The 72,089-nt window shown below is 32.8% G+C and overlaps 2 protein-coding genes across 3 annotated transcripts; both read left to right on the top strand.

The window, feature by feature from the left end:
• The first annotated feature begins 28,616 nt into the window (after positions 1 to 28,616).
• On the top strand, positions 28,617 to 46,993 carry LOC127730025 (uncharacterized). The gene is made up of 6 exons (XM_052238075.1): positions 28,617 to 28,799; positions 31,440 to 31,569; positions 33,420 to 33,468; positions 43,736 to 43,810; positions 44,314 to 44,469; positions 45,365 to 46,993. Exons 1-6 carry the CDS (start codon positions 28,765 to 28,767, stop codon positions 45,382 to 45,384), a joined length of 465 nt encoding a protein of 154 aa, XP_052094035.1. The 5' UTR covers positions 28,617 to 28,764; the 3' UTR covers positions 45,385 to 46,993.
• A 7,649-nt stretch (positions 46,994 to 54,642) lies between these two features.
• Positions 54,643 to 68,415, top strand: LOC127730024 (RING finger protein 122-like). Of its 2 annotated transcripts, none has more exons than XM_052238074.1 (6): positions 54,643 to 55,091; positions 59,467 to 59,593; positions 61,727 to 61,772; positions 62,789 to 62,863; positions 65,110 to 65,187; positions 66,146 to 68,415. In XM_052238074.1, the coding sequence occupies exons 1-6, from the start codon at positions 54,997 to 54,999 to the stop codon at positions 66,169 to 66,171; spliced, it is 447 nt and encodes a 148-aa protein (XP_052094034.1). In that variant the 5' UTR covers positions 54,643 to 54,996; the 3' UTR covers positions 66,172 to 68,415. The 2 variants fall into 2 exon arrangements, with proteins under 2 accessions (XP_052094034.1, XP_052094033.1); XM_052238073.1 differs by having other exon boundaries at positions 54,661 to 55,091; positions 65,020 to 65,187.
• The last annotated feature ends 3,674 nt before the right edge of the window (positions 68,416 to 72,089 follow it).

The raw sequence follows: 72,089 nt of genomic DNA, 5'->3' as shown, positions 1-72,089 counted from the left end.
GCCCCTCAATCATACACCTTTGACACATAGTCCCACAATGCCCTAATGTTCTAAAGCATAATAAAAAATATCTTAAAATCCACTATAAAAGAAATAACATAACTAATAATTTTAACCATAAAATTTTATATGAAAAAAAACCCACAGATATTAAAGTTTACATTCATTACAAATGACAGGAACTATATTTGTAGACAATCGATTACGAGCGACCAAACAGGTAATTTTTGAAAATCAGATCATTTCGTCTTTTTCTATTTAGTTCTTTGAGTCTCTTTTTTGCTATTTTTTCACTTTATTATTCATGGATTGAAACCTTAACTTCATGTTCTAAAACATATACAATGTACGTGGGCATTGTGCTTCAATGAAAAAATATGGGGTAAACGTCAATGAGACAGCCACCTAGTGACAGAAATAACCAAAAGACATGTGCTCGGTTTGACGGTAAACCAGATATATGCGAGATTCCCTCACGTGATAAAGGAAGAAAGATCATTCACAATTTGTCTTACATTTGTTTTTCTCTCTTTTAATTAAATAAAAAAAAACTTTCGAATGTTGAGTTCATAAGATAAAAATATTCTTTTTTTGGTGCTCTCCAATTTCAACCCCCAAATAAGGCTTTCCAATCTAATTAAAATTAAAATCTTGCTTTCTAACCAATCTATTCATGTACCGGACCGGGAACTTTCTTTATTTAATAAGAAAATCTACAGTGCCGTTATATAAATGCATGTTGTCTGCTTGGAGTCCCCGCCCGAAAAGAAAGAAATAGCCTAACTCCAAGATACTACATTCCTGCATCACGTGATTTTTGCCACGTGGAGCTTACATTAGAATGAATACCGAATATGGAAAGTGAAACTACAGTTCAAAACATAAAGTCCGAAGGCACATAGAAGAAAAAGAAGGATTTTTTTTGCAAAGGGTGCCGGGGTAATCTTCTCTGTGTTCATAATATACACGAAATATTTGCCACTGGCCCTTGTCTGTTCTATAAATTGTAATCCTGAGTTTTCTATCTGTTACATGCCAAGAAATCCTCGCTAAAAATTCCGGTGGACCTCCTACGGCACCTATTAGTAGTTAAAGATTTGATTTCATTCAACAAATTAATTTATGACCTGCAAGTACGTGTCGCTTAGAACACGGCCATATACCAAATGGTCAATATTAATCATCCATGTAATTTGCTCTATGGGATGTTTGCAAAATTTCAACGGAAGCAATTTCTTGGCATGATAAAAAAATTAAAACTGTTACATCACTTGATAAATTTCATGCGTCCAAAGCGCTTTTCTAGAGTTAACATTTTAATTCCAAGGATGTATAAGAACCAAAACAAAAGAGCTATATAACCAAAAAGGACCTAAAAATAATAGCCAAATCCATCTAAGGTCAACTTTGCCTCTACGACCAATTGTCGGCTTTTTAATTAGAAATGTTCTTATGGAAGGGTTTTAGATGTTAAATAAATTTGCGAATTTAAGAACTTTTTTCATTCACTATTAAAATGTTTTTACTGTACATCATTGTTGACACGAAATATAAATTAAGGTGAATAAGTTTGAAAAGTTTTATTCTTCAATTTGGAGGAAAACAACCTGCATATGTATTTTATGTATGTTCCTGAGTGAGCAATGCATCAAAACGGTTACTACAAAACAGTAATTGATTATAGCGACACATGGTATAAATACGGCACCAAATTGTAAAGCAAAAATACAAGCGGTGAGCCTCCTCGTGGGGTTTTTGATTATGTTATTACTTGGCCGTTTTTATATTGATTATTTGAATACCAGACCAAATATTTCAAGATTATTTGATTATTTGATAATCTAGGATTATATGTTTGATTATTTGATTATCTTGTTAAAAAAAATAATTAATGATTATGTGATTATATTGGCAAAAAATTTGTGATTATGTGATTACTTGGACACCCCCATGAGGGGCCTCAGGGGTAACTGATCTCTCACAATCATTTTTACGATCACCGAAAAGCGGTACCGAATCTTTCACGATCAGGAATCTCAAATTTATATAAATATTCTGCTTTTTGCAAACACGGTGAATAGGTAACCAACGAGACTTTATGATACAGAAAATATTGTTCATAGAAAAGTAATTCTGTCTTTCTTATTACGTATAATCTGATAGTTACACTTTGTTTGTAATTGAAATGTTGATAAGAAAATTTGTAAAATCGGTCCTAATGTTAATAAACTTTTCTCTCTTTCAGAGACTTTATGATAGACCAGTTTGAAATCAAATTGTATGGGTTATTTCAAATACTTATTCTTAGTTCTTATTATTCAATAACTGAATTAAAACTCACCATGCATGCGTCTTCTCGATAAGATTTCCATCACAATCCAATTATAAACACTTAACCATCGTTACTTATTCATTCACGATATCATTTGTCTCGTTATATATATTATCTTTCTCCATATCAACAGGAACTCTAAATATGTTTTTAGACAGATAGTGAAAAGGGATATCTAATGGATATCAAATGACTTTGTATGATTACATTACATTTGCAAGTCATACTTAGAAACAATAATCAAAAGAATTATACTTTTACTATTCTACGTCATCTTGGATATACAATAGACATAACACTGGGATAAAATTTGGAAAATATCTTTAAACACAAATTTAGGTCAAAGGACGCAATTGAAAAGATCTTCAAATATGTTCAATAAAAAAAAAACGAAAAGCGTTACATACCTTGGAAACTTCTTCTTTGTCAATAGTTAAACAAACTATGTATGTATTTAGTATTTATCTTATACATGTTTTACTTCAGAAATGTAATCGCAGGTTGTTACTTGATAATATGATGTGGTAAGAGATATAAGGGTTATTTCAATAGACTATATATAAACAGCATAATAATAGAGCCGTTGTTGATGAACAGTATGTTTAAAAGACACATTCGGATCATCCTTCTGTATAGGTATTGATTATCATCTAACCGAATTGTAATTGTTCTAGCTAATAATAATGGACAAACAAATATAAATTCTATCTATATTTGTTTAAAATCATGAATTTGACAACAAAAATGTATCATCTCAACACATAATTTGTAAACGAAAACAAGCTGGATGATGATCTACTTGTTTTTTGTTTTTTTTTTTTCTCTCACTTCTTGAGTAGTATACTTTTACTACTCAAATTTCAATAATATCTCCAAGATTTCCAGTGGTGCAGGGGTATTCTGAACCGACCCACAGCAAGAAGATCGCGCGTTCAAATCTCACAGCCGGAGGTGAAAAATTTATTTCCTATATCAAATGTAACTAAAACCAACTACATGCAAAAGTCGTTCTGATACAGAAATATTTAAAATGTGTGCCCATTTGCACCCCGTCTTTGCTTCATTGGCCTCGTTCCAGGGTGCGCCACATCAAGTCATCATAGGTAATTCAATGAATGTTCCCATGAAAAGACCAAATTTAGTTTACTGCTTGACTTAACACGATTTAGACAAAAACTTGTGTCATGGATTGGATTTGGACGACAAAAGCTTCTGAAATCGGTTATTTTGAATGTTATTGACATCGATATTTCAAGGCATATAGCACGTATTTCCCCTTTCTATACCAATATGGCAACTTGTCTGTATCTAACAGACTTGGTTCATTGTTTTTCCACCAAAACTATACCCTATTAGCGCAACACTATGTCTCTACACGACTTTCCGCTCATAGATTTCGTATTTTTTACATTTTCCCACAATTCACGTGACTTTTGGAAAGATACCACGTGACCTAAAAGAGACGAATAATCTTCAAATTTAATTTTCTGAAATATTCAATTAATACACTTCCATATAAGTCCGAGGCAATAGCCGATGACCTTGACCTGACTACAAGAGCAGAAAAACTATACGGCTGGTTTTAACTATCCCGTTTATTTTGATACTTTTGTTTTGTATCTGACTTGTACGACGTTTTTAATTAGAAAGTAATACATTTTGCTTTCAAGACGATTGCATAATTAAAAAAATTGAACACAAATTGTCCATACCAGTTTATGTACAACGATGTTTTGAGATATTTAGAAATATGTTTTGCCTCCTCCCTCTCCCATTTTGAAGGTGGGGGAAAGGGGGACAATTGCTTTCTTTCCAAGCTCATCCCCCCCCCCAAAAAAAAAAACAAAAAAACAAAAACAAAATAATCAACAAAAATGTGAATAACAGATTTAAGACATTTAAAAATTCAACGACGTATGCAAATGAAATAAGAAAGAGTAATCAGACAAACGTAAATACAACATGTGTAAATCAATAAAATAAAGAACAAAATATATAAATATAAAAAAAAAGCTGTTTTTCTTTTTTTTTTATGGGGAATAACATGTAATGAAAAATAATTGATTTTGTCTTGTTTTTAAGCTTTGATCCACTTATTTGGGAATACTTTTTTTTAGGGTTTAGTTTCATGCACATTACAGTAATGTGATATTCGAGTAGACCCAAGTATTGATCACGTGACACAATTTTTTTTTTCATTTTCCATCCCTTTATTCAAAATGGGTGGTAGTTTATTTGACATTGAAACTGATTTTGTGCTATCACAATTCGACTTAGGCAAATTCCTTGAACACGAATAGAAAAGGGGAAATCCTACGTATAGTTCGATTTAGACGATTTTATAGTGTTTCTTAATTGTGAAGAATGAATGTAAATCATGTCCTTAGTAAGGGATTATCCTATTCATTATACCTACTTTATAATATTATCCTTACAAAATGAAGTAGTATTTGATGTGTAACGGGTCTTTCTTCTTTGTTTTTTGTACCTAGTCATTATTTCGGATCTAGTTAACATAGGGAAATAGCTATTGCATATTTCACCATTAGCTCACAACTGTCTATATAACGAAGTCTGTTTAATGTTTTTTATCAGAATATATATATATATTGGTGGCACATTCTCTTTAGACATTATCACGGTTTTTCAATTCATGACATCGTCCTGAACATCCATGAAATATTTGCCACTGGAGATTAACTTATAAGCAACCAATAATCAATCAATCAATCAATTCATGACGAAAAAGATTAATTTTCTTAAGAAAGTTTAAAAAATCATCACCAAGTTGCCTTAATTACTCTTCACAAGGCTTCATATAGATATGTGATATTCGAGTAGACCCAACTATTGATCACGTGACACAATATTTTTTTTTCATTTTCCATCCCTATATCCAAAATGGGTGGTAGTTTATTTGACGTTGAAACTGATTTTGTGCTATCACAATTCGACTTAGGAAAATTCCTTGAACATGAAGAGAAAAGGGGAAAATCCTCCGTATAGTTCGATTTAGACGATTTCATTTTGAAAGTGTTTCTTAATTGTGAAGAATGAATGTAAATCATGTCCTTAGTAAGGGATTATCCTATTCATTATACCTACTTTATAATATTATCCTTACACAATGAAGTAGTATTTGATGTGTAACGGGTCTTTCTTCTTTGTTTTTTGTACCTAGTCATTATTTCGGATCTAGGCATCCGGGATCGTAATCCATCTTGCCCGTTAACATAGGGAACTAGCTATTGCATATTTCACCATTAGCTCACTACTGTCTACATTACGAAGTCTTTTTAATGTTCACATGTTTAATCGTAAATATATTCATATAACAGTATATGTCCAGGTTAGTCTATGAAAAGATATATATGAAATTTAGAGCGAGGGGCTTGCTATAGTATATACCTTTTCATATACTATCCAATTTAGCACATATTTACAACTCGAGTAATCTTTAAATTGGTCCATTGATAGATTATTTTGGCTGACTTCTGGTATCACAGGTGTTTGTAAACCGGAGCTCATTAACGAAGTTTTATGTTTTGTAAATCTACTCACTAGTATAATTGTAAAATATGTGATTTCAAAAGGCCCTTGACTCCAGAATGAAAAGATGGTAGCTGCTGGTGTAAGTATGTATATTGATATAAAGCGGTGTTTTACTATACATGTACTTCTTTACATAGTAAGATGATAAAATAAATTGACCAAAAGCAGGCAATAATTAAATTGCAGTTGAAGCTTTACATGTTTTGAAAACAGTTTTTCAATTTCACAGTAAAACTAAAGCTATAATAAATTTGAAACATATAGAAAGTTTGTCCCCATAGATAGTCTAGTGGATAGGCATTGAAAACAACTTCCAACTAAGTTCAAAGATTATAGGTTTCGTCTTTTATCAGAATATATATATATAAAACGTCTGAATAATAGTCAACGATTTATAGGTGGCACATTCTCTTTAGACATTATCACGGTTTTTCAATTCATGACATCGTCCTGAACATCCATGAAATATTTGCCACTGGAGATTAACTTATAAGCAACCAATAATCAATCAATCAATCAATCAATCAATCAATCAATCAATTCATGACGAAATCGATTAATTTCCTTAAGAAAGTTTAAAAAATCATCACCAAGTTGCCTTAATTACTCTTCACAAGGTTTCATAGTACACACTTTTTTTTTTGGGTATAAAGTAATTACATGCATGATAAATTATCACAATTTTAAGATAACGTTGTATTTTAATCAAGGTATAAAGAACCATATTAGATTGGACGAGAAGTTAGAAGTATGTGCTAAGAACTTACAACTTCTCGTCCAATCAAATTGCTTGAATTTGCCTTCTAATTTTCATAGTACATACTTTTTCCGTGTACTTAGTAACTACGCATGAATGACCACAAGGGTAAGATTTTCATTATATCGTAATCAAGAAAAAAACAATTGCCACTGGCAATTTTGAAATAAAATGCTGTGTTCCAAATTAAATTAAATAGTTTGGAATTAGTTTTCACATTGATTTTTAAATATCCTGCTATTAAAATCTTTGGATCTAAACAAATGTGTTTGACGATTGCAAGTTTCTTTCATTTAAATAAAGAGTAACAAATATGGTTCTTTATACCTTGATTAAAGTACAACGCCATCTTAAAATTGTGATAATTTATCATCCATGCAATTACTTTGTACACCAAAAAGTGTGTACTATTAAACCTTGTGAAGGGAAATTAAGGCAACTTGGTCTATTTCGTCATGAATTGATCGATTGATTGATAATTGGTTGCTTAATGTCCAGTGGCAAATATTTCATGCATGTTCAGGACGATGTCATTAGTTGAAAAACCGTGATAATGTCTGAAGAGAATGTGCCACCTATATATATATATATCATGTTCTGATAAATCTTTTAGTCTTTACTTTGAAATGAATAAAATAAACATAAACCCTAGCATCTTTGATCTATTGGTAGTTGCTTTTTAATGACTATCCGCTAGACTATCTATTGGGACATACCAGGGGCGGATCCAGTCATTTTTAAAAAGGGGTTCCAGGATAAAGAAGGGGGAGGGGGTTCCAACCATATGTCCCCATTCAAAAGCATTGATCGTCCAAAAAAGGGGGTTTTGCAACCCCCTGACCCCCCCTTTTGGATCCACCACTGCATACTATCTATATGTTTAAAATTTATTATAGCTTTAATTTTACTGTGAAATTAAAAAATGTTTTCAAGACACGTAAAGCTTCCACTGCAATTTAATTATTGCCTGCTTTTGGTCAATTTAATTTGTCATCTTACCATGTAAAGATTTGAATTTATTGATTTTTGGTGTTTTAACGCCAATTTTAAGCACCGCTTTTGGGCTATTTCGTGGCGGCCAGTTTTTATTGGTGGAGGAAGCCGGAGTGCCCGGAGAAAACCACCGACCTTCGATAGGAAAACTGACAATCCAAGGCAATTCTGATTGGAATCGAGTGCACCCACACGAGTGGGGTTCGAACTCACAACCTCAGTGTTGACTGGCTAGTGATTACAGTAGTAACTACTTAGACCACTCGGCCACCGAGGCCCCACCATGTAAAGAAGTACATGTATAGTAAAACACCGTTTTATATCAATAAACAGATAAACATACTTACACCAGCAGCTACCATCTTTTCATTCTGGAGACACGCCGTATACCGAGGTGTTTAACTAACTAACACCCCATTCTAAACCCCATATTTATTAACATTGATTATTAAATGAAAAAAAAAACGATAGCATATTTATTGACAATATCAAACCATGATTTATAGAAATATTTTTTTTATTACATGAAACCCCACTAGTAACCTTTCTTTAGTTATCTTCGTTTAAACTTTGACAAGTGAGTATATTTTACAAATGTCAAAGTTGTTTTGCATATTCCCGTTAAATCCATGTGCTAATATGGATCAGCAGGTCAAGGTTGACTGTTTCGTGTATTCTTATTACAAACAAAAAATACATCATGCTCCTGGTATACAGTTGTCAATATGGACGGGTATAAGACGGACGACATTTTGTGGCAAGCGTTGGATTTGGTAGAAGAGACTGAAGATAAAGGCAATATTATAACCCAAATTACTTACCTGTATCAGTTTAATAAAGGTAATCATAACTGTATTTTATATCTTACGATTTTATGACTATTTTATCAAAAACAAAAGCCCCCCCCCCCCTCTTCTCGAGGATAAACAAACATTCATGTTCGAACATACTAAGGGATAGGTGTGTCTGCATTATAAACCTGACTACCAGACACGCTCAACATACAATATTTAATATAGAGGAACTCCCTTCTTGGGGGCAATCAGGGGCTGATCCCGGGGGTTCCCAACTCAAGAGAAAAGGGGGGGGGGGGGTCCAACCATTCAAATGCATTGATCTTTTAAATAAAAGCTGGGTCCAACCCGCGGAACCTCCAACCCCGGATCGGCCACTGGGTAACCGGGGGGGGCGTGGCCGGGAGTTAGAATCCCCATTTTTTTTTTAAAGATCAATGCTTTAGAATAGAGACATATGACTGGGATAAAAAAAATACCTTCAAGCAAAAGAGTATTTAAAGGATTATTTTTGTATTCCACATAGATGCTTATAGGAATTTCCTAAATTGTGTTTTTTCAATATCATGAAACTATTTGTAGTGAACATTATTAGTATTTCTTATGTTCATGCTATTTAAAAAATAATCAATTTCTATTGTTACGAATAGCAATGGACTTTGTTTGCGGGATGTAGAAAGCAGGGGTTTCCAGAAACCCCGCTCGTCACACCCTGTGGTCAAAATCCATTGTTATTCGTAACAATAGATCTATTCAATTTACACATGTTTCAGAAATAGAAACTATGAAGTATAACAATAGAACTGGGTAGTCCGCCCGATCGGTGAAAAAAATGCTCAAATAATGAGGAAAGCACCAAATTTTGCATGATGGTACATGTTTGTGTACTGAGCAATATTAGCTATGGACCCACTCTCAACATTTAATATGGCGGCTTATTTCATGATGGCCGCCATACATTCTAAAATATTTTCCAGTATTGCTCAAACCACAGTTGATTTGATGCTGGAAGCACAAAATTCAATATATTTGAATGATTTGGTGTACTTAGCAAGATTTTGTTTTGATCTATCTTTGAAATTCAAAATGGCGGCTATTTTCAAAATGGCCGCCTTGAAAAATAAGCAAATATTCATTATTGAGAATTGACCTGAATTTAATCATTTTATTAAAGTATAGTGTCATTTAGTCTCTGTTCTAGTTCTGTCCTTTTGATTTTGCCTGGCTTGTCATTTCATATACAAAGTAGTAGCTCTCGTAAAAAGCTGCAGTAGTAGCTTTCGTTAAAAGCTGCAATATTTTTTTGTCTTGGGTCACACATAAAAGCTGTGATTTGAGATTTATCTGCCGTAAGATATTATTCAGTGTCTATCTTATTTCTTGGGTTGCAATATTTTGCAATTTGAGATATTATACTGTGATTTGAGAACTGTATAAACACATATCAGTGAAATGGCAGGAATTGAGGACAACAAGGACAAGAACATTGAAATGGCAGAAACTGAATCACTTGGGGATATGGAGAAACCCACAGCTGAAGACACTTTAACAGAGGACAAATCAGAAATGACTATTCAACAATTGTACCAAGAATGTTTAGCAGATAGGAAATATAATGCCCAAAGAACAGCTGAATTTGACCGCAATATAAAACAGAGCGAAGCGTGAATTGATAAAATATGTGTTGGTCTCATAACGATGCAAGCTGAACAGAAAGAGGCAATGAATATTTATAATGAACAGATGGAAGCAATATCTCAGCAATTTCAGCAGTCTGAAGACAGGATAGACCACAAGGCTAGTGGTAAGCGCTTGTCGGAATTGACGGTCAGACCAATGAGAAATTCAATGTTGTAGTGAGACCGATGGACAAGCTGACAACAACTGAGGAAGGAGACACAGTTCAATATAAAAGTGCATTTGAACAGCAGGGTACTTTCCAACAAATGGCATCTGTTGTAAGTGTATTAGTGGACAAGCGAAATAAGAAGTTAAAATTCCTGCAATGGACACATCATCTAAGCCAAAATTTGACCTTAACCAGTACAACGCAGGTACACCAAAAATACATAACAAACTCCCTGTCTTGGGTCTTTCCCCAATTTGTTCGCATGAACCATCAACCGGACCAACTCTGTTGAAGGCAAATTTGGTGTCTTCACCTAAAGTCGGAAGTCCTATGTCAGGGCCCATGGCCCTGCATGAGACAGTTCAAATGATTCAACAACAACCTCCATTTAAGAACATACTAGAAACCTCTAGCTCTGATCAAGGATACCAGCAAATGGCTTATGTGTCTTCTTACGCACACTTACTACCTACAATGAGTCAATCATATTTGGTTTAGAGCAGCACACCATTACAGAAACAATTGGCTGCAAGTGGATCCTATCAAGTTTCTCCAATGCTGACTGCAGTGCCTTCTAACAGTACCATCCCTGTCGAGTCAATGGCAAATCCTCCTCCTCCCACATTTATGACTCCAATAATGACAACCTCGTCAGCTCCTGGAGCTCTAACAGGCTTGCCACAACAGCAAGCTGACTCCACTGACCGATCCAGGAAAGGGCAGAGGAAACCAAAAGAGCGTGACAACAGCTCTTCTTCAGACTCCTCTCTGGAGAGAGAATATACCCGATGGCAAGAAAATTCCGGTGTAAGGGACCGGAGCCGAAGCCCACAGCTCCCAAAAATGCAAATATTCAATGCAAGAGGATCCATAACTTGAGAGGCGTTCATTTACCAATTTGAACGGACTGCCGGAAGACGACAATGGGAAAACAGGAAAAAGGTGTATAGGCTCCTAGATTGCCTGGCCGATGTTGCATTGGAGTACGCTCGCAAGGTAAACACAGATGATGATTCCAAGGCCTTAAGAAAAGCATTGAAGCAGCGCTTCAGCAAGAAAGACGATGAGACCAGATTGGAACCGAAGCATTCCTCCGAGGATAAAAAGACAAAGATTCTGCAAGGCATGTAATAGAGAGGAACCCAGAAACGATCAACAAGGCGTTAAAACAATTGATAAACCTCAATAGCCAACCAGATGGCGATATATGGATAAAAAATTGCCAATTATGCCCATCGGCAAGTCTTCTTTGCTGATGGCGCAGTATCACCGACCAATAAAGGGAATATGAGCAGTCCTTTGGAAAATGAGGTGCGTAATCTCACTCAAATTGTCACAAAACTAGCTGATGTTATGCTTTCAACTAATCAGCGTAACCGTGGATTGGCCGATCAATATAACCTTGGGCCTTCTGATCAATATAATCGTGGAAGATCACCAGATCAATGGAAGATCACCTGATCAATATACACGTGGAAGATCCCCTGAGCAATATAATCGCGATAGATCGCCAGATAGAAATACATCCAAGTTTAACGCCTATCGACCAACAACACCCCCAAGCCAGAGATCATATAGTCCCTAAGGACAACGGTCACCATCTCCACGGAGAAACTCCAGAAATCTCGGTTATTTCAGGCAACGGTCACCTTCACCAGGATACAGAGCAAATCAAAGCGCAATCCCAACAACGGAGTCTTTAAACAGCAACGGGTCGGGCCAGTAGGCCAACGCTCGACTCCAAAGTCTATTGGCCATGAAACATCACCTCATGACAAAACCGAAGAGAGGCCCACGTCCTCGTCTGATATTGTCATCAGACAAACCATTGGAAAAAGCCTAGCAGTACGAGGTAATCTATATGACCGGAATGTGAGCATGATTGTGGACACTGCTGCAATGATAAAATTAGTGAATGAGAAATTAATTCCAGCAGATAATGAAGATTCGGAGACCATAACGCTACGTGGTTTAGGTGAACAGCTGGTTACTGGGAAGATTATAAAGAACCCCTCTCTCGACATTGATAGAGTAAACATACAATGGGATGTGTGCAAAGCGCCGTTAACAGACGATGTTATACTTGGGCTAGATATTTTGGACACACTGGGCGCAGTGATAAATCTGAGTACTCCCACACTTACCATCAACAACAAAGTGATAAATGCGGCATTTGTTAACAGTGGAGGTGAGATTTCAATTCAGCAAGTTTGCATAAAACGAACCATCACAGTTCCGCCAAACTCTGAAATGACTGTTACCATTAAAACTAATAAAAGTGCTGACCAGGAATTCATTTTAGAACCATGCCCGCTGACTAGTTGCGTATTGGTTTCGCACGTAGTTGGAAAAGGAAATAGTTGTTCCTTAACCATTTTAAATGATGGCAATCGTCACATCCGCCTGAAGAAAGGTACACCTATTGGTTACATAGAATAATTTGACGACATAGTGGGTACGGCAGATGAAAACCCGATAAGTGACGTAAGACGTGGCATTGAAGAGACACAAGACAAGGTGCCCTCGGCACTGCCTCAAAGTTCAGATAAGTTACCTAATATGCCACCACATTTAACCAACCTATATCAACGTTCAATCGACTCACTTCAACCTATTTCATTCATTCCATTAAAACTCAAAGCGATCAAAGAACAATTACAATAACATGTTACATATTGATTAACATTTTGATTTTCACTATTTGTTTTTGTATATGCAGCCATATTTGCAAATGTATGCGTTCTAGAAATACCCATTTATTTTATTTATATTTTAAAATTAATTGATAACAAATTCAAGAACATGAAGACCATTTTTAAAGAATCATTACTTTAATTTCCGAAATTATATAGAATACCTTGCGGACAATCTTGATATTTATAACGTTTTTCCGCCATCTTGAAAATGGCAGCCATATTGGATTTTTCTGAGTGGGTCCATAGCTGAAATCAAAGGGTATACAACCAAGAACTACTGTGCAAAGTCTCATGCTTTCCTCATCAAGTGAGCAATTCTGCTCTACATCTGCACCAATCAGCCGGACTAGGGGTGTAATATGAAATTAAGAGCTCGTGACAAGCCCCTCGCTCTAAATTTGATAGTATATACCTTTTCATAGACTAACCTAGACTTAATCCCCGTTGTTTTTTAATGAAACACATGACTCAAGGTAATTCTCCTTTTTGTTTGTTTTGTAATCATTCTTTACTAGAAGGAACGACTTTTGGTCATTCTGTGAAGCTAAACATTAATAAATCAATAAATGTTTCTACAATAATTACATTAAAATACAAAGGGGTTTTTCTATGGGACTCGCGTCTTGTGATTGTGCAGGCAAACTAAATTTCGATATTCGATTTAGCCTTTTCCATTCTTCTACAACCCGATGCTAGTGTGCATGATCATCTTGAAAAAGGTTAGGTTCATTGCCAAACTGTTTGGTTGCAACTTGCCATAAATTAGTGTGGAGTGTTTCTATATTTTAGTTCATATTACTGTTTATCATAGCTAATGTACCAATTCCATTATATGAACATGTGAGAAATCCCCAGACTATGATTTTAAGATTGTTGTATGGTCGCTGTGCAACATAGTCTAAACATTCCGGTCTCTTCATTTGACTTCTTCCAAACTTTAAGTGTACTATATATTAAAATGTAGAATTTAGACTAGTGGCCTATTAATTAAAAGGGATCAATCTTCCATTGGTCTATACAAAAACAAATGCCAACAATAACAATTTTTAGCTATTAATGTGTATTCTGCATGTATTTTCAATCGTTTATCATCAATTTCCTCATCTGTTACCTGTGCAAAACGTTTCAGATTGTTTTCAACTTTATATAGGGACGTAACACTGCTACTAACCATGTATTAAAATAAAACACGCCCACTTTCCAAATGTAAAATATACATAGTCATCACGTGTTCGCTTTTAACCAATAATATTCCTAGAAGTGTATAGGAGGTTAGATTAAATGTTAACATATCAATTGAGTTTACTACGGAAGCCGGTTAGTGTTAAGGTGTAGTTTTATTTTTAATTCGTTATAATGGCTTAGTAACTCTTTATTACGACTTAGCTTAACTAACTCGTTATAACGACTTAGCTAACTCGTTAAATCAACATAGCTAACTCGTTAAAACGACTTAGTTACTCGTTATAACAACTTAGCTAACACGTTATAACGACTTAGCTACTTTCTCAATTCCAGGACTTAACTATACCCCCTTATATCATGGTCTTAATTTATTTTCTATTGTCTTCTTATTTATAGATTTCTAAATTTCGGCTATAAGTGCACATTAATTATAAATAAAAATTGGAAGATGTACAATTGCAAAAAAGAAATTGAAGATGAAATACATTTTTTACCTTAAATGTCCTAAATACATCGAAGATCGCAAGCGATTTCTAGATAATGCAGAACTTCATAAGGGTGTCAAATTGAAAGACATTTACTGATAAATCTAAATTGTTAAATTTGTCTTGATGAATTGTTCAAACGGAAGAGGTAGATCACAGAAGCCTATTTTTGGTTCACTTAGTTTAATCAGTAGTGGATCAAGGATTTTTAAAAAAAGGGGGTTGTTTTAGGTTAATAAGTGGAATATGAAGGAGCCAAACCTTATATTATACTATTTTTTAAGAATAAGGAGATAATCAGTAAAATTCAACGGGTCAGCAAAATAACACAAAAGATTAGCATGCATAGGCATCTATTAACTTTTTACGATATTGAAAAATCAAAGACAGGTCTATCGAAACTAAAATATAGTGCTAAAATTTAGGGGCGTAGGAGCCAGGGCTAATTCAACTAACTTCTAGACTATTTGACTATAGAAAAGATTTTGTTTTTGTGTGTTGGCGGAGGAGGGGGGCAAATTTCTGAAAATAAAAAGCCTGAAATATAAGGTCTCTGAAATGCCTCATTGTGCAGGAAGACGGTTTATTTATAACCATATATATCAAATTTTAAAGCATTAAAATGATGTTCTTTTAAGTAGCGTTCTGTATAATAAATGTAGGGCATTTTATTTAAATAATATAATTTTCTTTGTAAATAAGGCTAACCGAATAAGACATACTTATTACAATAAAACGCAATAATACAGCTTGTTAATGGCGATATATAAACTTATAAAGCATTTAAATAATGTTCTTTTAAGTAGCTTTCTGTCACCAGACTCAAGCTAGCGAACAACAAGTCCGCGAAAAAAAATTGTATTAAGCAAGCTAACAATAAGCCAGCGAACAATAAGGTGTATCAAGCTATCGAACAATAAGACAGCGAACAATAATTAAGGTGAATCAAGCTATCGAACAATAAGACAGCGAACAATAAGGTGTATCAAACTATCGAACAATAAGACAGCGAATACGAAGAAAATCGCACAAAACTGATCATGCCTTAAACCAAAGACTTGTAGTAACATGAATCTAATGAATAAGATTCTTTAATTTTGCATTAGAAATCATATAAGCTGTAAAAAATGTCAATACCTGCCTCATATTCCTAAATATGATCTTATTTTAATAAATTTTGCGTGATTTCTGTTTTCTTTCTTGAAAAGTAAACTGACAAAAATCAGTCTCTAAATGTAAGACCTTTTATTCACAATACTTGTGTTTTGCCAAACTCATCTCCTGGGCCTCAGACCACAATTATGTTTACCATTGGTTACAATCATTTCTTTGTAAATTTGAATTAAAAAATTAGCACCGGTTCAAACATGAAATAAAATTTACTACTTATAGACCATTATTATTCCTATAAAATAAGATTGTCCCAGCACAATCCATCGCTGATTTTTTTTTTGAGAGCCCTTAACATGCCAATGATAGGAGTTCAATCTTGAATAAAAGCCGATCCTACTTTCACTTTCTACAATACATTTTTCTCACATGTTTTACTTATTTCAATATATATATGCAACGTAAATGACCACTTAAATTGTAAACTTTTCAAAGAAATCAGTAGCAAGAAAACTCCGGAAGAATACTTGGGAACTATATTCTTAGCCAGTACTGTGTGTTTACCTTTAAGTACTTTAACGACATATGGTTCAAAGTGGCATAGGGGAAGGTTTGTGCGCACCTTAAACTAATTTAACCCTAATTTAGTCAGACTAGCTTGAACATGTGCTTTTCGTTGTTGTTTGTCTTTTTTTAAGACTGATTTTTTCAGAGGTGATGGTGGTTGGTGTGGTCTGTTATATTGTCTTACATTTTTGATAATCTATGTTGTCCCTTTCAAATATTACCAAATGACTTTTATTAACTACCAACATTAGAACGGTTTTCATAATAAAATAATAAACAACGTGGGTTAAATGCAATTTTGCTTCCTAGGATGTTTATTTAAAGGGGTATGTTTACTATTATAATGTTAACCTTATTATTTATTAATTAGGTTCTTTTTGGTTATATAGCACTTCAACTGTTTCGGTTCTTATAAATCCTTGGCTTTCAAATACTGATATTCGGCTTTAAACGTTCCTGTTGAAGGTAAATCCTGAAAAGCGCTTGGGGCGCATGCAATTTATAAAGTGTTGTTTTCATTTCTTTATTATTAAATTCATAACTGCGTTGACGAGGCCATCATCTATCTATATCCTTCCTATTAACTCAGTCCAGTTTTGCGTATTTAGTTTAATTAGTATTTGTACATCGTAAGCCTTTCTGTATCTGATTTTTTATTAACAAATAAAAAATGAACGTTATTCCTTAATTTTGAAAGAAATACTTACACTAAGACAATTATACTACTACGAGAAAAGTGATTGCTATTACTGTTACATTATGTATATGTAATTATACTTAGACAAGTAATAGTTATCCCATGAGGACGCGGTATGTCAGTGTAAGATCACCCTCTGTCCTCCGAGGGTGATCTTACACTGACACACCAAGTCCGAATGGAATAACTATTTTACATCCCAGCTGTTCTAGATTAGATAAAAACCCATTTACGCTTCATAAAATTTAATTTAGAACGCCACACAATCATTATAATACTTTATATATTACTATATAGTATATACCTTTTATGAGCCCCGGACACAATATTTAAATATGTTAAATTAACAGGGAGTTTGTATCAAGTCGTCCTGGTGTAGGGGTATGAATCGTGGGTCTATATGTTAAAAGTCTTGAGTTCGAATCCCACCATAGACACTGGATTTTTTCTACATAAATTTTGATAGTTAGTTTTTTCCGTATAAACAATTCTAAGTTTTCTTGTGGATTTGACATTCCCGCCAAAATGTTACAAAACAAAGGAAAGCATGCAAAAGAAAGAAACTCAAGCTGGGGTGATCTGGTAGGGGTGATCTGGCTCAGATCATCCCTGGTAGAACAAAGAAGCTGGGATATAAAATGTGTATAGTTCATCATAACAAGTTTAAACAGGATAAACATAACGAAATCCAGATAAATTTGAAAAATCGGTTAGGTTATGCGCTGTCACAATTGTATCTATAGTACACGTTTATATAAAGTTATACACACTTTTCATTCTTTTCACACTGCGTAAATACTTTCTTGTTGGTGATAATGCCACTAAATTCAATTATACAGATTCGCAGACGAGGAAATATGAGCAAGAACAGAAATGTATATGGTTATATCATCTTGATTGCATCCGTACTATGTACTAGTTTTATTATTTTTATTGGATTATCATTGTAAGTAGAACATCTATTTAGTTCTTTGTTTAGTCCGTGTCACGTATGCCAAGCAAAAATAAGTTTAATTTGGGTCATGTAAGAAATACATAGTTGAGCAAGTGCGCTTTTACATTTCTTCTTTTGCAACATCACTTTAAAAAAAAATTACTGACAATCTAAAATCTTTATGTCAATACTTATAGTTGCAGAACTTTATTATTTATACACAAGCCGTTGGGTATACATAATATTCATGCGAAATTAAAAATTATATTTTATATGATCGTAATTACATATTTTATATAACCGAAATTGAATTTTAATTTTTTTTACAGTATATAAGTTGAGGTTGGTAAAAATCGTCACACTTTCATCAGATTGAAACTCCGCGACCTGTATATATAATGTAACAAATATAAAAATAAGAAGATGTGGTGTGATTTCCAATGAGACAACTCTCTACCAGAGACCATATTACGTAAAAGTTAGCAACTGTAGGTCACCGTACGGTATTCAACAATGAGCAAATCCCATACCGCATAGCAAGCTATAAAAGTCTCCGGAATGACAAATATAATACAATTCAAATGAGAAAACTAACAGCCTGATTTATGTACAAAACAATAAACGAAAAACAAATATAATATACAGCAACAAACGACAACCACTGAAGTACAGGCTCCACATACAAAGTGTGGCGGAGTTAAACATGTTTGCGGGAGCCCAACCGTCCCCTTAACCTGGGATAGTGGAGTAACAGCACAATATAAAAACAAACTATAAAATTTTAATTTCATTTGAAATGGGCTTAACTCATCAGATTGATACAAAGCACTACAGCAACTAACTAAAACACGAAAAACACAAGTACAGATACGAGAGAATGATTTGAGCAAGTAAACGTATAACGGAAATGTAACATTCTCCAATTTAGAGACTTTTTAAATATTAATACAAGTTTTATGGCACCATGCACTCTTGGAATATATGTAAGGATATAATTCAATATTAATTGTAATTACTTGTTTTCAATCCTATTTCTTGATGCATTGCAATGAAATATTACTAGAAATATCTAGATGTGCCCCGTACGTGGTCGTCTAAATGTTTGATTAGTTTTTGTGTTTTACAGTGACATTCTTGGACAAATTGTAACAATATTAGATTTTTTTGACTGTTATGGGTTTTTTTTTATATAACGCCACGTCTATGTAAGTCTTTTTGGCATCAAGCGAAATTGCATGCTCTGCAGGCGCGAATTCAGACCGGGACGCACCCGACCCGTGCCCCTCTAAAAGTAGAAAAAAATGTAACTAATAGGTAAAAACACGGCCAATTTCTTGTCAAAATATGGTCCTCTTACTCTCAATCCTCAGGAACGCCCTCTAACATCAAATCTTGGATCCGCGCGTGCCCTGCAAAGAGTGCTAGGGCTGGTTTTGATCGTGTAAAGAGTAAGCTTTTGCTCTGTGTCGAAGTACTCACGATCACGTTAAGATTAACAGCAATTTTTTAAAATTAAAACGATTTTTTGTAATGCATATATTATAATATCCCTTCTTTATCGTAATATAAAAAAATGATGTGGTATGAGTGCCAATGAGACAACTCTCCATCCAAGTCACAATGTATAAAAAGTTAACAATTATAGGTCAAAGTACGGCCTTCAACACGGAGCCTTGGCTCACACCGAACAGTAAGCTATAAAGGGCCCCAAAATGACTAGTGTAAAACAATTCAAACAGGAAAACCAACGGTCTAATCTATATAAAAAACGAGAAATGAGAAACACCTATGAACCACACCAACAAACGACAACCACTGAACAACAGGCTCCTGACTAAGGACAGGTTAAGTTCTATTAATGGACCATTCCGGGGTTTTAATGAGGATATTTGTGACTAGCCATGAGATTTCCAGGCTTATGTGGGTACGTTGTCTAGAATTGGGTTTTTTCATATCTATTCAGTTCATACTGAAACAAAACACTCTGTCATGTTACTGTTCTATTAAAATGTTGTCTTTGGCAATAGTTGTTATAGTTAAATTATGAATTGCCAAAGACAAAATTTTAATATAACATTATTATGACATATTTTTTTTTTTAAATAATGAAATTAGTCTTTTTGAATATCGACGACATTTTATTAACGAACGCACTAATTTATAATTTGATTTACAAAGTTATTGTATTTTATTGACGCTTACTAATCGCCAACAGCGTATTTGAATACAAATTTCAAATGTGTTAAATTTACTTCATTACAAACAGTTAGGGAGCTACCATTTGATTTTTATGGGGGGGGGGGGGGGGGGGTCTAGGATGAAAAATTTTGTCCTGCTTTTTTTTTAGTTGTAATCTCTGTCCTGCCGTTTTATTTTTTACTCTATTCGGTCCTGCCTTTTTTTTACTAGTTTTATGCTGATTTTTTTTACACAAATTGTCATCCTGCTTTTTTTTTTACCAAGTTGCTCATCCTGCCTTTTTTTTTACTCAAAACTCCTGTCCTGCCTATTTTTTTCAAATTTCATCCTAGCTGTATCTTTTTTCTATAAATGTTCAGACTGATCCTTTTAAAGGCGCTTGCATTCTCATGGAAGCAACAGTGTTTTACAGTTCCAAGATTCAAGATTTTCAAGATTTATTGATAACGCTCAGACACATAAATGTGTAACATGAGGTCAAAGTATAATACATAAACAATTGAATGACGAAATGAGCATGCAGTACTATTTAAACACATAGAAATACATTTGTAAATATTTTAGAATAAACATGCAATTTTCTTAATAAAAAATGATAGTCGTTTGTAGACTTCCATATTACATATGGACAATAATCCTTCCATTTTAATGTATTGCGGATTAATAGTATAATATCTAGGTAAGTATTGGTTTCTATAATTAACAATAAAATCATGTTGACATACAAATAAATTTAAATATGAAATTTATCACCAACAAATTTATGACATAAAGTACATATTCTCTCTGGTCTAGGTATATTTTGCCAACGGCCTGTCTCGAATGGAATACGTAAGTTCGATGTCCTTAATTTAGTTACCCACCCTCTGTTCTGTTCAGATAGTCTGATCAGATATTTTTCCAATCCAAAGTCCTTTTAAATGTCCCATAAAATTCCTGACACATCTATGTAGTCAATAGTGTTGAAAATCATATATGATTGGAGGGGAAGTATTCAGTAGCTATGACGTTGTCATTTAAAAAGACAGACATTAAAACAAATGAACAACTATATTGTAAAAAATATAACCAAAAAAAGCTTTCTAATAAAATAATCTTTAATTTGAGAAAAGGGTTAATCTGATTCAAATACCATACTGATAACCCTTAAAAACCGTAAGCCTATATGGCATGTTTATTACTGTATTCTGATTATTGGATGTCCCTATGTTATATGCACATACATTTTATATTGAATACATTGACTACATGGAGGGGTTGTATTGATCATAAGAATGTTTGTATACACAATAGTCATTAGAAAATGTGATGTACAAGGCACCTATTGAAAACACACGGAAGATAAAAGTATTTTTCAATTAAATTTCTTTTCTTTATACACAGATCTTGAATGGTTAAATATACAGAATGTCCCATCTTCTTTTTTACATTGCTATTAGTTCGCTAGCTTTAACTAAAAGCTTTAAATTGTACAAATTTATTATGCAATGTTAAAAAGATTCCAAAACATAAATTCAATATAGAAACATTCTCACAATTACGTTCTACCTCCATAAGCCTGTAAATGTCATGGCGGATCACAAATATAGCCTAGGCTTCTTTTGTATTGAAAAATGTAAATATGGTAGATATACTTACTGTTGGTGAAATTAGATGATTAAACCTGTAAGTGTCTCCTATCAACGTTTATGTATGTTTAAGTTGTGGGTATTCATATTGGCAGCAATAGCGCCCCTTTAATATCAGACTTGTTCCTGTACCGTTGTGAATCACAGTTTATGGCCGAACACAGTAAAGACCCGTCTAAATTCTATTTACTTGATAAATTCAACAAAACAACACTTACCGTTTATGGAACGAAATATCCGCAATAATTGTAAAAAGCGCAATTTCTTAATTTGTGAAATGTATTTTTTTAATTTGTAACATGTATTTTTCCATCCGTTACACAAATTTCTACATTTCTTGATTAGTAAAATGTAACTTCTTAATGTGTAAATGCAATTTCTTAATTTTTAAACGTATTTTCTTCGTTTTACATTAATTTTATCATCTTGTGAAATGATATACTTTTATTTCTTGAATTAAATTTCTTCATTCTAAATCGTAACTATGAAACTATGAATGTTTTACTTTGTAAAATAGAATTTCTATGTTTGTATATAGGACGTATATTTGTTTTCAATCGAAATATCAAAATTCTCTATCTGTGAAATGTAAATTATTGGTTTGAGTCACGTTTTTTCAAAATGTGTCAATGTAATCGTTACCTCTGACAGCCAATGAGAAGTTCCGTTTTTTTCAAGAAAAACTACAAGTTACTTATCAAGAAGTATCAAATCAAGAATGAAATAGTTCCACAATTTTCAGCACGAGGTCGCTGTTCTGGGTACACAACTCGTACGTTTGTCAACTCGTACTCAACAAACTCGTACCCGATATTTACCAACATTTATTTAGCATTAGTATGTTTCATTTAAAATTAATTAAGGATAAATTAAAAATTTAATTGTTAATTTTATTTTGTAATTGACCTAGTATTGGTAGGGTATTTAAACATTAAAATAGGAGCATATTTTAATGCAGCATAAATCTTTAATTGGGAAGTAACGAATTCATAAGTTTTCGTCCCTGTGGGTATTAAAATAAAAACATAATGGAAGCTCCATAGAACATGCCAACTCGTACCTTTGGAACTCGTACTCAACCAACTCGTACCGTATATTTATCAACCCGTACTTATACCAACTCGTCCTTTTACCAACTCGTACCCGATATTTTATTATTATATATATATCCATTTCAGTTCTTCTTTTCATTCATGAAATATATTAACATACACATAAAATAAAGTACAACTTTATTGATCGGTAATCTGATGCAATTAATTTTCAAATCAGAAATATTTTAAAGTTAATTATTAAGTCTTTAGAATTAATTGATTATATGAAATTGTTTGAATCTGGGACTATTATACTATTAGTATAATAATCCCAGTTTGAACGGAAATTTATTTGATTTCCCTGTTGGATAATTATCATCATACAATATACTTATAAGTGATCATTTAATTAGTGAATAATAAATAGACCTACAAAAATAAAATTGGGATGTTTTCAATGAAAAATAAACATAGAAGTGTGAATAAAAACCAGATTTCGGAATAAATGCGACACTTTGAACACCAAAGTCCGCTGAGTTTTACTTATTAACGTTGTAAAAGCCAAAACTTGGTGGGAAAATAAATGTGAAATGTATGATCTTACATTGCATTGGAATTATCATCGGGTTTGTACTGACATGAGCGACACGGCGGATGCCACATGTGGAGCAGGATCTACTTACCCTTCCGTAGCACCTAAGATCACCCCCAGTTTTTTTGTTGGGTTCGTGTCGCTCAGTCTTTGGTTTTCTATGTTGTGTTTTGTGTACTGTTGTTAGTCTTTTTCTTTATTTAGCCATGGCGTTGTCAGTTTATTTTCGACTTATGAGTTTGAATGTCCCTTAGGTATCCTCGCCTCTCTTTTGCAATCATAATTCCTCTCTGTTATAATATCTAAATAAAATGTATATGTAAAAACATTTAGACTTTAAATTCATGTGCTGGCTTTGTGATACCAAAAAGATATATGTCCTTCTCCAATATTTTATGGAGCTTTCAAGATCGTGATGATGTTCCATATATAGATATAAGAAGATGTGGTATGAGTGCCAATGAGACAACTCTCCATCCAGGTCAAAATTTATAAAAGTAAACCATTATAAGTCACAGTACGGTCTTCAACACGGAGCCTTGGCTCACACCGAACAGTAAGCTATAAAGGGCCCCAAAAAATTACTAGTGTAAAACCATTCAAACGGGAAAACCAACGGTCTAATCTATATAAAAAACGAGAAACGAGAAATACTTAAGAACCACATCAACAAACGACAACTACTGAACATCAGATTCCTGACTTAGGACAGGTGCAAACAAATGCAGCGGGTTTAAACGTTTTAATGGTACCAAACCTTCACCCTTTTCTGAAACAATAGTGTTCTTATTTACCAACAAGGATGAAAACTTATGAATTCGTTACTTCCTAAAAAAAGACTTTTATGCTGCACTAAAAAACATGGTTTTTTAACTAAAGTTTAAAAAATCCTATCACTACTAGATCAATTACAAAATAAGAATAACATTTTCGATTTATCCTTAACTAATTCTAAATGAAAAATACTAATGCTAAAAAAAATGGGTACGAGTTGGTACAGGTACGAGTTGGTCAAAGTACGAGTTGGTAAATATTGGGTACGAGTTGGTAAATTTTGGGTACGAGTTGGTCGAGTACGAATTGGCAACGGTACGAGTTATCGTGTACCCATAACAGCGACCACGTGCGGAATTTTTTATTTCATTCTTGATTTGTAACTTGTAGTTTTTCTTGAGAAACGGAACTTCTCATTGGCTGTCAGTGGTAACAATTACATTGATACATTTCCAAAAACGTGACTCAAACCAAGAATTTACATTTCACAGATAGAGAGTTTTAATATTTTGATTGAAAAAACAAATACACGTCTTATACAAACATAAAAATACCATTTTACAAATTAAAAAAAAATATAATTTCATAGTTACGATTTAGAATGAAGAAATTTAATTGAAAAAATTAAGACATATCATTCACAAATTAATTAATGTAGAATTTTATGTAACGAACGAAGAAAATACGTTAACAAATCAAGAAATTCAATGCATTTGCACATTAAGAGGTTATATTTCACAAATCAAGAAATGTAGAAATACATGAAACGGATGGAAAAATACATGTTACATATTAAGAAATTACATTTTACATATTAAGAAATTGCATTTTACAAACGCCGCCTTATTCTGTATGTGACTGTCCAAAATCAGGAGCTTGTTATTCAGTGGTTGTCGTTTGTTGCTGTATCAAAAGTTTTTTTCTTTTTTTAGTGTACATTTAAGCAGTTTTTTTTTCTCGTTTGAATTGTTTTACATTTGTCATTTCGGGGCCTTTTAAAGATTACTGTGCGGTTTGGGTTTTGCTCATTGTTGAAGCCGTACAGTGTCCTACGTCATTTAGTCGCTGGTGGAGAGTTGTCTCAGTTGCAATCATATCACATCTTCGTATTTTTATATATATTTGCAATCTATATCGACAAAAAACGCAACAATAAAAAAAAACTCTTTATATATATTTGGTACGTCCTTTCTGGATTAACCTTCACAAGGAACGCTCAAAACCATAACTTTAAAAGCAAGGATGAATAAGTACTCGAGAACTATAATATTTCTCAAACTGGACTAAAAATAAAAGCCATATCATCTAGTGTCAACATTGCCTTAGGTAGTTAGTAGTTAGAACCTTAGTTTTCTTGAAGGGGCATTAGCTACAAGATACATATATATATATATATATAAAAAAAATCTGATTTTGTTTTTGTTCTATCATTAATGAAAGTGAAACAGTGAAATAATAATTCGCTTTTAGCAGCCAGTTTGGTTCAATTTTGTCAAAATAAGCTAAGAAACATCGCTGATGAATTATTCGCTTACAAGTGAATAATTCGACCTCATTGAATCCGTATTCATATGACCTTCAATTTAACCCCTTAGCTGGAGATGGATTACGCATGTATTTAGCTATTGAAAGGAAAATAATGTCAACATTGAAAGTGAAACAAGGATGAATCATTTGGTTGACTTATTCGATCCACAAACAAATCATTCTTATACAGGTAAAAACGATGATCAACATAATTTTTAACTTACAAAATGAAATCAAACATACCCAGAAAAATCTAATTGCACGTGGTCGCTATCTTTATATATTTATATTTATGTTTATATTGGGTTACATGACCATCGGCAGTCTTCAGAAGTCACCTCGATGGTTAATTAGATGACGTCTAGACAAAAATACACACGAAATGCTGATACATGTAACCGAATCCATGCATTGTTAATTGTTGTTGACTTTTTGTAATTTGGATATACGCTTTAGTATGTTATAAATCAAATATGACAATTTTAGTCAAATCGGTGAACATGAATTTGACAGCTAATGCCCCTTTAATAATTTCTAAATCTTTTAAAGTAAAATTTAAGAAACTTATGTTTTAAATCATGTCAGTGACCGTCACGAATCACTGACTACTAGGAAAATTAAATATCATGCTTCATAAGTCATATACTAACACATCACAAATGACATTTATGTACTGAAGTGATAACTTTTTTTGAAATTCTCAATAAAATAATAAGATATGACAACATTTTGAAAGGATTGAATAATTTGACTCGTAATTCAGGGACAAAAACTGTTTTTACCATACATGCACATCCTTCTAAAGTACTCAAAACAATATCAAACAATTCATCTCGATTAATAACAAATGCCATTTGTTTTTTTTTTATTTAGTAAACAAGACTTTAACAAAGATTGTTAGAAAATAAGTCAAACATGTCACTAACATTTAAATATTTCTTACGAATGTCAATAGAATCTAGATATTCCAACGGTACACATTTATTTGAACACTAACAAGACATTATATATTTATAGTGTGTCTTTCTATGTTGTGATGTCACACTATTATTTCAGATAAGGGTGAAGGTTGGTACCTATTAAAACGTTTAAACCCGCTGCACTTGTTTGCACCTGTCCTAAGTCAGGAATCTGATGTTCAGTAGGTGTCGTTTGTTGATGTGGTTCATAAGTGTTTCTCGTTTCTCGTTTTTATATAGATTAGACCGTTAGTTTTCCCGTTTGAATGGTTTTACACTAGTCATTTTTGGGGCCCTTTATAGTTTGCTGTTCGGTGTGAGCCAAGGCTCCGTGTTGAAGACCGTACTTTGACCTATAATGGTTTACTTTTACAAATTGTGACTTGGATGGAGAGTATTCTCATTGGCACTCATACCACATCTTCTTATATCTATTATGATTTGGGCTTTTTATAATTTATTTAATTGTTATCGTAAATTTATATGTATACTTTTATATTAGCTTATTATAAGCTTTACAGCTCATTGGATTATACATGATAAAATCTTACATAGTCTTACATAGTCTGTAACTGAGCGCTGGATCACTCCACTATGCTAAAAAAAAAAAAAATGTTATAGAATACTGTCCCGTATTGTAAGTAAAACCACAGAATATTGCAGGTCGAAATGACATGTATGATATGGTATGCAAAAATTATAAAAATTATTTTCTATGAGGAAAGAAAACACCAGGTGTGCCACGGTTAACAAGTAGAACGTCCGTCTAACGTGCACCTCAAAGGTGACCGGGGAATAAAAATATGGTCACTTTGGTCTTTTCCCTACTGGTAGCCAAACCCCTGCCAAAGTGGGGCGTCTTTTTGAATGTGGGGGATGTAAAAATACATTGCCACTTCTGGTCAGAATAGGGACGTTGAATTCAATGCCTCGAGTAGAAAAGGCGCTACGCTCTCTGTACGTTAAGAATCCTTGCAACAACTCGATGAGGGGCCTGTTGGTAGCCTGTTGCACGGTAACATTTCTTGCCCAATCCAGTATACCCCCATTTCCCAGTGGCAGTCCAAATTTCCCCGATCTTCATCCCGGACGGCCTCTATTCAAGGATCTACTTATTGTATTCATTGGTAATTTGTTCTCGTCCTGAACATGCATGGAATATATGCCAGTGTACGCTAAGCAACCATCAATCAACCAATCCGTCTAAACCGAGGTCTTTCTTATAGTCAACCGGCTTGCCATCGATCATTATGTAATAAAACTAGCATAAAGTACATTATACTATAAGTCAAAATTGAAACTCATAAGTCGAATAAAAAAGTTTAAAAATAAAAAGAAAGAGTTTTTTGTTTTTTTTTTAATTAAAAGGCATAAATTTGTATGCAATCCATCAGTACGAAACTACAAATCTTTGTAATGAGTCTCCACACATCACCACTGAAAAAAATTTAGCTGATGAGGGAAATACATTAAAAAGAATTAACATTTAGTCATGGAAAATGTCAACGGACAACGGACACCCAGTGATGGCAAAAAAATAAACATGATAAATTAGTTTTTCAATTTTTCTTTTAATTTGTTGTCTCGAAATACTTAGATGAAAGTGTAGGTGTACTTATGCCTGGAATGTACTTCTGCATACACATGGCTATTAGTAAGATCAATTCGTTTAAATGTAAAGAATGCCTCGTCAGCATTTTTGTCGATATAATCGATTTGATAATACAAAATATTTTTTACGAAACGTGAAATCTTTCACTTTGTGAATATAAGGAAATAGATTTCTTTAAGGTGATACAAGTATTGACATAATATATCATAGTTATGTAGGTCATTGACATGTGTTGTATGTTCAATACACAAACAAAAGCTTCGCTTAATTAAATACCTGATACATAGGTAAAAACCCTGTATAATTGTTCTAAAAATAACCAACCTTGCATATATACAGAATAATCATGTCTTCGACGCGTGGATGTGCCGAAAAATGTTTCTATTTAGACAGGGATTGTTCCAATTGTCTTCTTTATGAAGGATTGAACTATTATAATTTGTTAATTTTAACAAAAACCTCAAAATGCAAGGAGTACAAATTTTTGCATGAAATTTGGAATTTTTTGGAGTCGTTCGAAAACGTAAGTTGGGGTTTTATTATTTATCCAACTGGAACATAAGATATGAATTTCAGTTTTTGCTTTTGTATATTTTTATCAGCATATAATGTTTCATTGCATGTTTGTGCAGGACTAACTTTCCTTGCTCAGAATACCTTCATTCATGAGATAAGGAGGTATATTTCAAGATTTGAGGGCATCAATTTGCAATTCGATTTGCCGAAAAGTGAGTTTACTGCATGGCGTCAGCGGGAGCCAGTAAACAAATAATCAAAATTGATGCCGCAAATCTTCAAATGCAATACTCAATTTTAATGCCAGCTCACATATAATACTCATCTACGCTGGAAATCGCGCACAATTTCAAATTATCAATTGTGGAAATGATAACCTGAAGCGTTATCTAATTGCAGATGCACGATTGTGTTAGTTGGTGAAATATTTGGGCTGAAAATATGATACATTTAAGTCAATCGCAAGTCAACATTTGGGCTAAATTTCAAAGTCTATATTTAGGCTACGGTAATCCTGCCATGCACAGGTAAAATACAGGTTTTTAACATATTTATGTTTTATATAACCCTTCCGTTTGCCAGACAGTGTTTGCTTTCAGCCCCCACGTAAGGTGGAAGTGTTATTTTAATCAAGATGAGTCTTAACAGCACTGAATAAAAAAATAATGCATAACGTGCACGTGTAAAACATCTAGGTTAAGATATAAAAGAATTACATTCAATAGACTATTTTATATAACCGATTTTTGACCCCGGAGTATACAATTTTTCGACAGGTTACCTCATGGGTGCTAGGACATTCTGGTACTCGGTCAAGTAAGAGTACCTAAAAGATGAACAATCAAAGTTACAATCGGTGTAATATGAAAATTGTCTATCGATTGTTCTCAGAGATTTGTTGTGGTCCTGAATTTAAAGCTAACATTCTTTAAAACTGTAACCTTGTCGTACTACCTGATCTCATCCATAAAATGGTGTAAACTGGCACCAATTCCTTTTCTTTTCAAAATAGCATTATTTGCAAATTGTGATTGTATTTTTGTTTTTGTTTTATTTTTAAAAAAGGGACAATCGGGAAGACAGTCACCGTAAATTTGACCCAATTTTGTTTAGCCCAAATGATGTCATTGTCACGCTTATGATTTAGCTAAAATGTCTTGCGCTCTTTCTAACATACGCTCAAAAAGTGTTGCATTAAAATTTCAAATTATAGTACGTTTTGAAAATCATGTTGATGTAAATGGTAGATGCTGTTGTTTTCAGATATATTACAATATATTTAGTTAATCGTAGTTTTTTACATACGTTGTGCATAAAGATGTGAAATCTACGAATCCGCATTTGATATGAAGATAATAATCTTCAATTCTGTTTTGGGGAAGACTATTTCCTTTCTCTATCAGCAATATGTCATTTTGCATTTTACAATCTCGTTGTGTGCACGTTTGAATGTAAATTTGGCGGTCATTGTTACAGGTATAGTTGAGGGTGTGGAGGGGGTTTACTGAATAGAGAATAACGGGCAAAAAATATAAAGAATAAAGAAAAATGGACCAAAAAAATAAAAGAAAAGAATAATGAGGTGCTGAAAAATAAAGAATAGAGAATAATGGGCAAAAAATATAAAGAATAAAGAAAAATGGCCTAAAAAATTACAGAATACAGAATTGAAGGACCCCCATCCAGACCCTCATACTCAGGTTGACAAATGAACTCGGACGTATTATATACCATTTTTTCTTTATGAGAAATTATTTATATTAATCAGAATTGCATCTCTTATAGCATTAGTATTAAAACTTATTTTTTTTCTGAGTAGAAAGAACAACGTTAATTGTGTTCCGTTAAACAGTTTTAAATTTCTTTTCATGTTTTATATCTATTTTAATTTTTTAAGTTGGTAGGTTACAAGACTCCACTGGTTATGTTAACCTCTCAGTACTTATTAGTACAGTTGTACGTCTGTCTTCTTTTGAATGATAAATAGTGGGCTATTGTTTGATTTTAAAAAGCCAGTTACCTATTTAATCTTGAACTATCTCAATTTCATAAGCTAAAAGTTCAAAAATCGAGAGAAAAAAAATTGTGTGCATTTGTGTATCCATTCCGTTTAATAATAAAAGCCGCAAAAATACATTAAAGTGTGTAACACAGTAACATTGACTACGGGTACAATACAATATGCTGTGATGCAATTTTTTCCTCATTTTTATTAAGCGGTGGTCATGTTTGATACCATTTGGGTTATTAACCTAAAAAAAAATGACTTTTGAACACCGGTATACTACTGTTGCCTTTATTTCGTCGAAGTTTTAGCTTTTAAAAATATTTTTTCAATGGATTTGTTTTTATCAGATCCCCATTAGCAATCACTGGAAACTGGGTATTTATAACTATATAAATGATCATTTTAAAGATAATATGTAACCCTTTTAAAACCTTTTTTAACTATGTAATTTGGTCAAAGTAATTCTCTGCATCATAAACTAGAAAACGAACATAAACTAGAATGTCATACCGTATTTAAAAAAAAAATGTATATTTGTATAATTTCAAATTCCCTTTTTTCGGTTTGTTAGTTTAAGGTGTATCTTTTTTATATGTTGTTTAAAATGTTTATGCTTTTTAAATTGATTTATGTTTACAGAATGAATGACACAGAGTTCAAGGTCGGTGATATTGTTGCCACAGTGGTTATCATCTTGTCATTAGTGATAGCTATTGTCATTGCTGTTTGTTGTCGATGTAATAAAAGACATAAACAGGATAGTAAGAAGGTATTGTTTATATAAATTTTTGATTAAAGGAATTTTAGAAGAAGTAAAAAAAAAGTATAACAAAAATACCAAACTAGATGGTAAATTCAAAAAGGGAAGTCCATAAAAACTGGCAAAATCAAAAGTTATCAATCAACTGAAGAAACCAGTGGAAAACATCTGTCATATTCCTGACTTGGTACAGGCATTTTCCGAAGAAACTTTGCCTCAGAATTTAATCTACGTAATATTCCATCTAAAACTCAATATTTAAGTTTAAAATATGCATAATGTTAAAAAACGAACATATTTTCTGTTTACATTTTGCTTAAGAAAGAGGCGTTCGCTCCGAGGTAAGATAATATTCCTGATACTTGCCAGATTTACTGTTTTATACCCAGGCTTAGATGGCCTAAACCAGAGTTGGCATAATGTTTTTTTTTTTAATTTTTGGTTTCAAATGTTCCTCAACTTTCTAATTGCTTTGGCCTTCCAATTGGGTTCATTCGAGCGCCACAGATTAATTTTATGTAGACGAAATGCACGTCTGGCGTATTAAATTATAAGTCTGGTATATTTGATGATGTTTTTACAACCACTTGCATTCTGGGTAATTTTGTTTTAATTCGTACACCACAACGTTGTGATTGGTTAAAAACGGCCTATACAATCGAAATTCAACCAATGACGTAACGTTACTTTCATATTAGTGTACGAACAATGAGATTACCCATAGTCCTGTAGATTCTGAAAATTTATTTCTAAATGTTTGATTTGGGCGTCACTTATGAGTCAAATGTAGACAAAACAATGTCGTCACAAGTCGGTTATTTCGTCACTGCTTGTAGCTAAAATTGAGAATGGAAATGGGGAATGTGTCAAAGAGACAACAACCCGACCATAGAGCAGACAACAGCTGAAGGCCACCAATGGGTCTTCAATGCAGCGAGAAACTCCCGCACCCGGAGGCGTCCTTCAGCTGGCCCCAGAACAAATAAGTGTACTAGTTCACTGATAATGGACGTCATACTAAACTCAAATTAAAAATGATACAAGACTAACAAAGGCCAGAGGCTCCTGACTTGGGACAGGCGCAAAAATGCGGCGGGGTTAAACATGTTTTTTGAGATCTCAACCCTCCCCCTATACCTCTAGCTATCTGTTTATGTTTTATTTTATTTGATGTTGACGTCAGCTATTTGTTCTTACCTGCTGTTAAATTCATTGACAGCGAATAGAAACTCGGTTAAACAGCTTTTCATGCAGTTTGGGCACTTCTCAATTGTAAAAAATCTTGTAGTAACCTCGAGATGGCTAGCAAGAAATTATGCGTAAACTATGGCGAATGGACGTGCTCTCAATCAGACGATGAAAGCAGGATACCTGTTCTGTGCAATCGACTCCTCTTACAGTTTTCAACCTCAGGTCTTTAAAATTTTGGAATGTTCGTATATACATTTTGTACATTTAAGATACACACCTATTTTTGCGGACGCATATGAATAGGGCCTTTCAAATTACGAATATTAAGTATTTCAGCTCGGCCACTTAAGTCTTTGACACATTCTAAACATTTTTTGTTTACATTATATTGGTTTCCTGTCTCGTGGACGTTAAACCCACATATTCATTATTAATAGACTATGTTATATCATAAACAACTCTTCATTCAACAACAATAGATTGCCGAAACAATTAATAATAGAGCAACATTATAAAATTGGAATGCATTCAAAGAACCCAATTCGAAAGTAGATACATATGTTTATGTTTAGCATTTAATTACCTTGAACGATTTTCTAAATATACTTTAAAAGTCAGTTTAAATTAAGTATTATATGCAATATCATGTTTCTCTTTTTTATGGACAGATTATTGTAGACAGAGATGCAACATACATTCCGGTAGCCAAAATTATGGGTAAGAATATATTGTCATCCATTATAACACATAAGCACATTCACGCAAATTATATTCATTTGTAAACACGTGAATAAATGAATAAAACTATACCGTAAATTGTGAATGTGGACGCAATAGTAAGAACGAAAATGCTTAATAAACGGAAGCGGTCCGATCTTCAGAAATCTACTTGTCGTAACCACAATTCCGTCCTTTTTCTTCGATTGTGATATAACCAAATTCGACTTTCAACCATATTGTTTCTGGTAATGAATAACGCGACGAATGTCACTAGTGGAGCACGACCTGCTTGCCCTTCCGGAACAAATGAGTATATTCCCGTTTTGTGGGTGGGTTCGTATTGCTCAATCTTTAGTTTTCTGTGTAATATTTTTCGTTTTGGCCATGGTGTTATCTCTTTTTAAAGGACTTAGGATTTTTTTGTTTCCTCCCTTGTGTCTTCTGTCTCTTTGTATGAATGTCAGCAAGTAATGGATTTTGAATTTTCAGTCAAATTTAATCATTTTATTGCTTGGATATTATAAATCATTCCATCAACGGAAAAATTATAATTCTAAAACTTCGACATATTTTGATACCTATATAGGGGAAGTTTATTTCAAATTGGCCGTATTAACTTGTGCCTTAAGTGCGCTGAAATATATTTGGAAATACATAATTTCTCCATTGGTGCATGAACTATACTCTGTCTTAACAGTTCAAATAGACATTAATAAGTAAAGTTTAGTCTGAGTGATTTTTGTTTGTTGAACGTCAAGTGACAAACATATATCACCTGCATACGGAGTAAAATGTTTAATAATCTCTCGGTTAATACGATAGTCAAGGGCTAGCATTTCCTTTCATGATAACTTGATATTACTGCTTACAAGAAGCTATTACATCAAGGGTTCCAGGTGGTAACGTTGAAGACATGACATCCCTTCGAAAGTTTTACGGACGTCATCATGGTTAAGTTAACCATTATGGAATTACTGTGTTAATCATGACAACTGATATGTTTTATTAGTTGCAAACACAATCCCGTCCTCTTCTTTTTGGTTGTGACATTACCAAAAGCTAATTACTTACTTAAGCAACACGATAGATGCAGCATTTGGAGCAGGAACTGTTTACCTTTTCGGAGCACTTGAGTTCACCCTCACTTTTTTGATGGGGTTCTTGTTGCTCAGTCTTTAGTTTCTATATGATATTTTGTTATTTTGTTTGTCTTTTACTTCGTAGTTTTGATTTTAAGCCATGGTATTGTCTGTTTTTTGTTGTTTTTTTTTTTACTTTTTGAATTTTTGAATGCCCCTCGGTATCTTCTCTCTTTATTTTTAAAGACCAGAACACATTTACAAATAATACAAAAGTTTGGTTCTGCAAAGTTTGTTGACAGGGATGATGGGTGAAAGATTTTACTGCCACTGGAAAATGAGGGTAGGTCGGATAGGATAGAATTTTTTATTTGCAATATGGTACCTACGGTTTCCTCAATAATTTGCTGCAACGAATTCTTTAATCTTAAGGAAGCGTTGAAAATCAGTTTGTATTTCTTAATTTTTACACTGCTTTTTTCTGACAATTTTAGACAATACATCATCATTACATGCATTTCATGTTTATTAATGTCACATCGCAGTTTTTCTTTTTTAAATTTGATATTTTGAAACTTAAAAATAATAAATGAAATATACCATGTCTTTCTGCTCCAGTAAAATTGGTAACGCTAACGGATTTATACCTCAGTTTATATGCAGATTTTACAACTAATCTTCATATATTTATGAGAACTAAATATATGTATTACACCAAAGTTGAAGCCGTCTGTTCGAATATTTTACGGACGCTGTCATGATGCGGTTGACTGTTCTGGAATATATGTATCACATATGACTACATGAGCAACAATCACGTTCTCTTTTCTCGTTTGTGAGATCACTGAATACAGAACATCAACAGATTTTTCCAACCACAGGCAACACGACAGGGGCCTCATGTGAAACGGGAACAACTGATTATCCTTCAGGGGCACCTGCATTTATCCCTTTTTTTCCAAGTCTGCAAGATTAAAGATAACAAAGTTTTTGAACTTTTATGACTGATTACAAGGACTGTATTTTTGTTCATTCAAGTACAAACATATTTTTTTTCAGGCTAGGGAACACAAAATAAATTCACTACAATTTGGAATCAGATTTAATTCACACAAAAAGTTCAAGGCATCAATCAATTTTCAAATGAAATGTCCTGTCGTCAATTTGTACATAACTGCCGACGCACTTGCATTAAAAACCCCAAAACGCCAAACAAGCTCACATCGTATTTTAAAGGCTATATATAAGGGATGTCATGTAATTAATTCATTCTGAGAACTGAACTATGAGTCATTTATAACATTTATAAATTCAAAATGGTGTAATATTCATAGATAAATTGTTTTGTTTACCTACTGGTTCCATGATACGATCTCCATGTTTCATCTCAAAGATTCACAACTTTGGAATTTTCCCAGTTTAAATACAGTTGGATAGAGGTCTCAGGAAGACTCAACATAAAGGGAGGGATAGTACAGTTTTAGTCTAAGTTTAAGCACTTAGAAGTTCGAGGCATATAAATGTTGAAAATATGCAGCACAATCCTATGACTATGTTTTGACCTTTGCAAAAAAATAGTAGTGCATGTGAAATTTCAATTCCAGGATATAATTTTTTCCGAAACTTTACTTTAAAATGGAACAGTTTAAGCCGTTAAAGGAGTGCCTATAGGAAATTAATTGCATTGTCTATATTTAAAGTGCAATCTCTTATCTAGCCTGTAGTTTAAGAGCTTGGTTTTAATCATTCAAATACATGAAAATGTAATGTTTTTCACACTTTTAATGTGAATGACCGTTGTAAAAATTATTTTTATTGTATCAAGTCAAACTTCTTATGATTGATAAGTATAGTGTTACTCTATATGAAGTTATATGATGTAATTACAAAAAGATTAATGGTTGAAATGTATGAAAAACATGAAACTTTTGTTTGTATGCATTTTAAAAATATTTGACAATGTGTGATAAAAGGAAGAATCGGTTACACCTATTATAATTGAAAATGGGAGAAGAGCCAATTTATCCTGAATTTGTTTCACTCGCATGTTCAGAAACATAAAGTTGTTAAGACCTATTGGAATTTTAATATTAAGGAGTCTTTTTAATACTCATAAAAAAAAACATGCAACAGTTTTATATATTCCTCTACTATCAACATGATAACACAATTCCATATTGCAGTCCTAAGTATGAAATCGTCCAAATCATAATTGCATATTGTTATTCTAAATTGTTTTCAAAAATTGATCGCCCTGAAGATCACAAAAAACATTTTATGAAAATTAAATATGTCAATAAAGGTTTTGATTTTGTAAATAATGCCGGTATTTTTAATGATCATTCTGTTAAAGAACAAATTCCTGGCTATTTTGATAATACTGAACTCCCTCTTATTTGTTATGTTTACAAAAAATCTACACGGAAATATGTGTTTGTTTACAGCGAAGTGTGTAAAGATGTTAATATCAGTGACAATACATCTACCTCATGAAATTGCAGTAAATCCGAATACATTTATGGCCCCAGTTCCCATGTTATAACAGGAGACCTTAACATCGTTCGTGACCAAGAGTTGAAATCATTCCTCAGTAAAGGACCTAAATATCGTCACCCGTCAATTATTAATTGGAATGAGTGTCGTAACATTATCCACGACTCAATCCGTACTTACTGCTCTAAATGGATAAAACGAGAAAAAGCTGACAAGAAATCATTAGATTCTTTTTTTAATTCGGTAATGAAAATAGTTGATATACGTATTCAACATTTTAAAGATCATTTTACTCCTAACAACAACCATAATAGCCCAATTTCCCGTATCAAACATAAGCTAAAAGAACTCGCCAAGGAATATATTTTTGTCCCGGCTGATAAGGCTGCTAACAATATCATTATTGTTTTACATTGATGTTCTACAAAAGGAAATCACGAATTCACCAACATTCCAACTGACTCCATTTTCGGAAAATGACATCTGTAACAAACATAAACTTTTAGCAACCTCTTTACAAGCAGAACCAAATACAATGAAAGTTCCAACTATGTACTGGCTTCCGAAGCTGCACAAAAATATTTACAAATATAGATTTATTTCGTCTCCAAGCCATTGTTCCACTGCTAAACTATCTATTCTACTTTCTAGTACACTTGGTACAATCAAAAACCTGGTAATAAATTGTTCAAATAAGGCCTTTGAAAATAGTGGAAATAATTACTTTTGGAGTGTCAAAAATTCGTTGGAAGTACTTGATAAATTGCATGCTTATATTGGTGATTTCGAATCTGTTCAAAGTTTTGATTTTTCTACCCTATATACCACGTTGCCTCATAATCTAATTAAGAAAAAAATCACACACCTTATTAAATGGGCATTTAAAAAGTCGGAATGCGAATATATATGTTCAAACTCTTTTAGGTCATTTTTTAGTAACAACAAACAAAAGAACTATGTCAATTGGACCTGCCCTTGAATTTTTACTAGATAACATTTTTGTTCGTAATGGAGATTCCGTATATCGTCAGGTTATCGGAATTTCCATGGGGATTAACTGTGCACCACTTATTGTAGACCTGTTTCTGTATTGTTATGAGTTACTATTTATGACTAAAATCAGCAAAGACCCATCGAAACAACATCTGATTAAAAAATTTGATAACACTTTTAGATATTTAGATAATATATTGGCTCTCAATAAGGACGACTTCAGTATGTACACTAAAGAGATTTATCCTGCCAAACTGACTTTAAATAAAGCTATTACTAACAATGAACACTGCCCTTTCCTGGATCTTGATATCGTTATCTTTAACTGGAAGCTTGATACCAAAATGTATGATAAAAGAGATGATTTTTCATTTCCTATTGTTAATTATCCATTTTTAGATGGTGACGTTCCTTTGTCGCCATCTTATGGTGTTTATATATCTCAACTTGTTCGATTCGGTCGTGTATGTAACAACTTATTTGATTTCAACGAAAGAAATCTCTGTATTACTGAAAAATTTTTACACCAGGGTTTTCGATATCACAAACTGGTCAAAACATTTACTAAATTTTATCATCGGCACAAGGACATCATTCGTAAATATAAATCAACATGCAGACATCTTATACATTCAGGTATTTCACATCCAATATTTTATGGTAATATTCTTTACAAAGCACAAAAATGTCGGCATTCACCTCAAAAGCTAACCAAACCTTTAAACAGACTTATTCGGAAAGGATATAGTTACGATACTGTTGTCAAGTCATTAAGGATTGCATATTTTGGTATTAATATTGATTCACTCATAGGGTCTTTGCATCGGAAATAAACACATTTATTCTAAAACTAGTTGTTGGCATGATACGGGTTATGTTCTTCTCATATATTTTATGATGGTATGATACTTAACCCCTAACGGGAGGGATTGTACTTGATTTTTATATGATGAAGACATAATCTTTCAATCAGTTTAATTGAGGTCTGGAACTGGCATGTCATTAACTGCTAGTAGTCCTTTGTTCATTTATGTATCATTGTCATTTTGCTTAGTTTCTTTTGTTACCTATTCTGACATCGGACTCGGACTTCTTTTAAACTGAGTTTTACTGTGCGTATTGCTATGTGTTTCTTTATTCTACATTGGCTAGAGGTATAGGGGGAGGATTGAGATCTCACAAAACATATTTAATCCCGCCGCATTTTTGCGCCTGTCCCAAGTCAGGAGCCTCTGGCCTTTGTTAGTCTTGTATGTTTTTTTAATTTTAGTTCATTGATATGTTTTGGAGTTAAGTGTGACGTCCATTTTCACTGAACAAGTACACAATTTTATTTAGGGGCCAACTGAGGACATCCTCCGGGTTCGGGATTTTCTCGCTGCGTTGAAGACCCATTGGTGGCCTTCGGCTGTTGTCTGCTCTTTGTTCGGGTTGTTGTCTCTTTGACATATTCCCCATTTCCATTCTCAATTTTATGTTGAAGAAAATCCTACAAATGTTTTTTAGATTTTGCATCTACGGAATGAATTAATTGGTAGTTGAATGACAATAATTAGACTCTGAGTTACTTTCTACATAATTTGGTTTTGGTTAACAATGTCCTTTCTATTCAATTTTAAAGGTTATGCTAATTTTGTCCAAGACTTTTTAAATAACTGTTTTGAAGCATTGTTAAATAATTTTGTCACATGTTCGAAAATGCTCCAAAATGTTGTTAAAGCCTTAAAGAACTTATATGAATCCATAATACAGCGAGTTTAAGTAAAGAATTAAGGACATTTAGAAAATGGCGCTTGTGAGAAATAAATTCAGGAGTAATAGGCCCTACCTTGAAAAAAAGTGATTGATCGTATCTTGTTTAACTGACTTTTTAACAATAATTTGCAACGTTGGTGTATGGGCTTACATTAATTACTACTATTTGTACCTTATCAAGGTAAATCCAAAACATCTTTTATCTTTCAAAGACCGTTGATAATTCCGAATTGTTTTCATTCTGGTTTCCTATTTACTTTCTCTTTAATTTACTTCCTCGGTCCTATGATAACAGTGATATGAAAAGGCAAGCAAATACTTTAAGTTATAAATTATAGAGATAAACATAATGCAACTAACCATACAGCGGTAAGCTCACGAGAAGTCATTGTAAGTCTAAATAATAATTCAGACATGTGACTCTGCCGGCGGGAGTGAAAATCGATTTCTCTTCCGTCCTTCCTGTTCTTCTTTTTTTTTGACACTCATAAATTCTGTATTTCAATCCTTGCTGTTTAACAATAGTAATTCAAATCTTCCGTTTTTTTTTAAATTTCAACCTTTTACCTGCAAAATTATATAGAATTTAGGTAAAGTCGAAAAATATGCAAAAAATACCTGATGAACACAATTCAACACGTTTTGGTAAATTGCATTAATGATAATGCCATGGTGTGTCTTTTTATAATGACAATCATCCCAGTATCTGATGTAGGTCCACATATTGGATAATGTTTGCTTTAAGACAAACTTCAGGGACCAACATAATTTTTCAGAGGATGTGTATCGTAACTTTATTGGACGATTCTATGACAACGTTGGTGTGTTAAGGTGTGTGGACAAGATTTCCCTGAAGGAAATAACCTTTTATTGCAATAAAAGAACAATTTCGCATTTAAATGCAGTGAAACAACAATTTCAACTCAAAACATGAATATTTTCAGCATTATAAAGCAAAGTATAAAGCACCAATAAGGCAAAAGTCTGTTTTGTTTAATTCGGGTCATTACTTTAAAATATAGCTATTGGTTTAAGTTGTTCAGAAGTTAAGATGACAAAATTCAAACTTCCTTTCAATTTTAACAAAAGATGGTTCTTTAGTGCAAAGGATCGCTTCTAAAATCAAATATCTGCGTTGAAAATTACCACATACCGAATGTGCTAAAACGCAATTTTATTTAATATCATTACTTAAGAATTGCGGCGAAAATATGATATATTTTTGTTCTCTTACATTATATATCATAAAATAAACCAGAACTACAGTTCTTGAATATTTCTCGTAAAAGATACCAAAGGATTACCAAACTCATAAGTAGAAGCCATGACAAAAAAACACGTGGGGTGATCATAGGTGCTCCAGAAGGGTAAGCAGATCCTACTCAACATGTAACACCCGTCGTGTCGCTCATGTAAGTACAAAACCGGTGATAAATCTAGTTCGGTAGGTCACATTCGAGACAAAGAGGACGAGATTGCGACTACGACAATTGGAACAAAGCGTGTTGACCAAGATGAAGGGCGAAATATCTAATTTGCTAATTGAAAATGAGGACATGTTGATTAGACGCAGACATTGTGTGCCTCGCAATAGACAACGTACGGACCCCTGAAAAAGTTGTTTCAAGTGTTCTTTAACGTAAAGAAAGTGCACTTTCTCCCTTCCCGATTCAAATAAGCTTGAAGGTTTAACGTCCCTATTCCGACCTGATGGCTGCGTACTTAAACACCCCACACAGTTACACAGACGCCTCTTGTGGGGTGGTCGTATCGCGTAGACGGAAAACTAAGAACGAATTCGATCCATACCCAGGGTAGCTGAGAGGATATTAAGCATTATTTTTGTATGGCAAGCTTTGAATGTTTTTCTGTTAATTGATAATCATAGTAAAATATATAAAATTGAGAATGGAAATGGGGAATGTGTCAAAGAGACAACAACCCGACCATAGAGCAGACAACAGCCGAAGGCCACCAATGGGTCTTCAATGCAGCGAGAAACTCCCGCACCCGCTGGCGTCCTTCAGCTGGCCCCTAAACAAATATGTATACTAGTTCTGTGATAATGGACGTCATACTAAACTCTAAATTATACACAAGAAACTAAAATTAGAAATGATACAAGACTAACAAAGGCCAGAGGCTCCTGACCTGGGACAGGCGCAAAAATGCGGCGGGGTGAAACATGTTTTTTGAGATCTCAACCCTCCCCCTATACCTCTAGCCAATGTAGAAAAAACAAACGCACAACAGTACGCACAGTAAAACTCAGTTTAAGAGAAGTCCGAGTCCGATGTTAGAATAGCAAACAAAAGAAAATAAACAAAATGACAATAATACATAAATAACAACAGACTACTAGCAGTTACTGACATACCAGTTCCAGACCTCAATTAAACTGATTGAAAGTTTATGTCTTTATCATATGAATATCAGGCACAATCCCTCCTGTTAGGATTTTAATATTGTACCATCATAAAATATGTGAGAAGAACATAACCCGTGTCATGCCAACAACTGGTTTTAGAATAAATATGTTTAATTCCGATGCAAAGACCCTATAAGTGAATCAATATTAAAGCCAAAATATGCAATCTTTAATGACCTGACAACAGTATCGTAACTATATCCCTTCTTAATAAGTCTGTTTAAAGGTTTTGTTAGCTTTTGAGGTGAATACTGACATTTTTGTGCTTTGTAAATAATATTACCATAAAAGATTGGATGTGAAATACCTGAACGTATAAGATGTCTGCATGTTGAGTTATATTTACGAATGATGTCCTTATACCGATGATAAAATTTAGTAAATGTTTTGACTAGTTTATGATATCGAAAACCCTGGTGTAATAATTTTTCAGTAATACATAAATTTCTCTCGCTAAAATCTAATACGTTGTTACATACACGAGCGAATCGTACAAGTTGAGATATATAAACACCATAAGATGGTGACGTTTATTTTCTATTTAGAGATTGCTTTATCTATATATAACATGATACATATTTATTATAAAGTTATATCATAACGATCCTACTGCTTGTCGATACTTTTATTTTGGCATTGCACAAGTCATGTCTTCTTTGACTGTCCATGGCGTTAAAACACTAAATCCCTCGGATGTGTTTTAATTGATTTTAGTCTCTGATGCCTGATATTTTTATTATTCATTGTTTTTGGATTTTAACTAGCTTTCAGTAACTGCGAGTACTCTCAAATCGCACTTTCGTGTTAATTTGCCCTGTTGACACAATTTGTAATGCATTTCTGTAATTCAATGTTTACTTAATTTGTGTTATTTCTCGTCTCACTATTTCTAATATGTTCCACCTTTGATAAGTATTTAGTATGACGACAAATATTCACTTCTGTACTCGTACTGTGAACAACTAATTTATTAATTTTGTAAAAAATGTTTACTTCCGTACTCCTAACAACAAACTATTTCGTTCAGCGTATGTTTACTTGTGTTTGTATAAATGTCTTTTTGATCGAGTTAAGCCATTTCAATTAATATTTTATAGTGTGGCTTTTTATGTTGTAATGTTACACTATTGTCTCAGGTTAGGGTGAAGATTGGCGCCTGTTAAAACGTTTAAACCCGCTGCATTTTCATGCATCTGTCCTTAGTCAGGAGCCTGTTGTTCAGTGGTTGTAGTTTGTTGGTGTGGTTCATAAGTGTTTCTCGTTTCTCGTTTTTTATATAGATTAGACCGTTGTTTTTCCTTTTTGAATTGTTTTACACTAGTCATTTTGGGGCCTTTATAGCTTACTGTTCGGTGTGGTCCAAGGCTCCGTGTTGAAGGCCGTACTTTGACCTATATTTGCTCACTTTTTATATATTGTGATTTGGATGGAGAGTTGCCTCATTGGCACTCATACCACATTATTTATATGAATCAACTATAATATATTTTTTGATACAATGCCTTCTGTTTTCCAGGTTCTGATTGTGGTGTCTGTCTAGATTCTAAAGATTCCAGAATGGGTCAAATTGTTAAACTACATTGTAACCATAGTAAGTAAATTATTAAACTACATTGTAACCATAGTAAGAAAATTGTTTAACTACATTGTAACCATAGTAAGTGGAATTTTATTAACCTGCTAATTTAATTTAAACTTTTGTCTTTTGCAAAGTATAAAGTCTTTGTTTTACATGCTATTATTGTTTAATTTCGTTTAAATGTAGTTCTACAGTAACGATGATGAATACACTGTAAAGTAATTTTTTTTCACTATGGTTTTTAAGATCTAAGCTTGTAGATGCACCTACTGAGTCCTTGCTAAAATAAATGACGTCTTAAGTGTACAAATTCTTTACTTCAAATAAATCTTGATTAATAATTCGGGTTCTTTTGTTTTTTTATGATATTTTTTATTTTGATATTATAATTTGAAACGGATAGTTATAAATATAGGATGAAAAAATAATTGCTTCAGATAAAAGCAATTCTATGCTATTAAATGTCATGAACTAAAACAATGGAATCGGAACAATACGTATGTATCATTTTTCAGCATTCCATCAAAAGTGTATGACAGAGTCTTTAAAAAGTCAGACAAAGTGCCCTTTATGTAGGCAGCGGGTAAAACAGTTTACACCAAGTCAGAGAATATTTGCATATTTTCAGACTAAAATAAACCAGTTTCGATATAACTACAATGATGAACAGGGTAAGTGAGTTGTTATAATTGTTACATGTGAATTTGAAGGTAGCAGATTTGAACTTTTGGAAAAGGTAACTTTTTCGAGGTTAAAAATATATGGTAAGATGGATAAATTAAGATGAAAGTTACTGGTTAAGCAAACGTTTTTGAAACTAGTAATATTCCGATATTTTCAAAGATGCAATTAAAACCACAGTCGGAAATACATAAGATATTTGTCAATAGATATAAGAAGATGTGGTATGAGTGCTAATGAGACAACTCACCATCCAAGTCACAATTTGTAAAAGTGAAATCTATTTCATCTCCACATGAAATATCGTAATCATGACAACTACGGGTGTATTTTTGGTCAAATACATATGATACGTAATGATGTTTTTTTTCTGTTATTCAAAATATATGAAAAGGGTGGGGTACTGGATGTCTCAGCCGCTCATGCCTACCAAAACAAATGATCAAAGTGCCCACTCCAACCTTAGTTGATTATACACGTAAAAGACCCGAAAACGTGACATGCTATTGACATACTATTTTCTCAAAATATCGTCACAAAACTGAAAATAAAAACTTTGAAAAGGTACTAATTAATTATTGATATTTACGATTCATTTCTTTCCCTTTTTAAGAATTGACTGCTTATTATTCATACTAATATGTGTGATTGTTCAACGTGGACGTAAACATTGCGTAAAATCTTATAATTTAATTGTATAGAATAAAACTTTCATTTTTTTTATTTCTCAGGTTATTTTCTTGAGTGATATGCATGACATTTCATGGTTATGCCGCTTTGTACAACATCTTAACTTCATAAACATTTTTAACTGTAACATATTTGCTCGCTTTTAAGTTCATATTAATTACTTCTATCATAAACTCTTTATGTTTTTTTTTTCAGATATCGAAAGTAATGTATGACAATAGTAAAATGTCTAAGTCTTATCTGCATTTATTATCGTCCGAATGGATTTTCATGGATAAAATCATTTGGACCTTGAAACTGAAATCCAGGTTCCCGACAGAGTCTTCCTCAACATCATTATGATACAATGAAATTGTGTATAGTAATGTTTTCTTGTGAATGCAAATTTGCTGGACTTCTGGATAACCCATAGGATCATCTATATTATCTATAAACTTTAATCAGTAAATTAATGTTGATGAAAAATATTGTAATCAAATCGCAGAATTCAAAGCAAACCACGTCAGTACTATTCCCACAAACAAAACATCGATAGACTGTTTATGTTCTTAACTTCATCACACATTAAATTTCAGCTGATACATATTAAAATCCAGTAAAAAGTAAGACATACATATCAAGGAACGTACTTGTAAAAGGCATCCAAATAGAAAAAGAAATGTTCTAAGAATGTACAGATATATTTCATGTATGAAAGCAACAGTAGTAGTTATACTTTATCCACTATACATAAACTCATCAAAGATAACTATATGCTAGTAATTTTACATAATGCCATGGTTGCAAAATTCAGACAAAACACACGGACACATGAGCACCATTGTCTGTACATTGCTTGGGGATATTCTATAAAAAAAAAAGTTTTTTTTATTTAGAAATGGTGGGCTTTAGAATTGTGGAAGCTCATTTATTATAACGTGCAAGGTTAGTTTTGACCAATTCTTGACATTTGCCGTATGTCGTAAAATATTTCTGTCGATAAATTGGACACATTGGGAATCCAACGTGGCCTGCATAAACAATAACGGTCCGATTTAAAATATATGGCATAGGACTTTGCAGATGCACCAACATTGTCAATATAAGTATTAAATGTAAAACTTCAATGTAAAGTCGACATGTCTCTTGGGAATTAGCCACCAAGCTTTTCTGAAATGATACAGTTTGTCAAAATAGATGAATTGGAACAAAAATAATAATACATTCTCATAAATCCTGAAAAGATCAAATAAACCCATTATAATCTCCCTCCAAACGATGATGCCGATCCCAACCATCATCAACTAGGCATCGTTACTTAAACCAATGAAATTTAAAAAAACAATACAATATCTGAAAATATTGAAAGATAAAACATTACTTGTGTTTTTTTTATGAATGTTTGACGACTCTTACTTCTATACAATACACGGGGTCTCCATTATTAACAAAATAAAAGGTGACAAAATTATAATTTTTTTCTTATTGGTATATACGTAGACTGTATGTGTGTGTGTGTGACTTTCAATTATTTATCGCCTGTTCATTTGAAGTATTAAATACTTCATTCATATGTGTCCATTTATTATCATTTATTTCAATTTCTCGTTTATCACCATTCCCAATTGTCATTAAATTTTCACGTTATGGCAAGGTCACTAACATATTACCAAACTTTACATTATATGACATTAATGCGTCAGCTTATATTGTATTAAACTTATTTTAACTGTTATTTAAATTAATGAATATAATATCATTCATTATTGATTTCAGTTACATATAAAAAAAAAAAAACATCTTTTGTGATCTTGTCTCCTAAACAATAAAATAAAATGATATTGATTGCATTGTTTCTTTATAAGCTAGGGAAGGTAGATACTTACACGTGGTAACCGGCTATTTTATGCATACTGCTTAGTTCCTCACCAGTTATTCAGATGAGATAAATGTAGCTGATTCTTAAAAAAAGGCGCGGATTTATTATTCTTCGTTTCTGGTAAAATGAATTTACGAGTGTATACAACTGTCTCCTGTTTCAAACGACGATCGTTAGTGTTTATTAAAGACCATTGATGTTATCCACTTCATGTTTATATCAAAAGCTTAGTAGTCAGTGCTTCGGTGCAGACATGCAATTATCAAACGGGTTATTTTCATCTAAAGTTATGTTTTATTTGTTCTCGTCCTGATTTAACATGGAATATTTGCCATCAGACGGGAATAACTCAGACACCTATCAATCAGACAGTCCGTGACTAGGAAAGACAAATTTAAATACACAGGGCTAAACAAAAGGCGAAACAGCATGAGGACGCCTTAGCTCAACATAGTCATATCAAAAAAATATCGCTTGTTATATGAGCAGTTGTTAGGTGCCTATTTTTGTCAGACGCATGCCATATCGAAGCCATTGTATCGATCCTGTTAGATAATTTAAATTGCTTTTAATGATTTATCGTCACCAAGAACGCTCAATACAAAACAATTTAAAAACCATAATTATTTTATGGCGCTGTATGACAAACCGAACATTGAGGGAATAGCAAAAACCATACAAGTTATAACAAATTATATGAAACAGGGTTCCTGCATCAATCTTTTTAGATAACTGACCGTCATAATTTACATGACACTCTCAATTAATGAAGAATGATAATAATCTAAATTAAGCTGTTCCAGTATTTTTGATTTTTAAATATACTAACAAAACTTTAACTCACCAATCCTTTTCATTCAAACCCTGAACAAAGTAAAATATTGAAAAATTCTGATATTTCGTTGAAGCATGTTATGGAAAACACATTTGCCTTCAAATATTAGACATTAAAGAGTATTATTATTTATATTGATCAAAATGTACTAGTAATTTGCTTTTTCTATTCAAATGAAATTACAGAATGGTACAAATATATAAACTTATCAAGGATACCAGGGGCCAGTTTCACAAAGCTGTCTTAGGATGGTCTTACGACATATCTTAGTTCTAAGTGTGTTTCACCAAGTGGTCCTAACTTAGGACATCTCTTAAAGTTGGTCATAAAGTTAGGACTACACGAGAGGTGTCTTATGATGGTCTTATGATAGTCATAAGTTAAGACATCGTTATGATGTCCTAACATGAGTTGTAAACAAATATGGCTGCTGCAGTTTTAATGCACCTCAGACGACGACAACAAAATATACGCAGAAATATAATATTCAGAGACCCTGACAATCATTTGGATTACTTAGATGATGCAGAAATAGTAAGAAAATACAGACTGTCACGTTCTATGATTATTGATATTTTGCAAAATGTTTGAATTTAATCTCCAAAGACCAACGAGGGGATCTCACGCTTTCCCTGTGTCTTTACAAGTTATAGTTGCTTTGAGATTTTTTTGCAACTGGGAGCTCGTTAATGCCGACGTACATAACATTTCCATCTCGAGAGTTTCAAGAATTACCCGTGAAGTGACAGTGTGTTTGAAAAGAGTATGCAACGATTATATCAAGATGCCAGCTGATCGAGCACAGCTGCATAACATGATAGAAGGCTTTTATATCATTGATGACTTCCCAAATATCGTCGGAGCAATAGACAGGACGCACATTAGGATAAAATCTGCATTAAAAGATGAACATTTATATGTGAACAGAAAAAAACTATCACTCTATTAATGTTCAAGGAGTATGTGACTCTGACATGAAATGTTTGAACATTGTAGCTAAATGGCCAGGTGCAACTCATAACGCCTTCATTCTAGCTTAAGTGAAATGTTTGAGGACGGAACAATTGATCATAGATGGCTATTAGGAGATAGTGGGTATCCATTTAGACCATGGCTTCTCACTCCTGTGCTGAACCCAACAATGAAAAATCATTAAAGATATAATGCTTCCACATGAAGACAAGGAGCGTTGTCGAAAGAAGTTTTGGAGGTTTAAAATCACGAACATAGATGCAAGTGTTGGCACATTTGCTTTACAAACCATTAAAATGCTGTGACATTTTTATTGCTGTGAATGTTTTACATAATATGTGTATAACAAATAGAATCCCATTGCTGGCAGACATTGACGGGAATCGCCCAGACCAGGGAAACATAAACAGTATTTCGGCCATTTGAATGATGGTGCAAATGTTTGAAACAGGGAGATAAATGGAAGATTTAGACATTGAATAAGTTGTATCATTGAAATACTTTTTTATGTTGTATTTTCTACCATTTCAACTACTAGACATTTATTAAATCCTCTACTTATTGTGCAGAAAGTTTATTAATCGTTCAATGCTTAGGTTGACAGCTTTAAAACAAAACAACAAAATACTAAACTCAATAATAATTCAAATGAATTAAGATAAACAAAAAAGTTGTAATGTAATATTATGCGAGTTATATAAATTTTCATCTAGCCATCATCAGGTGTGTTCAGTGTTTGTTGGTCTAACACTTGGATAACCATTTGTGCGAAATTAATGTTCATTTGTGCCATATACAGTTGGTGTTTCTGTTGTTCAATGTAAAATCGCTGTCTTTCTGTAGCAAGTTTTTCCGACTCCATGGTCAATCTCTGTTTTTCAACACGAAGCCTATCTTCTTCTACTTTCAGTCGTCTCTCTTCGATGGCAATCAAACTCTGTGTTGTTTTGTCCTCAAGCGTCTTCTTAGATTTCATTGTAGATTAGGCGATTGGTGACACTTCTGTCATACATGAATCCTTGGAGCTCTCTGTCAAGAGCGAGCATCTATGTTCTGAAATAGAATGAACTAATTTATATTCATCGGTTTTATATTGTAATAGATTGAAAATAACAGACAAAGAGCAATGCGAGTCTTAAAGATACACAAGCTAAATGCATCAAAATAGTTATGAACCCTTCTAATGTTAGTCCCGACACTTTGTTATACAATTATAGTTTAGCAAGATGTTGTTAAAGCAAACGAGTTATCGTACCACATGTGAAAAAATTGCACATGATGCACTAACGTATTTTATGTACTGTACTACAACTGTGTAAATTATAATATCGTTCTTATAAATATATATATATATATATATATAATAAAAATCCAATAAGCCTTTAAGGGACCTTTAAGGATTAGTTGCACTTACACCGTCGGAAGGAGAGACAGACGGACGGACAGTGTGGTTCCTAAATGCTCAAACTTTGTTTGCCAGGGGGTATAATAAACAATTAGGCACTAGAATTTGTATTGCATATTAATGGAGTAAAATTTAGGGGGGAGGGGGTGATACTAGTGTATACGTTTAACCCCGCTACTTTTTTATGTTTCTGTCCTAAGTCACACGCAATTTTGTGGCCCTTTATAGATTGCTGTTTAGTGTGAACCTAAGCTCCGCGTTAAAGGCCGTACCGTAACCTATAATTGCTTACATTAATTATATTGTGTATTGGATGGAGAGTTGTCTCATTGGCCCTCCAGGGGTGGATCCAGCCATTTTAAAAGGGGGTTCCAACACATGCAAGTCATATAAAAAGGGGGTTTCAACCATATTTCCCCATACAAAACTATTAGGTGTCCAACAAAAAGGGGGGCTAAAATCCCCGGACCCCCTTGATTAGCCACTGTCCTCATAACATCTTATTATTTTTTATAAAGAAACTTACCGTGTTCCATAGTCGAATTTAAACTTCTAGAATTCGGAAAGGTAGGGAAAGTGAAGTCCAAGACATTTGTTTTTCACTTCCATCAGCAGATGGTACAGATCCTGTGTCAGTTCCTCCTTCTATGTCTTCTATTTGGGTTTCTCCAATGATCCCGACGAATTTATCTTTAAGTTGAGTCACTTCCTCTGGTGGAAGTCCGCCGCCAGTCTTCCGTGTCTCGCGACGATTATTTGAAACAGCCTTCTTAACACTGCTCATGTAGGTCGTCCACTTCTTCCGTATCTCCTCTACCGTACGTTTATGGTCTGTGTGGTTTGTTGCATTAATTTTACAGCATATATTCTCCCAAATCTTCTTTTTGACACTATTTGTGATCACATTTGACAGTTTACTGAAAAACACTGACTTGTTCTTTTTCACGGCATCCAAAAGAGTTTGAAGCTCTGATTCTGTGAAATTTGGACTCCTTTTCCTGCTCACAACTAAATCTTTATAGGTTGACGGATTATCAAAATGATTTATCAACAATGAACATTCGATGTATTTATAGAAAGAATGCACGATTTCATCCTTTAACCTTCCTTATTATAACCGATACAGTGACAAATTGAATTCAACTGACTTGTACAAAAAAAAAAATCGTGATCATTTTATTCTTTTTTTTTCTCAATTTTGTATTTGAATTTTCATACGTATATTGGTGTATTATTAATAGATTATTTATATAAATTACACTTATTTTTTATATTAGTTTTGCAAATTATCTTATTATGGAATAAATTCAAAATTAATCAATACGTTTAGTAATTTATGGGAAACACATACTACATTTACATGAATTTTTCCATAAATCCATCTTCATATTTTAAAAATTTAAAGAACTTGCGACAGGTTTAGGAGATCTTTGCTAAGATCATTCTAGACAGCATCGAGGCGAGGTCTGAGATATGTCCTAAGATAGTCACAAGAGGATCATACGACATGTCCTAAGATATATCTTATGACAGGTCTTTGGATAGTTTCGTGAAACCGGCCCCTGGCTTATATCTTTTATGTCTTTTTGATAAGAAAATGATTTTACGTACATGTATGCTTGTAACACCAATAGTTTGTTTGGCAAATAATGAAACGTTTGAGAGCATCGAAACTTAACAAGGGTTCAACAGAACAGACATTTGGATCTAAGAACTTTGCTTGAGAGGGTTGGAACCTTAATTTTGAATATTAACAGTATTCATTAACAGACAATATAATGTAAATTATGGCAATACCCAGATCTTGTTACTAATTTTGTATATCTATTACAAATAATCAAAGCAATTTGTTGACGACTCTCTATAAGACAAAACTACCGTCAATAATATTTTAAATGACACAAATTAAAGAGAAATCGGTCAATCGAACGAAAAAAAGGTTGCAAATTTATCCGAATATCACATTGGAAAAGTAAAGCTTCAAAATATGACATTATTGATATAATGTCTATAATTAATGCAGAATTAACAGTCAACAAATGCATACGCTGAAGGTCACATCATCCTGGCAATTATTATCAGCACTACAGACGATGACATGTCGTAATGAAAAGTAATAGAAAGTTGGGAGGAATATTAACATACATTGTCACTGAGTTAACATGTAGTTAGAAAAGCTATACATGTTCATATAGATTGCACTTCTTTAAATATAGAAAATGCAATTTCCCATGGGAACTCCTTTTACGGCTAAAACTGTGCCACCTTTACTATGTAAACAAACATATCCTAGAATGGAAAGTTTAGATGCACTACTATTTTTTTCAAAGGTCAAAACATAGGGTTGTGCGGCATATTTTCATTTATATGCCTCGAATTTCTAATAGTTTAAACTTATACTAAAATTCTGTACTACCCCTCCTTTCACTGTGTGTCTTCCTCAGAACTCAATTTGGCCGCTATCCATGTGCATTTATACTGGTAACAGTCCCAACTTGTGTCTTTACGAGATGAAGCATAGAGATCATACCAGTAGGTAAACAAAACAAAATATCTATGAATATTAAAACTTCTCCCCAAAAGAGGCGTGGTTCGTGAAATAGCTGTATTTACAAAGTACAACCTTAAGGTGACAGTAGTTTACCGATGTTCAAATCTAGCAAATCGTTTACCGATGTTCAAATCTAGCAAATCGACGAGGAAGAGACAAATCAAGGCAAAAACTTAAACTGAGGTAATCTCACGAAATCTAAAGAAACGAGACTGGGTTCGTCGACAGGATGAGAGTAACCTGTTAAAATGCATCACCCGCCCTTCGATTCCAAACTCAGCCAAATTGTCTCAATAGGGAATAGGACACAATCAGAAAATTTTAAGTCAGACGTCTTTACTGGTTTCTAAAGATTTAAGATCGCTAAAATATGTCACTAGTGAGTTGAGACACCGACACATCATATCGGTCAACAAATTCTTGATGCTGAACATGAACATCATATATTTTCGATTTCACTCTATCTTCTTCATAACTCTGAGCAATATTTTTGTAAGCAGCACGCCCCCTATTAACGAAGTCCGTATAGTGTGAACATGCACCAGCATAACGTATTTACAGAAATATTAACGCCATTCGACGGAGCAGATGGTATGTTACTGCCGACAGAACAGAGTAAAATAGTATCTTTCCCAGCATTGTAATAGACACATATGGGGTAAAACTTAGAAAATCGAAACTTGCCGAAGCTTTCATGAATATTGGAAATTATTTTAGAAATTGTGACATCAACCACTAAATGACGCCTTTAAAGATAGTGTATAGTTTGATATGATTGTGGAAAATATCTTACTTTCGTTTAAAAGACTCACAATATATGCAAGGAGGTTTTTGGATTCAACAATTGTTCATCTGTCATTATTATTGGTTTCCTACATGTCTTGATTTTGACCCTATAGTTTTTAAAATGCATAACAGGACAAATGAAAGAAGAAACATAAAAAATCAATAAATTCTAAATAAAAAACTGACGACTGAGCAAAAATACCCGTACCAAAATCTGTTTGACCTCAGGTGCCAAGGAAAGACTTTACTACCGTTCTGTGGTAGGAGTCAGCATGATCTTCTTAACTTATGGCCCCCATTTTATGATACGTCACAAACGATGATGTTATAAATGAGAAAGAGATTATAATGGCTAAAACATATTGAAAAAATCCATAGCAAAACAACATCTTAATATCATACCACGAAGTTGAAGATAATGATAGCTTTTTCTTTTCTTTTTCTTGAGAAGTCCTTGTATGAAGCGAATAATTTAGTCGACGAGAAAATGAGCACTGGAGATGCCGACCTTATGAACTGTTTTTTTTTATTCGTTTCCACTAGGTCCAAATAACGTGGATTTGAGCAACTATTGTCTTATCTATCAAAAATAACAAAACTAAACTTCAATTACATTTAATATTTCACATTTTTAATAGAGGTGTATATAAAATTTAAAACAAACACATGTACATATCCACGTACTTACACTTGTTTTATTTTTCTCTTTGTGTTAAATGATACCCGATATTGTTTTAATGCAGTTTATCCTTTTGACTGGCACGTTTCGGATCAACTTCTCTAAGGTACTTGCAACTGTAGACAAAGCAATTGTATCTTGATACTGAAATATGAACTTGTCTTATGATAAAGTTTACTGCATGAACTGGTTGTTGGACTATACATATATTATCTATTAATGTCTTAGTGTTTTTTTGAGGAATAACGAAATTTATTAGCACAAAATAGGAAATGATCTAGACAAAAAATGTGTACGTTAAATGCATTTGAAAGGTAAAAATAAACAGTTAAAATTTCTTTAAAACAAAAGCCTTCCAAAGATCATTTTTTGTCGCGTTTAAATCCAAGAAAGGATAACCATTGAATTTATTAGGTAAAGAAGATATATAGTTCATCGACAAGGACGTCTTACCATAAGTGATTAAACTGTGTTACCTGACTGCGAATTAATCATATCACGTTCAGAAATGAAACAGATACTTACAAATTTCTTACATAACTAATGTTATAGCTAAGAAGGTACTGCACATTGCATAATTCAGCATTAATTATCCATACTGTCTAGATTATTTCAGTAACTTTAAATTCGACCACTGAATTCATTACAATAGGTCAGAACACAAACAGTAGGATCACAGACTTAATAAACTAATACCTGTAATCAAATTGACGTATAATTTTTAAAGCAACACAATATGCGATGAATGACAATCAACGAAAGACATCCATTTTCCTGGCTATTCTTGGGTCAATATTATTGATAGTATGTTCAGGATTATACTCGTTTACTAAATGGTATGTATCGTATATATTGGTGCTTAAAACATCTGTTTCCATCAAAATACAAAAGATGCTGTAATGTTCATATTCGGTTCTGCTGATCGGAATCAGGTATAGAGTTTCACTGTCACATGGCATTTGTTCGTATGTAAACAAAAATAAATACACATCTTAAACTACTGGATCAATTGCGACAAAAAAGTTCTGCATCATTCTTCAAAAATGAACAAAAGGAGTCTTGAGTAAACTCCAATGAGACAGCAACACAACACCACAAGAAATGAAAAAGAACTTGTGAAAAAGAAGCGAAAAATACCAAAAGGATATCTTTCAAATCTCATAAGCCGAAACGAAACGGAGAACGCCATGGCAAAATGGAATAACGACGTAAAGACAAACAAAGTCTTAGCAACACGAACCCCACCAAAAACCCAGGTTGATCTAAGATGTTACGGAAGGGTAATCAGATCATGCTCCTCAGCACCGCTGTGTTGCTTATAGTAGGTACAAATTCTATGAAAAAAGTCTCATTAGGTCACAATCGAGAAACAGAGGACAAGGAATTGTCCTTGGAGTTCGGTATTTTTGTTATTATAGTTTTTACGACAATTGTAAAATATTCGTGGTCAACTGACAAAGATATTACAAACCGATCAATCAATTCGTGATGGCGTCCTCTAAAATTTTAAATGGATGACTTCAACTCTACCAGTTGAAACAATAGCTTCCTTATAAGCAGTAACCATCTATCAAGGAAATCGGGATAAGAATATTATATCAACTGAGAGATATATGCAGGTGCTGCTGGAAAGTTGCTTCATAGAAATGGAAAGTTCACAATTGGGAAGTTGAAATCATACTTTTTGTCGTAAATGTTTGTCAGAAACCGACCTTCATTGTCATCATTTAGATGTACATGTAAGTCAAGATATGAGACCTACTTAAATATATATGTGGTAATCTTCATATTAAGTTCGATGGGATAGATGCGTTCAACAAACCAAACTTTGAATTATTTAATGAGAGGACATCGTAAATATAGCGGAAAGAGAAGTTAAAGGAACGTGCTAGCTTCTTTACGTTTTTTCTTAGAAAATCCTATATGAAGTCACTTATGAATAAAGGAACAAGTCGGTATGATAAGGAGCACAGTTGGTTCCTATAAGAATACAGATTGTTCCTACAACAAAGTATCTGTATCTTCGTTGGCCATTCTCTTATGTGCAATATGGTTGGACTAATTATTTCAATTCGTCTTTAAGAAGTTACAAATAGGGAATACTAGTGCAAAGGGCAGAGAAGTCAAATGTTTTATACTATTGCAATAGGAAAAAGGTTTATTAAATCAGGGATTTCGTTACCATAAATTACTTAAAACATTTACTAAATTCTTTCAAAGATACAAAGATTTGATTAGTAAATATGTCTGTACCTGTAGAAAACTTATTAAAATAGTGTTTCACATCCTAAATGTTACGGTAATATTGTACTAAAAAGCGCGGAAATCACTAAGTGATCCGTGTGAACTCATCGACCCTTTAAACAAACTTATTAGTAAAGATTGTCTTATTAATGTTGTAATAAGATCTTTGAATATTGTTTACATTGGCACTAACATCGATTTTGTCATCAACAAATTAAAACATAACTAAATTTGTATTCTTTTCGAATGGGTTTTGGATGTATAAATACACATCCACGTTTATTTTCTATTTAGAGATTGCTTTATATATCTATATATAACATGATACATATTTATTATAAGGTTATATCCTAACGATCCTACTGCCTGTCGAAACTTTTATTTTGGCATTGCACGTCATGTTTTCTTTGACTGTCCATGGCGTTAAAACACTTAATACCTGGGATGTGTTTAAATTGATTTTAGTATCTGATGCATGATTTTTTTTATTTATTGTTTTTGGCTTTTAACTAGCTTTCAGTAACTGAGAGTACTCTCAAATCGTACTTTCGTGTTAAGTTGACCTGTTGCCATAATTTGTAATGCATTTCTGTAATTCAATGTTTACTTATTTTGTGTTATATCTCGTCTCACTATGTTTAATATGTACCACCAAGTATTTAGTATGACGATAAATATTCACTTCAGTACTCGCACTCTGAACAACAAATCTATTAATATGGTAAAAAAAAATAACGTACTCCTAACAACAAAATTATTATATTTAAATTTACCTGTGTACGTAGTTTTATTTAACGCCATTTTGTCCAAGATTAGAGTTGGCTTATTGACACTCTGATTCATCTAATTTTATTAATACCTGTAACGTCTATGTTATATAGGCACCTACGTTTAAATATTGTATTTATAGTGTGTCAAAGATCAAACTTATTCGTTTTGTATATGTTTACTTGTTTTTGTTTTAATGTCTTTTTGATCGAGTTAAGCCATTTCAATTGATATTTTATAGTGTGTCTTTTTTATGTTGTAATGTTGTAATGTTACACTACTGTATCAGGTTAGGGTGAAGGTTGGCGCCTGTTAAAACGTTTAAACCCGATGCATTTTTATGCACCTGTCCTAAGTTGTTGTTCAGTTGTTGTCGTTTGTTGGTGTGGGTCATTTTGGGGCCCTTTTTATCTTGCTGTTCGGTGTGGGCCAAGGCTCCGTGTTGAAGGCCGTACTTTGACCTATAATTGTTCCACTCTTATATATTTTGACTTGGATGGAGAGTTGTCTCATTGGCACTCATACCACATCTTCTTATTTATATTAGACTGTACGTACTGAAACAGATCTAATGAAGTCCAAAGTATCCACACCTGATTCACATCGTCCTTAGAGTAGCACGTTTCATATTTACTCTGAGGACCGGTTTTTATTGTTGATAAAACTGATGTTAATAGTTTAAAAAGAGGTTTCTTTGGTATTTAGTACAATGAAGGTAGATTCAGTTCTTCATCTTTGGTTGCCATTCCACAGGAGCAAAGCAAAGAAATGTTTTCTTTTAAATTGTGACGAATAATCAAGGTGGTCGCCTAACTATCGAAAGAACATAAGGGCCGAAAAGCAAAATGGTAGCTTAATATTTTTCGCTAAATATTTAGCTGATATTTAGTATATAGATATACGACAAGTACTTGGACATAATACGCGAGTTTCATTCTAATATTCCTAATGTTGTCCTAATAACTGTATTTAAAAAAAAATACAAATGATAATTGTATATTCTTTTTAACCCTTCTTTGCAGATATTGAAATGATATTGTGTAATGTGTAGTTACAAATTACATTGATGTTTCAAATTAGTATAAAACGACGGATTTTGGTCTTATAATTGCATCGTCATTAACTCTGGATTGCTGTTCTGGTTTAAGGGAAATTTGAAAATTTAAATATGCACAATGATTTGCTACATATCGAATTATATTTGTTTATACTTGTGAATAAAAGGAGATGTGAGTTATACGTCAATAAAACACCAACTCAACAGCACAAATACCCAAACATATTCAGAAGTAAAAGGTTTTATTTTGAAATGTGCGATGATATACTTTTGACCTCAATAAAGCCATAGGCCTTAAGACTTTACATTAGAACAATATAAAAATAAGGAGATGGGGTATTATTACCAATGAATCATCAAAGTTCAAATGAAGTGGATGTAAGCAATTATAGCAACTATACGACCTTCAACAATGAGAAAAACCCATACCGTTTAGTCGGCTATAAAAGGCCCCACCATGAAAAATATTGAACAATTCAATTCAGAAAACTAACAGCCTATATATTAAGTTACATCCATAGTAACTAGGGAGGTGAATATGTTTCTATGGGTTTATAAAGTGAAATTACACTTCCATATTCCCTAATTTTCTTCGACAATTTTTACCAAACATTCAAGAAAAGGATGAACAAGGTCCTGTGTGTGAAGTTTAGTACAAACAAAGAGGTATTTGCGTGTTCAATCTTACATAACTTTTATATTTCATTGCTTTGGTTTTAATATTTCAGGTTGAAAACCCAAATGAAAATATTTAAAACCTCAACCTAGGGACATTCATTCTAAATGCCATTATGAAAACTTGAAAGTTTAAGATAAATGGTATCTAGTCTCAATTAATGATTCTTATACAAGGTTGGATATCAAATATTCATAGGTATTTCCCTATATTATTAGATTTTGCTGTATATTAGGCTCATTTTAAAAGTAACTCAATATGGCTTACATTATATTATTTGTTGGCTGAAATTGAATGCAAAGTTCGACTGCAGATTTTTATATACATTGGGTGAAATAGTCAATGTTTTCTTCGATGATTGCTTCCTAGTATTTCGAAACTGTTTTGTCATATGCATATCGATATTATTTATATGATAGCAAATTTTGAGACATCATTGCTGTATTCAGCTACTTTCTCTTTTCAGGCGAAAGTCGGAGCTTTCAAATCAAGATATCATAGCTACAATTAGTATAACAGCTATTTCGATATTAGTCTTAGTTCTATCATTGGTAGCCTGCTGTAAGGGATGGCATAAGGTTCATGCTCAAAAGGTTTGGATTTGTAGGAGATTTTATTCAAATCGATAGAATAATAATAATAATAATAATAATAATAATAATAATAATAATAATAACAATACCAATTGATGATAGAACAATATCTCCAGTTTGTGCAGACAGCTCATCAATATTGTCCTCATTTAGTTTAGGTTTTTTTCAAATAAATTAAGAGGTGGATGATACCAAGGGGGTGTTCAAAACTCATAAGTCGAGAGAAACTGACTACGCCATGACATTAAAATGAAAGACGACGAAAAGACAAACAACTTCAAAAATCATTACATAGAAAAGTAACTATTGAGCTTCACGAACCCACCAAAACTATGGGTGATTCAGGTGCTCTGGAAGGGTAAGCAGATTTTGCTCCACTAGTGCCACTCGACGTGTTACTCCTATAAGATGCGTTGATAATTGATATTCAGTTATCAGGAATCATGCAATGGTAGATTGGTAAGTGACCCTTATCTAACCATAAAACATCACCAAATTGGTAATCCATTGCACTTGTAAATTAAGTAAAACCTTAAAGATGACCGAATTCTAAAAACGAAACACGTTTTTTAGGGAAAGAAATAGACAAGACTGTTACTGGTAGCTTTAAGTGTGAGTTCAAGTTGAAATTTGTGATTGGGCAGTTGAAAAAAAAATATTTTGTTGTACATTTTATGGAATGTCAAACCTGAAATTCACATTTGCTTATTGAAAACAACAAACATTCGAAAAGGAAAGACAGATTTATGACATTATACATAACATATTATATAATTTATGTGTAATTATCTTTAATAAAGTTTCACTGTAACACATTAGATTTTTTTTAAGGCATCATTATTATTGTTTTATATACCAACCTATACGATTAGACACTTCCTTACCTTAGTAGTGATTGTTCATTAAAACCAATTAAAGTTTGACTTGCTTGTTGTATGTAATAGAAAAGTATAAGAAGTTATTAATCTTTCAGTACTAGCATATTTTTCCAACGTTGAGTTACAGTCAAGCCGAACTCCAAAGCCTAAAGCCTGACAATAACATAAGATATGAGTTTTAATATGTTACTGTTTGTCTTTATCCAAATATCAATGTACAAACAAACATAAAAAAAATTAAGAAATTGATAATGCCAATTAAAAGATCGATCTTTGATGTACAAAAAAAAAAAAAAAAAAAAAGAATAATCGTTTTTTTTTGTGAATTTAAGCAAACTCTTTGAAAGTGTGGTTCGGACATTACGCCTGTGAAAAAGAAAGTACCATTTGGTCATTAACGAAGAAATTAGACAACTTCCTAGCTCTAATATAAAAGTCAAATGAACAAACAATTAATAATCATTTCATTGATAACTAAAGATGAAACAACTCGAACCTCAACAAAACAGATGAACATACGAGATAAAGTATTATATAAACTCATTATAGATACATTGTACCAGGCTTAAATATTTTTACGACAGCCGCGCGTCTTCAAATGATTCATCAGTGACGGTCGAATTAAAAACGTTAAAAAGGCAAAATAATGTACGAAGTTGAAGATCATTGAGGACCCAAAAGTCCGTAAGGTTTTGCCAAAAACAGTTAAGATAACCTTCTCTTGGGATAGAAAAATTCAAAGTTTTGTAAACTGTCAATTTTTAATTATGACCATATCAGTGATATTTGATGTCAACATGAAGTCCAATATCAAAATGATTTTTACGTATCGTATACGTAGGACCAAGAAATTATTAAATTGTCAAATAATTTCGCAATATAGGAGCTTATAATACGTATAACTTAGGGGTTCTTCTTGTTTTAAACTAACTGACCCTTAATTAATGCTTTCTTTATGATTTTGACTATCGTAAACGTTTAACCGGGTTTCATCAGAATTTTAAAAAAACAGGTTCAGAACATAAGTCTTTGAAAATAAGTGTCCGAAGGGCTTTTCTGGAATAACTTAACCAGAATCACTCAAACCTAAAAAAATTGAACATCAAGGAAGTATACGTACTTCCTAAAATAGCTATATGACCAAAATAATCTAATAATATTATCAATTTATGTGACATTGAGTGTGCTTTTTCGGGGAATTCCTAAAACTGGACACAAGCTTATTATTATGCTTATATAATGTATCTTGTTGCAGAAAATACATCGAAAGACATCATACATTCCTGTAACAATACTTATGGGTAAGTTATGTAAGGGGGCACAATGTACAAATATACATTTAATAATTTGGAGGTAATCACAGGAAGTCACTTCAAATCACTTATCAAAATGAAAGCTGTTTTGTTGTTTGTCTTATATAAAGGATACACTTTACTACAGCTTATCATTTTAAATAATTTTGTTTTCAAATTATTTATGTTTTAATTACGAAAAGAAATCCTAGTATGTATTATATACTTTTTCATGTTATCCCCTTCTACCCCCACTAAAAAAAAACAACCTATAAAATGCATAAAAGTATGAAAATATCAAGGGGCAATAAAATAATCCTTAACAAAGAAGAGAACGTAATGACTAACAAAATAATACAAGCAGAATTCTCAAAATATCTGCACATCAAACTAATTTAAAAGATAAACCAGCAAGAACCTCACCTTAAACTGAGCTCAGGTGATTTGGAAGAGTGAGTCGTTCCTGATCCATTATTGGCAAAATGGTATTGTTCCTGAAAAGTCAAAGTACAATGGTTAGACACTAGCACACACACACAAACACATGGAAAAGATGATTAATTAAGGCACATCTCACATGGAACATTTACGTGGTTATGATAACATTAACGGCATCAATTTTTCTACACCAGACGCGCATTTCTACAATAAATATGTCTTCTTAATGCCCAAGGCCAATATGTTGGATAATCCAACGTAATACAAACATAGAAGAGCTAACATAGGAATTTTCGGATAAGGTAAACCAAGGCATGATTGTGTCCTTATCAGTATTGAGAGTCTTCGGTTCAATAGCTTCCTTGCAAACAGCATTGCTCTATCAATAAAATCATGTAAATCAAAACAGGGATATAAAACACAATCTAAATAAATTATTTAAACGAATTTATATCCAAAATCCAGTGCGATTTAACAACTTTTAGACTTTGAACCCGTGTGTGTATAAATACATAGGTTATTGCCTCTCTTTGATTTTGAAATGATGGCTTACGTTTCATTATTTATTTTTAACTTTTCATCTGCAGGGTCGAACTGTGGTATTTGCATTGAACAAAAGGATTCAAACAGGGAAAAAGTAGTAAGGCTCACCTGTGAACACAGTAAGTTGCATCAATAAAATACGGCTAACAAAAATATAAGAGAGAGACCATTTGAAAATTTCTGTCACTTGATTTTTAACGGAAGAATAAATTAGCCAGACAGGTACAAAACTGACATGTCAATTTGAGAACCACTTTGATAGAAGAAGAAACGTCGGAGGTTATGTGGTTGACAAAGTAAACATATATTTCGTGATTATTCTTCTGTCCAACGGGAGGAGGACTTTGCCATACAAACAGTCTCTGCTCAAAATTAAATTAGAATTCTTAAGCCTTAAATATTTAGTCTCGCGCATATAACAAATAATTTCAAAGTGTTTCAGTTAGAAAAGCTATTCGTGCAATTTTAAATTATAATTAGCTAAGTCTATGACAAAATTGGTCAACCTACATCAATTCAAGCTTTCTTCTTTCCTTCTTTACTTTTTTGAAACCTTAAAACCTACGTATTGAAAAAAAGGCATTTAAAAGTGTGATTAAATGATTCAGGTCACTGTCTATCTGGAAATACTATTTAAAATTTAAAAAAAATATCATTTAACTTTTTCGTTGTAAATATGCGTGACAAAATAACTTGGATCTGTACAAAATCTCTTTTACTAATCTGAAACTAACTAAAATGATACTATAAAGTTCAAATATCAAACAGATAAAAATTGGAGGACTGGATTAAACAAGTCTTACTTTGTTTCATGTTTGTACTGGGCGGAAGTCAATTTATCTACTATTTCTTTAGTATAAAATTAAGTTGTGTTATAATTGCGAATTGGACTACTATCCACCTGAGTCCAAATGACGTGAATGCATGCAACTTTATAGGTCACAGTATTGTTTGTCATTTTGATCTTAACAGGATCGGAAAAGTCTGCATATTAAAGTCATGTTCATCTTGCAGTCAATTCAGTACTGTTCGGTAGCATTTCAGACAATTCAGTTGATGTGCACAGGTTAATAGCGGCTACTGCGAAGTCTGAACAAAGACTGAACAGATCTTAATTAACTGCAAGCGAAATGTCTGAACAGTACTAAATTTACCGCAGTGACTGAAAACTGAAAATGACGTAATAATCATTTTAGTCTTTTAAGAGCTATTCAGATCAAAACGATCATTTCAGATCAAGATTGGTTTACGAGACTAGTGCAGTCTTGTTAATTTACGCAAAGTTTTTCTCTGAACTCTGTTCATGCTGTTAAGTCACAGTTGTTTGCATATCAAACTACCATCAACATAATATTAGCAAATGCTATTATAAATAAAAGAATTTCACGAATGTTTATGTATTTTACCACATTTTGTTCGTAATTAAATACTGAAAGTGGCATTATATTATCAAGTATTTTGTTTTCCTACTTATCAAGTGCATCAGTAAAAACAATAAATAATAAAACAAATCCAATAGAATCCAGAATCATACTAACTATTGATTTTAGTAACATCCTGGGTCCTACTAGACAACCCAGAATCCTCATAGTCGAAAATCTGGATATCAAACTTTCTACTAGTAGATATAGGAATTCTGATTTGTACTGAATTCTAATTAGTATAAATCAGAATTCAAATTTCTACTAGAAGGATCTTGGACCCTACCAAATTCTAATTTGTACTGTTACATATATTTATTTGCTATTGTAATGAAGAGTTGAATATGACATGATACTGATAATGTTTTTGTAAAATAGCATGGTAACAAAGCATCGCCATTCCTCCCAAAAATCCGTATTTTTCTGATCTCTTACCATTTATTCATTGTTTTGTCAAAAGAGAGTCGAAAGAAACCAAAGGGACATTCAAACTCATTAGTAAAGTCAAAAACAAACTGAAAACGCCATGGCAAAAAAAGAAAAAACGACCAAAAGACAATCAACAGTATACAAAACACAACATAGAAAATTAAACACTGAGCAACACGAACCCCACTAAAAAGCGGGGTTAGTCATAGGCGCTACGGAAGGGAAAGCTGATCCTAATTCACACGTGACACCTGCCATGTTACTACTATTACATATGTTGATAAGTTATACTAGTATTCAAGTTTTTCAATGTTTTAAAAATCATTCATTAAGTTTCAAATGTTTACTGGTTCATAAAATTAACATCATTTTAGTTATACTAAGTCAATTCGAGGCTATTACAAGATTAATATGTATTTTTTCAGCATTTCATAAGAATTGTGTCAATAGATCATTAGACACACAATTGAAATGTCCCATATGTAGACAAACTCCTTCAAATTTTTCCTCTGTAGAACGTGTTCTATACAGGATGTATGGAACAGTCAGCAAGAAAATCCAATCCATGAAAACAAGGGAGATAAATGATTCAAGTAAGACATGTATCATAATGAAATAGAAAAAAAAGTATAACAAAAATACCGAACTCCAAGGCAAATTATCAGATAACACTTTTTATACCGCCTCGGTTATTAACTGCGACTAGTGAAATAGGCAAACATATGTAGTTAACTTCTTTGTCATTTTGTCTCTGGTGGAGAGTTGTCTCATTGGCAATCATACCACATCTTCTTATATTTATAAAAAATAAATTGACACGTCCCAAATAATTCAAAAAATTGGAAAAAAAAAAAGTTAAGTTTATATATTTAAAGAATTAGCCTATATAGTGTCAAGCTGGCGAAAGACAACATGAAAAATATATACATGTAGGTTACAGCCAACTGTGTTGCAATGATTATTTTCAATAACGTATGAACAGCAAACAAGACACAAACATTTATATCGCGTGTATATATAGAGAATATCATATGGCTGTTTTTAATATCACACTCGTATCAACCCGAGATACCAATATAATCCCAAGAGCTCATATACACTTTATTACATAACTTAAATAGAAGTTTTTCGTGTGACATGACGTTATCCAGATTAAGCGCTTGAAAAATCCTTGCAACCGGGACTGATATCGATTGCATGACGTCATACAGGTTAGAGGTTTAATAAAGCCTTTGCAACCGTGACAGATATCGATATCATCACGGATAGCTGATACAGCACGATTGCCATTGCTTGTATTACAATACAATTTACTTGTATTTACTACTAGGTACATAATGAAAATGTTTATTGCATGATTATTTCATTATTCAAATGTTTTCATTAGCAAATTGAATATATAATTGAACAATATATGAGCAACAGGAAGTTAAGCTATCAACAAGCAACCAATGAATAAAAAAATACATATCTAATTAAAAAAAAAAAAAAAAACGCAAAATTTATAGTACTCTTTAAAAAATTGCCAACATCTTATGTATTCTTTTTCAGTTAAAAATGAAAGTACATCAGTATAATTGCAGTATGAATCTATTGCGATATCTACAAACAGCGAACTTCATTACCTTCAACATACGGAACACTAAGTTTATTTAATTCTGATATTAATATATATTTTTTGATAGATGAGACCGAGTTGGCTAGTTAGACGGATTAGTCTCTTAAAGGTTTTGTGATTTCATAACGACAAATGAGTGTCTTGGTGGATGGAAGCGTTCATATTGATGGATGATTGGACGCGCGAATGTAGTGGGTGGATGCGTTCATTTTGATGGATGATTAGACAAATAAGTGATATTGGGGATGGATACGTTAATATTGATGGATGATTGGACGAGAGATGTTCTTGGTGGATAGTCGATTCATATGGATGAATGATTGAACGAATAAGTGATCTTGACGGATGGTAGCGTTCATATGGATTGATGATTGCAATTTTATAAAATGTTGATACATTTATATGGATTTTTTTATTATGAAACAGTGTAACTTTACATACATTGTATCTACGAAGACTATATTAGAAACTTTCATATACATTGATAAGTTATAACTAATGCTACAGTCTTTCAAAACATGTTGAAAATCAAGCATTATACAAATCTATTTTTTCAAAGATTGATTATTAAATTAGTTTCTCCTGTCAAAGAAATGTGACACAATAATGTACAATAACTCAGGATAATTTTAAATGCTTATTTCATATATATATTTTTTTGGTTACAAGAAATTATTTCTCTTTCGAATACCTCGCATTAATTTTATATGTTATATATAATGCATATTTTAAAGTTTTTCTTGAAGTTTAACACACCGAGGGGTGTCAGGATTGGTCAAATGAAAGACCGACCGTAGGGAGATCTTTCTTTGGGCAATCCTGACACCCCGTGGTGTGTTATACGACAAGAAAAATCTTAAAATATGCATTATCTGACTTATTATATATCGTCAACAAATATTATTTTCTGCAAAAATTTACAGTATTTCCATCCTATTTTACCGACCACACTAAATTAAGATATTCTTTTCTGATGTGTTCATTTGTAATGTGTAATAAAACTCACTAATTTATCTAGATATATAAACTTTAGAAATCATTGTCCAGTTTTAATAGGAATATTACTGTAACTGCATGAAGCAAGACACAAATGAAATGTTACGGTATATGAAAATTTCAAGTCACTTTGTAAGTAATTTATTGTATCAACTTTGTTTATGAAAGAGGAACGCTATGTTTTTTTTGTTGTTGTTTATTTTCATTCCGTTTTTATCGCGGAAAAGCATCTTATTTTTTCAGCAATTTTTGAAACGAATAATTCAGAATAACTGTTTTCTCTCTTTTGTCTGGTAATACCACTTTTTTTATTTATAAAACTCAAGAATCAGGATTTAATATTATACCCCCTCCCCATTTTAAAGTACGTGGGTGTGATTCTATAGAAAAAAATATTTGTCCATTTGATCATTAGATAAAGTAAAAGGTATATTAATATGTAAAAAAAAAACTGGCATGAAGAGCACGAATTCATGATGCATGTACATGTAACACGAAAAACGAATATCCATAGGTCAAAGTATATTTTCCAATATAATATGAATAAATAAGATTTTCACAATTCTACACACGAATGTGTTAAATCTGGCTTTTTTATGAAAAGTTTTGCATTATTAAATTAATCTCACATAGTATCCCTTTATTGTAGCGATAAATTAACTAAACTTCACATTATTTATTTTGAAAGTTGAAATGTGTGTCAACGGCAATTTTTGGTATGTCAGTCCATTAAACGGAGGAAAGGATTGTTTTCTGCATTAAACCTGCGAATATGGAAAATAAAAAAGTGAACCCTCAATTGGCAACAACACACGATAGATATCAAAAGAATTAAATGTTTAAGTAAATTAAAGTTTGCGTTCTAATCAAGAAAATAATGACCTTATACAGGTCATTATTTTATGCCTTGAAGTACATTTCATTGAAACTTGGTATCGTCCGGGTTGATTCTTCGAAAGAATGACCTGTCGTTCTGAAAGAAAATAACTCCATGTAGGTATATAAGTAATGTAATAATATTTCGACATTGAAAATTATTTTAATAGACTAATGTTTGATGACTATCTTAAAAATAACAATTAGTGAACTAGAATCCTAGGAGACTACTATATATGCATGTATTCCAATATTGAATATCAGTAATGTACAAGTATATTTATGGGTAATTGTCTTATATACAAACGTTTAACTTAAATGATTTACAATACTTTGTTTAAATTGGTTTATGTTGCAGATGGAATAAGATTCCCGGAGTGCTTTAAAGATCATTTTTGTGTATTTTTTCTCAAAATGAAAACATTTTTTTTCATAAATTACGTGAGTACGATGCGCTTTTCTTGATTAATCTTCATCATGAACGCTTGAACCTCAACATTTAAAAGCCAGGGATGTATAAATACGTAGAAACGTTAGGAGCTATATGGCCCGAGAACACAGTTATTTCGTAGTGCATTTCTTTTAGACAATAAATTCAAATTAAAAAAATCGCACCTGCTCTATCTCAAAAAGATTTTTACAGTGTAGTGTACTACTATTGATACAAATAATATCAAAATTATAGAAACTTCTACCAGCTCTAACTCAAAATATTGACAGTTCTGTGTTAAGGGGGGCTAAAATTCAGTTTGACAGCTTCAGACATTCTAGTTTTTGACCTTTTTTAACTGGACCAAATCACTACTTAACATAAAGATTCAGCACCCAAATTTTTTTAACATGTAATTTCATCCCCTTACTTAATATTTCATGCATAAAATATCAAGAAATAAATTGGGAAAGTGTATCCAAAAAAAATGCAAGTTATACACTGTTCACACTAGGGACTATATTTGTAGACAACGAAAACCAAAGGACGATAACTGTGTCCTTGGACCATATGACATTATTTTATCTAGGTACGTGTAGCTGTTTAAAGTTCAATAGTGAAGCTTCACTATTAAAATTTAAAAGTAGCTACATATTCGTGTAACTAGATAAATAAATGTTACAAAGATGATTTTTCACTAGCTATTGAGGGAATACAAACTATACCAATGGTAAGGCTTATATGAAACACGGTGGCCAAATGTTTCGTGGCATAGTTCTCTCTCTCGTCAAGCTAAGTATGATTCGGCTGACTATCACATGTAGATTGTTTACTGATGTCAGTTCAAATATAATATAAGTCCTGGTATAATCAAGACAAACACCCTTTCAAAACGCGGTGTTGGAAATAGCGTTTCATTCAAACTCGACGTGGGAGGGAAAAACAACCGCATTCAAATGAATCAAACAGTGTTAATCCAGATCCGTCAACGGAGTAGCATCACCGGCTAACTTATCATATCATTCCAAAGTCATAGTGAAAATGGGTATTTACATGCATCAATTATACGTTTTTTATTGATGAAAATATGGGGAAAATATACGCGTTTCACAATAATAAAACGATTTTACAATTCTTTTTTAAGCTCTCAACAACTCTCGCACAGTCAGAGATATTTTATTGATCTTGTCTAGTGCACAAAGGGTTTTTACAGTGTTGTTTCTATTTTGTTTACCCTTGTATTTCTATTTACTTAATTTTTTACTTTATCGAGAAAAAAGCAGAAAAACAAAAATACAGAACTCCAAGGAAAATTCAAAACGGCAAGTCCTTTTTCAAATGACAAAATCAAACACATCAAAAGAATTGAAAACAACTGTTATATTCCCGACTTGGTACAGGCATTTCCTTATGTTGAAAATGGTGGATTAAACCTGGTTTTATAGCTAGCTAAACCTCTCACTTGACACTATGTCAGTCGCATAGAATTCAATAATATTTACAACAATGTGTGAGCAAAACAAACAGACATAATAGGTAAAAATGTCAAAAATTGGGGTACAGCAGTCAACATTGTGTTATAATCTTAATCATTATTAAGGCAAACAACTATTATGTCAACAAAGAAAAACAAAATGGCATATCGACACTCTATAGACAAAGCACATTAGCAAAAATGAAAGCCATAAATACAAAAAATGACCATAGTACAATAACACAATCGCGGGATGTATAAATACCGAGCCACGTTAAAGGATATTACCAAAAATAGACTTAACAGAGAAAGTGTATACTTTAAACGGTATGTATACTATCAACGACAAAAACTTTTTTGTTGACGTCATTGTCAAATTTTCTCTTTACTACACCTTAAAGTCAGTTGTTTTGTATGGCTGATGTATTATGTTTACACAGGCTGCTGGATCCCAATTATTGTCACATTAACCTATTATGTCTGTTTGCCGGGTTTATAAACTATAAACAACTGTCATACAAGTGGGAGGTTTAGCTAGCTATAAAACCAGATTAAACCCACCATTTTCTTCGGAAAATGCCTGCACCAAGTTAGGAATATGGCATTTGTTTATAAATTGTTCCGTTGATTGATTGCGTTTGATTTTGTCAGTTTTTATGGACTTCCCCTTTTTGAATTGGCCTTCGAGTTCGGTCTTTTCTATACACTTTTTGCATGTATGTGTCTACTTCTAAGGAAAGTTGCTTGTTTAATTCTATTGAAGCATTCATAAATTAAAATAAAAGCTTTTAATGAAAATCACTATGAATGTGACAGATGTGATAATCATTTCCAATTTTCTATGTTGTTATGAGGTATATTTTATACGGTCTCTGAATGTGCTGAGATCAAAATAATTAAAGCAAAACTTCAAAAGAGCTCACTTGATAATTGTGTCGAATGTCCAGAATGGCTTCTTTCTAATCCAGTTGTCTATTGACATGTAAGACTGCTTACGTCCGGTGTTAACTTCCCCTTTGCAAGATTCTAATTTTCTATCGATTTCAGCAACATCTTTTTTTTTCATAACGGAACCAACTGAGGAATGTAAGCAATCCATGTATAATATACTAATATTCAAGCAAAGATAAGTTCAAACTCGCAAAATAGTTTAAAAAAAGAAAAATTTTGAAACCAGATAGTGTTAAATGGAAACCATGTTGCATCATTCCTAGACGTTATATATATATATATAGATTCGGTGATTTCTCTGAAAATGCCAAATTTCATGAGTTCTATTGAATCATGGCACATTCAGGAACCTAATGGTGATGCCATCCGATCAGCAAGAAGTACAAAATCTTTGTTCAGGTACAATTAATATTCCAACAAGTTTAAAACCTTGATTCAAAAATGTTCTGATAAGGAGCAATGATTTTCTCTAGGCTTGCGTTTGATACATCATTACTACAATTGCCAACAATATTAGCTCAAATGAGGAATCTTACAGATTCTATAAAGCTTGAACAGATTTGGATGTTGCGATTTCATAGGGGAAACAATTAAAATCGACAGACACAGATAGAAGTTGGGTCTTTAAATTGTATCTATATTTCAAACGACCAATAAGAATACGAATACTTCTAGTGGTTATATACATTTTATAACTTACTGGAACCATTAATTTCCATAAACGAAAATACATTATATTTTCAGGCAAAATTCGGTTCAGGCAAGACTAAATGAAATGTTTTCATAAACAACAGCTACGATATCAGTACGATTGTGGAATCTGTAACTAAACGAGACAATTATCCACCAAAAGACATGTTTTCTTTAATGGAGTTGTACTGTCAGTCGTTTTATGAAGTTTATTCTGATTAATTTGGTTAGCTAATGTAAACATGGTTAATGTTTTGCAGTTAATTTATTTTTTCTCTTCACTGGACACTCTTCAGTAGGAGAATGAGAAAACGCACGTGGAACATGCATTGTTTTGGGGATTGGCTAGTCAGGCTGCGCCCTTATAGAACTGAAATGTTTGCCGCAAATTTGCAGCAGACTTGCTGCAAGTTTGCGGCAAACAAAAAGTTTGCAGGAACACAGAAAATAGTGTTTGCAG

This window comes from Mytilus californianus, unplaced genomic scaffold, assembly GCF_021869535.1.
Source record: "Mytilus californianus isolate M0D057914Y unplaced genomic scaffold, xbMytCali1.0.p SCAF_2, whole genome shotgun sequence".
Classification (NCBI taxonomy): Eukaryota; Metazoa; Mollusca; class Bivalvia; order Mytilida; family Mytilidae; genus Mytilus; species Mytilus californianus.
Note: the sequence above shows the minus strand (reverse complement) of the source record. Positions and strands in the feature narration are given on the sequence as shown.

What these genes read in the sequence shown, in the direction of transcription:
- LOC127730025 (XM_052238075.1), top strand. Translation starts at nt 28,765, where the DNA reads ATGAAATTTGGAATTTTTTGGAGTCGTTCGAAAAC. An exon ending in TTTTGGAGTCGTTCGAAAAC is followed by an intron (nt 28,800 to 31,439) that starts GTAAGTTGGGGT and finishes TTATGTTTACAG; the next exon opens with AATGAATGACACAGAGTTCA. An exon ending in TAAACTACATTGTAACCATA is followed by an intron (nt 43,811 to 44,313) that starts GTAAGTAAATTA and finishes ATCATTTTTCAG; the next exon opens with CATTCCATCAAAAGTGTATG.
- LOC127730024 (XM_052238073.1), top strand. Translation starts at nt 54,997, where the DNA reads ATGAATGACAATCAACGAAAGACATCCATTTTCCTGGCTATTCTTGGG. An exon ending in AAGGCTCACCTGTGAACACA is followed by an intron (nt 62,864 to 65,019) that starts GTAAGTTGCATC and finishes GTATTTTTTCAG; the next exon opens with CATTTCATAAGAATTGTGTC. An exon ending in AAGGGAGATAAATGATTCAA is followed by an intron (nt 65,188 to 66,145) that starts GTAAGACATGTA and finishes ATTCTTTTTCAG; the next exon opens with TTAAAAATGAAAGTACATCA.